Source organism: Ipomoea nil, unplaced genomic scaffold (assembly GCF_001879475.1).
Source record: "Ipomoea nil cultivar Tokyo-kokei standard unplaced genomic scaffold, Asagao_1.1 scaffold0179, whole genome shotgun sequence".
NCBI lineage: Eukaryota > Viridiplantae > Streptophyta > Magnoliopsida > Solanales > Convolvulaceae > Ipomoea > Ipomoea nil.
In genome coordinates this window covers 1,396,919-1,469,007 of record NW_017616607.1, presented here as the reverse complement: position 1 = coordinate 1,469,007, position 72,089 = coordinate 1,396,919, and positions in this window count along the sequence as shown.

The window sequence follows — 72,089 nt, the reverse complement described above, 5'->3', positions numbered from 1 at the left end:
TAATAAAAATTATCACATAAATATACAAAATTATAAACCAGATTATAAATCATATTTCGCAAATAGATTGTTCATGCAAACAAATTAACACAAACATGAACATAACTTGCGCTCCAAGTAACGATTAAAACATGCAATTCAAAAACAAATTAGATTAAATAAAGTTGCACATTTTATCAAATTAATTTGCATGGCATATAGAAACACGTTAAGCACTACATGCAAATTTATAATTAAAAACTTAACACATTTAGCAAATTAGTTTACGTAGAAATTAAGCACATAGAAATATGAAAACACGTAAAACATATAAAACGTAAAACACATAATTTGAGCATATGTATCATTTTAGATCAAGAGATTAAGTTCAGTGATACTTAGCTCATTTCCAACATTCCCAATTCATGCCTTAAAGTAGAAAATCTCGTTTCGCATAAAGGCTTCGTGAGAATGTCTGCAACTTGGTTCTCCGTAGGGATATACTCGATTTTTAGATCTTTCTTTTCAACATGATCCCTTATGAAATGATGTCGTATGTCGATATGTTTGGTTCTTGAGTGAAGCACCGGATTGTGAGTTATGGCGATTGCACTTGTATTGTCACAAAATATGCTAACATCATCGCAATTCACTCCATAATCCTTCAATTTTTGCTTCATCCACAAAATTTTAGCACAATAACTTCCTGCAGCAATATATTCGGTCTCGTCGGTACTAGTTGCGATGAAATTTTGCTTTTTGCTAAACCAAGAAACAAGCCTTCCTCCCAAGAATTGACACGTTCCGGAGGTGCTTTTTCTGTCTATTGTGCAACCTGCAAAATCTGCATCTGAAAAACCAGTTAGAGTAAAATCTGTACCTTTAGGATACCACAATCCAACATTGATTGTTCCCTTCAAGTATCTTATGATTTTCTTCGTTGCGGTGAGGTGGCTTTCTTTTGGATTTGCTTGGAATCTTGCACACATTCCCACAACATAAGAAATGTCCGGCCAACTTGCAGTGAGGTATAGTAGTGAACCAATCATTCCTCTATATTTTGTTTGATCGACATCTTTTCCATCTTCGTCCTTGTCTAGCCTTATTGATGCACTCATTGGAATTTTAATCGATGATTTTCCATCAAGACCAAACTTCTTTATCAAGTCGCGGGTGTACTTTGCTTGATTGATGAATATTCCTTCCTTCAATTGTTTGACTTGTAAGCCCAAGAATTAATTCAATTCACCCATCATGCTCATTTCGAATTTATTTTGCATAAGCTTCGAAAATTTATCACACAAAGAATTGTTAGTGCTTCCAAAAATAATATCATCAACATATATTTGCACTAATAAAATATGATCACCATCTTGAATTCTAAAGAGTGTTTTGTCAACAAGGCCTTTGGTGAATCCACAGCTTATCAAGAACATTGACAAGGCATCATACCAAGCTCTAGGTGCTTGTTTCAACCCATACAATGCCTTTTTAAGTTTGTAGACTTTGTCACCTTCGCCTTTTACCTCAAAACGTGGGGGTTGTTCGACATAAACTTCTTCTTCGAGTAGTCCATTCAAGAATGCGCTTTTCACGTCCATTTGATAAACGGTGAAATCTTTGTGTGCGGCGTAGGCTAGGAAAATCCTTATAGCTTCGAATCTGGCTACCGGTGCAAAGGTTTCATCAAAATCTATCCCTTCTTCTTGAGAGTATCCTTTTGCAACGAGCGTTGCTTTATTCCTAACAATCACGCCTTCTTCCTTTGCTTTGTTCCGAAAGACCCATTTAGTTCCTACAACATTGTGGTTCATTGGTCTTGGAACAAGTTCCAAAACTTCATTTCTTTTGAATTGATCGAGTTCCTCTTGCATGGCGTCAATCCAACTTGGATCATTTAGAGCTTCGTCCACTTCTTTTGGTTCAATCTGAGATAGATAACATGTGAACAATGCTTCCATGGTAGATAATCTTGTTTTCACGCCATCTTGAACATTTCCGATCACTAATTCTGGTGGGTGGTTTTTGAGCCATCTTAAGTCTGGTTCAAATGGATGCATGGTACTGGGTGGATTTACTGGTTGAGAAGTGATAGCACTGGTTCGAATTTTTGCTTCATTTTGTAGATTTCCAACTTCTCCAGTAATTGCATCCAAGGGTTGATTTGCAATTTCCACTCCAACTGCATCCCTGGGTTGATTTGCAATTTCAATACCAATTGCATCCCGCACTTCATTTCTTACTGGATGAGAGATGGGATTTTCTTGATAATTAATTTCCAACTCATCCATTCCCTGCAAAATATTTTCTTCACACGTATCATCAGTATCACAAAAATCAATATGACACTTGTTACCATTTTGTTCAATATTTTCGTCATTTTCGTCCAGAGCATCAATATTGACGTGTGATTTTTCATCAAATACCTCGTGTATGGATTCTTCAACCACCATTGTCCTTTTGTTCAAAACTCTGAATGCTTTGCTGGTAGTCGAATATCCCAGAAAAATTTCTTCATCTCCACGCTCATCAAAAGCTTTTAGATGGGATTTATCATTAATATGAATAAAGCACTTGCATCCAAAAATATGAAAATAACCAATATTTGGTTTTCTCCCTTTATATAGCTCATATGGCGTCTTGCTATACTGCTTGTGGATCATGCTTCGATTTTGAGTGTAACAGGCAGTGTTAATAGCTTTGCCTTGCTTCCATTTTATTCCTAACACTCCTTTCCCTTGTTTTGCTCCAAAACAAGTTTTGCCTTGCTTCCAACTTTGAGACTCTGTAGATGATCTTCGATGATGCGCTTAGTCTCTTGTAGTTGATGAAGATTCTAACACTCTTGGATATTTCTTTTGTAAGCTCTGTATCACTCTGAGTATTTATCTCACAAAGAATATATCAATTTAAGCTTTTGAGATGGAAAGCTTTCTTTGAATTTCGTATGCTCTGTTTAGCTCTGTTTCTTGCGTCTTGCTATTTGCTTCTTTCACCACTGCTTTCCAAAACTTCAATCTTCATCCTTTTATAGATGGTAATGAGAATCCGTCCGTTGGAAAGAAACGTTCTCATTTTTGAATTTCTTCTAGCTGTATAGCCTTTTCAGAGGATAAGATAACGTTGCAGATATGTCAGAGATTCTCTGCAAGTTGAGCTTGAGATTTTAGCAAAAATGGCGTCCCAAAAACTTCATCTGGTGTAGATCACGCCTCTTGGGATTTCTATCTTCAAAAATACAATCTCCAATTTAATCCCTTACTTGTTTAGACTAGTATTTTTGCTTCTGCAATTTCTTCTGGTATTTTCCTCTGTACTTCACGTCTGGGTCTGTCTACTCTTCCAGACTTCATCTTCTAAATTGACTTGGGAAATCTCTTCCCATGTAAAATTCATCCCTTACTATATTTGGAAGTGAAATTTTATCCCTTCCTTGATTTGTCAATTGAAATCTCATCCCTTACTTGATTTGGACTTGCAACTTCATCCCTTGAATTGAAGCCCTTTGCAAATCTCATCCCATCAAATTGAAACTTCTGCCCCAAGGATGAGGTACTTCATCCCATAGTCAACTTGCAAATCTCATATCTCAGTCAACTTGGAAATCTCATATCTCATCCCAATTGACTTAGCAAATTGCTTCCCTTCGGCCAAACCAATCCCTTCAAATTGAAATTGCATCCCTATGAGATACTTCATCCCATAGTCAACTTGGAAATCTCATATCTCATCCCAATTGACTTAGAAAATTGCTTCCCTTTGGCCAAACCAATCCCTTCAAATTGAAATTGCATCCCTATTTCAATTTTGAGATACTTCATCCCTTCAATTGGAATTGCATCCCTATTTCAATTTTGAGATACTTCATCCCATAGTTGTTGACTTAGCAAATTGCTTCCCATCGGCCAAACCATCGCCCATACTTCTCTACATTTTATTCCTAACAAATTCCCCCTTTTTGATGATGTCAAAACCTATACCCGAACATTTTGGCTTAGTCCAGTCAAAAACAATAATCTTTTATTTTTCTTTCTTTTATTTTGACTAGCCAATTTGACGAGTTTGACAAAATTTGGACCTATGGACTTTTTTACTTTTAGACACGTAAACATGTTGCAATTTTGAGGATTAATTTTTATTTCTTTTGTCAACTTGTTTTCTTCCCTCAAATTGCATTTACAATACTAAACATGTGTCTAAAAATTAAAAAGCATAAAGCTAAATAAAATATGACTAGATAGTAGATAGATTAGCCAAATGTACTGAAATGTTAAACACCTTCACGATCCTATCATGCTCTTTACTCTAGCTCTTAGCTTAATGAAATTACCTTTGCAATTAGCATGATAATATAATTGCTTCACTTGCCCTTTAAGATAGCATGAAAAGGCTCCACGTACATCTCCCTTGCTTGTTGGAAAAACATTTCGAGTGTAACATTTGACACATTCGAATATGCTCCTTCCTTCCTTTAATTCGTCCACATCTGGTACGAGAGCTGCAAAGGATGCAATGACATCTTCATTTGGTGAGCTTCCTTCCCCCTGAAGGTATGCACCGCCCGAACTGCTCGAGCCTTGTCCACCATGTCCAAATCCACCACCAAAATGAGAGGGTTGTTCTCTTTCCCCCTTTTTGGTGTCATCAAAAATCGTCTTGACCATATCAGTGCCCTTCTTGGATAAGGTCACTATCTCCTTGACCACCGAGTCAGTACGCAAAGTCGTGCTAGCCATTCCTTGGAGAAAATCCTTAATTGTGGATAACTCCTTCTTGATCATTCGGATATCTTCTCCATGGGTGTCAATCCTTTCAATTGTTCTTCGTAGATCCTCAACCTCCATGCACACTTTGAAAAGTAGCTTCTCATGCCTAATTTTGTGCATCATATTTTCGGCATGGTGAGACTTCTCAAGATTGACTTGAGCACTTCTTTCCTCCTCAAGGGCAATAGTTAACATGTCAACAAAAGAATTCAAAAACTCAACAATTTTTGGGTTAGAATTTTCATCACGTGCTCCAATGGCCTTCGTTAATTCCTTCAAGGCCTTGATCACCTCAACTTTAGAACCTTTTTCTTTGTCACTTTTGTTGATTTCTTCATCTTCATTCGAATGTTCATCCAAAATATCAACAACAATATGTTCATCATCATCCTTTTGAACTTCATCCTCCTTTGCTTGTCCATCCATCTCAACATCTTCTTGTTGTTCTCCTTCCTTGGCCCCTGGATCAGCCCCTAAATCAGCTGGTAACACTGGTTCATCAGCCACCACAAAATCAGTGTTCAAATCTGCCACAAAATTAGTATCCAAATTAGCCATAAGGTCATCCCCTGTGTCGTCTCTCTGGTCATCCCCTGTGTCATCCCCTGCTTCTTCTTCTTGAACTGCTTCAATTTCTTCTGTTTGGATGGTGTTGGAAGCATCCAAGACCTCATTCTGTTCCTCAATAGCAACTGTATCATTTCCAGCAGTCACCTCTTCGTCTCGAATCTCAACTCTTGGTGTTCTTTTCTTTCTAAACACTCGGCTTAAAGGAATGTCATCATCCATTTGTTCTTCTTCACTTTCATTTTCCTCAATTCTTTCTCTTTTGACATTAACTCGAAATAAGTACTTGCTAGAAAGAATTGACTTTCTATCCTTCATTTGGATGCCTTTCCTTCTCAAGAGTTCACCAATCATGAGACCATAACTAGGATTGTCTTCTTTATTCACCATTGTGACCAATCGGTTGAAAATCACCTTGCTCCAATCCAACTTCTTTCCATGAACCACAGCATGCATCATACTAGCTATTTGCAATGTAGACTTATCAAATCCACCTAACTTACACAAAACACACTTGGCAAGAACTTCAACAAGTTTGCTAAATTCCCATTTGAACAGTTCGGACTTCCTCCCAGAAAATTTGGATACATTCAAACTGTCATTAATTCGAATTTTTGTCCAAAACTCAAACTGATCAAAATAGTAATTATCTAGAGTAATATCATTCTAAGAGAAATCAAACAACTCCCTAATATCATTTTGACTAATAGAGACCTGTACGCCATTAACAGTAGATTTAATCACATTGTTCTTCATTTTAGCATGCTTGAAAAAATCAAAGGCTTCATCATAAAAAATACTCATATAACGAAACATGCAAACCTTTTGTAGACCACATTTCTCCAATCCATCCAAAATCTCTTGAGCAAGAACTGGATTTGTAGAAACTCCCTTAAAATCGGCTGGGTCGAGGAGATGTCCCGTGTTGACTTTCTCTGTGGTTTGTGTGTTCTTGGATGATTTTCTACTTAAGGATGCAATTTTTGAAGTTATTTTTGAGTGGGTATCAAAGTGAAGTGAGAATGAGAGGTTTTGAGAGGTTTCGGCTATGGTGTCTTGTAAAAGAGAGAGAAGAAGGTTATTGAAATTGGGTTTGCTTGGAAGAGGAAGAGTCTTTTAAGACTTTTAGGGCTAAAGGGACGAAAATACCCTTAATGATAAGCTTAGTGGGGTTTGAAAATTGAGGGTAATTTGGTCAAATTATTGAGTATGGAAAATGTTCAGCTCAAGGATATCTCAGATGAATTAGATAAATGCATAAAAGATACATGCAAAAATATTTTGTCAAAAAGAGATAATGATTAGTTCAACCAAATTCAATGGGGTAAATGCACATTAAATTTCATTCACTGACACAAAATCCATGTGTTATGCAAATAAGACAAATCCTTTTCCTAGGTAAATTTCTATGTGCCAGGTAAAAACTCTGTGACTTTACAGATGGATATGCTAGTGAGTAGGGTAAAAAAAATTATAAAACCATACATTAGACACGTACAAGTCATGTAAAATCACATAAATACTTAAGATCTAAGAAATATAAGACAACAAATTTTTTTAAAAAAAATTTAAGAAATTGCATTTTAATTAACACAAAATCACATAACATGCAAAACACATTTAACGCAAATAATTATGCGATTAACACATATAGATACGTGACAAATAAAATAAACACAATAACCAAAATTAAATTGAACAAATTGAGCTTAAGGATAGAGAACGTGATACTTAGCTCATTTCGATCATGCCCAACTCATGCCTTAGAGTGATAAAACGTGATTCGCACAAAGGCTTTGTCAGAATATCTGCTAGTTGATTTTCTGTTGGTACATGATCGATTTTGATGTCTTTCTTCTCAACATGATCTCGTATGAAATGGTGTCGGACATCAATGTGCTTTGTTCTTGAATGAAGTACTGGGTTTTGAGAAATTGCTATGGTGCTAGTATTATCACAGAAAATACTAACTTCATTGCAATTGACTCCGTAATCTTTTAATTGTTGCTTCATCCATAGAATCTGTGCGCAACAACTCCCTGCAGCGATATATTCGGCTTCGGCTGTGCTTGTTGCAATGGAGTTTTGCTTCTTGCTAAACCATGAAACTAACCTTCCCCCTAAGAACTGGCACGTTCCTGAGGTACTTTTTCTATCGATTTTGCACCCTGCAAAGTCTGCATCTGAAAAACCGGTTAGTTCAAAATTTCCTTCTTTAGGATACCATAATCCTACATTAATGGTTCCTTTAAGATATCGGATAATCTTCTTGACGGCAAGTAGATGACTTTCGTTTGGCTTAGATTGGAATCTTGCACATACACCCACTGAGTAAGATATATCGGGTCTACTCGCAGTGAGGTATAATAAAGATCCAATCATTCCTCGATATTGCGTCTCGTCAACATCTTTGCCTTCATCGTCTTTGTCTAATTTGACTGATGTGCTCATTGGAATTTTCACTGAACTCTTTCCTTCTTGACCGAATCTTTTAATAAGATCTTTGGTGTATTTGGCCTGATTTATGAGTATTCCTTCCTTCAGTTGTTTTACTTGCAGTCCAAGGAAGTAGTTTAGCTCTCCCATCATGCTCATTTCAAACTTGTTCTGCATGAGCTTAGAAAATTTCTCACATAATAATTTATTAGTACTTCCAAAAATGATATTATCAACATAAATTTGTACTAATAATATATGATCATTTTCTTGAATTTTAAATAAGGTTTTGTCAACAAGGCCTTTGGTAAACCCACAACTAATTAAGAACATTGATAGGGTGTCATACCAAGCTCTCGGTGCTTGTTTTAACCCATATAATGCCTTCTTTAGTTTATAGACCTTATCAACATTACCTTTTACCTCGAAACTTGGGGGTTGCTCAACATATACTTCTTCTTCGAGTAGGCCATTTAAGAATGCACTTTTTACGTCCATTTGATAAGACTGTAAAATTCTTGTAAGCTGCAAAGGCTAGAAAAATTCTTATTGCTTCCAATCTTGCAACCGGGGCAAATGTCTCATCAAAATCTATTCCTTCTTCCTGTGAGTAGCCCTTTGCGACTAGCCTTGCTTTATTCCTAACAATGATTCCATCTTCATTTGCTTTATTTCTAAAGGCCCATTTTGTTCCAATCACGTTGTGATTAGATGGTCACGAAACAAGCTCCCACACATCGTTGCGTTCAAACTGATTCAGCTCTTCTTGCATTGCTTCAATCCAACTAGGATCTTTTAAATCTTCATCTATGTCCTTCTGTTCAACCTGAGAAAGAAAACATGAAAATAGGGTTTCTTGTAATGCGGATCTAGTTCTCACGCCATCATGAATTTCTCCAATGATTTGATCTTGTGGATGATTTCTTAGCCACAACAAATCCGGTTGAAAATTTCCTTGAGAAGTAGAGGGTTAGTGTGAAGTGGAAGGATTTGGATTTGCGGTTTGATCCATTCGTTGATCCTCACTATTAGTTCCAACTCCAACCCCAACACATTCCCTTACTTTTTCCCTTATATCATCTTCCACATCGGTTTCTGTTCCAGAGCAATTTAGATTGCTATTTCCCTGCAAAATATCTTCAGAAATTTCATTAGCATTATCTACTTGTTTAGGAACATTGATACCAAATGTTGGAGATTCCCTGCTTTTCGAGAATTCATCAAATACGACATGAATAGATTCTTCAACCACCATTGTTGATTTATTTAATACTCTGAATGCTCTGCTGGTGGAAGAATATTGCTTCATCTGCACGTTGATCAAATGTTCTTAGATAGATTTTGCCATTATTAAGAACAAAACATTTGCAGCTTGTAGATTAGACTTCTATTTTGGGTATAGCAAGCAGTATTGATTGCTTTGGCCCAAAAGCGTTTAGGTAGCTCGGCTGCAGCTATCATTACTCGTGCAGCTTCTTTAAGCGTACGATTCCTTCTTTCGGCAACTCCGTTTTGTTGTGGAGTTCTTGCGGCTGATAGTTGATGCAAAATTCCTTGAGTATTGCAGTAATTTTGAATTACGCTATTCACAAACTCTGTTCCTCTATCGGTACGAATTTTGACAATGTTGACTTCCTTTTCATTTTGAAGTTGTTTGAGAAGTTCTGGTAGCTTCTTCTCTACTTTATTTTTCTTCCCGAGAAATATCGTCCATGTGTACCTGGAAAAATCATCAACAACAACAAGAGTATATTTCCTACCACTCATACTTACTGGCTCCACAGGACCAAATAGATCCATATGTAATAGACTAAGAGGTCTTTGACTTGATTCATGTGTTTTTGTCTTGAAGGATGATTTGATTTGTTTTCCCTTTTGACATGCATCACAAATCTGATCCTTTCTGTAGGTGATGTTGGGTAGTCTTTTGACAAGATTTCTCGTCACGAGCTTGTTAATGGTTTTAAAGTTGAGATGACTCAACTTTTTGTGCCATTCCCAACCCACATTGCTTGAGTTGTTTGCAACAAGACACACAGAGTCTTTGGTTGTGCTCCAGTCTACAACGTACATATTTTTCTTTCTGATTCCTTCTAGAACAATCTCGCCTGTGGATCCGTTCTTCACTTGACACTTGTCTTTGAAAAACTCTACAAGATAGCCTTTATCACAAAATTGACTTGTGCTCAGCAAGTTGAACTTTAATCCTTCAACAAAGGATACGTCTTCTATTTTTAGACCATTGCGGGATACTGTTCCTTTTCCTTTGGTTGTACCATATCGATCATTTCCTCCAAACACAACTTTTGGTCCTTCGATATTTTTAAAATTCACAAGACTAGATTTATTTCCAGTCATGTGTCAAGAGCATCCATTATCGAAGTACCAAATTTCCTGCAAACAGTTTACGCATTTTTAGGTACCCAACTTAATTTGGGTCCTTGAGTGTTAGTCCTTTTTTGTATCCAAATCCACCTAGTTCTTATTGATCCAAGATTAGGTGATTCATAACCATTGAAAACATTATAATCATACCTAATTTTTGAAAAAGGTTTTGGTGCCGGGTTTTGAAAATTGACTCGATCTTTTGGCATTTGGGAAGAGATTTGTTTGAGCCTATGAAAGGCATTAAATCTGGACTTAGTCCATGGTTTAATTTAATCAAACCAATCTTGTTCAGAGGGATAAAGTCTCCCTGCCCCAATCCTTGGAGTTCTTCCCGTTCTTCTATGAGGACTTTTTTCACTCGAATCATTGGTATTTTTCCATTTAGGAACAAACTTTTGCCTATTATTTGACTGCATTGGCAAATTAAATTTTTTTTGAGGCTTTGGCCTTGCAGTAATATTTTTGGCATTAGCTTGATAACCAATTCCTTGTCTCATTGTGCTATCTTGACCTTTTACAAATTTTACTACTTGGACTTTATTATTTAAAGCAGTAGTAGAATTGGTCAATTTTTCAGAGGCTTGAGAACACGATGTATCATAACCAAGTTCGATTTTATCTCCTGAGGGTTTTTGCATATTTACCATTTTATCCATTATTTTCGATGAATGAGTAAATGTTGCTATAACTTCCCTTAGGTTGTGTTCTCTCACTTCCCTTGCTTTACACTCTTCTTGAAGTCGAATATTTTCGGCTTTCAAGTCTCGTATCTCAGATAGAGCATTTAGCAATTTTTCATTTAGTTGATCTTTTTCAAAAATCAGTAAATTATTGCGCTCTTTGATTTGCGAGTAAGTGTCCATCATGGTTTGACAATCCTTCATCATATGAAAGATAAACTCTTTAGAGAAAGATGAACTTACAGAATCAAAGGATTTAGAAGTTACTTCATCATCATCTGTTTCGTGTGCCATAAGACATAAATATTGACTATTTGAATTGCTTGACATGCTCATTTCAAATAGTGCATTATCATCTGTAGAACTGTCACTTTCATTGCTAGAAGATTCCTCAGACTCACTTGTTTCTAGTGGGTCACTAATAAGAGCTTTTCTTTTGTCTTTCTTGTTGAATCTCCTATCCTTGACTTTGGTTTCCTCCTGCACGGTGTTGGATTGATTTTTGCTTACCTTGGGATAAGGACATTCGGCCATAAAGTGTCCAGGCTTTCTACAGTTGTAGGATAAATTCGAATTTTCCTCCAAGGTTTCCTTTTTATGCCTTTGTGATGTGCTTGCTTTAGGAAAACTTTTTTGATTGTTTTTCCTCATGAACCTTTTGAATTTCCTGACAAACAAAGCAAAGTTTTCGTTATTTAATAATTCACTATTATCTACTGACCTTGACATGGGCGGTTTTTCGGCAACTAGTGCATTGTTCTTTTCTTCGCGTTCTTCCTCCGTCCTTGACTTCATTTCAAACTCATAGGCTTTTAGATCACTAAAAAGCTTATCAGTTGATAGAGTCTTTAGATCTCTAAGATCACGCATGGCAGTGACTTTCATGTCCCAACTTGACGGTAAACCACGTAGGATTTTGAGTGAGATTCCTTTTGATTAATGTCTTTTCCAAGATCATTAATTTCTCCTAAGATTTTGGCAAACCTTGTTTCCATGTCGGTAATATTCTCTCCACTTATGTAACACCCCAGATTTTCAAGATATTTAAAACTTATAAAATAAAGGTGAAATCCCATTAAATCCCAAAACATAATACAAGAGTACGGGGTGTTATGCCACACCTGAGCTAGAGAACCCAGGTGCACAGGCTAACTATCTAATATCCTTAGTAATGTAAATGCATAAACATGGCACGCAGGCCGAAAGGGAAACTATCTACTTCTACGTTCCAAGTTCTAGCGCGCTCCAGTGACTTATTCTTCTGTGCCTGAAAGCCAAATATATCTGTTCAGCGAGAGATGCTGGTAACCCACTCGAACGCGTTGAAATACAATAATATAGATATATATATAGATATATGAAAAGTCATTTTGAACATGAGGATATCTCTTACGAACTCTAGCTTTTAAAACCGGGAATGACTCGACAGATAAGGCTAGACACAAGCAATAGTTATAACAAGCGTATACGACAGGCAAGACAGGTAAAGCTGAGCACAATTAATAGCCATAACCCAACATAAACAATCCCCAGCATAAATCCCATAGTCACATCCCCCAATATACTCATAAACACAACTCATCCATTTCTCATCACATAGCACACTTTGTTGGCGCCACAGGACCAATCGCATGCCCATACATGAGGGTCAGCGCATATAGCTCTGACACGGCCCCGCAGCACCCTACCCCGTCTCACCTTACGGAGGAGTTGATCGCAACCGACTAATGAACCGCAGTTCTATATAATATTTATATACCTGACCGGTCTTTACCAGCCTGGTTCACAGTTGGGATGGTTCTCAACCCATTCAACTGCCCGTATAGTGGACCTTTGTCATATATAATATTTATATACCTGACCGGTCTCTACCAGCCTGGTTAACAGCCGGTATGGTTCTCAACCCATCCGACTACCCGTATATAATATTTATATACCTGACCGGTCTCTACCAGCCTGGTTAACAGCCGGTATGGTTCTCAGCCCACCCGACTGCCCGTATAGCCTGATTGATCTCAACCAAATCGGGGTGACATGCACACATAACACATAGCAAGCACATGCAACCCACATTAACACATTGGGAAGGGGGAGAAAACGTATAACAAAAGCTATGCGTGATCCTTCACATACTAAGAATAGTCCTAAGGGGTTCATACTCCTTTCACCTAGGTCAGCGGGATACCAATTCAACTAGCATGCAATATATAAGACTCATACAACCTACGAATGGTACCCGAAACATCAAACTAGACATAGGCACGATAGACGGAGTCCGTTGGGACACCACGGGGGTCGGGGTAACATCAAACGGGGAAGTCGGGGTCCCAAGTGTGGGAATTTCCAGCGGGTAGCCGGTGGGTGGGGGGCCACCCGCCGGCTGCCCGCCGGTAAATACTGTTCCGGGCAGCGGGTCGCCGGCGGGCAGCTGCCCGCCCGCCGGCTGCCCGCTGCCGGAATTGTCCCTTTTTGACCGTGGGTAGGTGGCGGGTCCCCTACCCCCCACTGACTCTTTATACACAAAACGCCCCGGGAACCATTGTGGAACCCGAGACCATGCTTAAACACTTTATAACGCAATTAACGATCAACACGTAGATAATTAACGGATCAAATACGAGAAACGTACGGCACATAACCTATCATGCTTTTCTAAACATAATCGACACCCAAACATGCGATTTCCCCACCCGATACACCAAGAATAATATCATACGATACAACCTAGGGTTCTAATCACTTTTATACCAACAAGAATACGGTTCGTCCTCTAATTACAAGATTCGGTACAAATAACACATAAGCATCAAGAATGCCATACAATTATCAAGAACGACATATAAACATCAAGAACTCCACATAATCATCAAGAACACCATAACTATCAAGAATCTCCCAATATCAAGATCACCCACGGAATTATCTCATCAATCATCAATAATAATATCGCAAATCATCAATACAGAATAATATGGGGAAATCCTACGGGGGAAATCATAACTATGAAAATAGGTTTTGTTGAGACATGGGTTACCTCTTAGCCTTAATTAATTCCTTGGCTATGAAGGGTCTTTGTCTAAGCTTTCTTGCTTTCTTGATTTCTTCTAAGGGGATTATTGGAGCTCCTTGGGGTGGTGGGCGTTATTCTTGTGGTGGGGGGTTTCTAGGTGCCTCTTAAGTCCCCTATTTATATATTTAGGAGTCCTAGTTAGGGACTAATATTATAGGCTTGCTAATTCTATTTCTTTTGGAACTAAGGATTGGGTTTAGGGATAAGGGCCCGTGGACTATGGTGGGCCTTTCCTAATTAATTATTGTGATTTAATTCTTTCTTTTGGGTAATTGATTAATTGATTTTAGGGATCGTAACACGGGGTGTTACATTCTCCCCCCCCTTACGAGGGGCTTCGTCCCCGAAGCCCGGTGAGTTAATCCACTCTTTCACCCCTAGGCATCCCGTATCTTGGCCTCCCGGTTAGGAATGTGGCCCTTACGTTTTGCCTTAGCTGGGGTAGACTGGATTTCTGGTGGCGCTGTGGTAGAAGGGTTTTAGGTCTACCTCTGTCTCCTGCTCCTGAGCTGGATGCCCCGCGAGTGCCCAAGGTGGCCTCGATTGCTGCCACCCTCTGATCTAGCGCGCGAGTCGTACGGATCAAGGATGTGAACCCTTCCTCCACGATTTGGCTTTTTCGATTGAGTTGTGCGAGTATGCGCTCATTGATCGAGCTCTCGTTTTGCTCCCTGGGATTCCCTCTTGATTGTGGGTGCAATGGCGGTCCGGGCTCGTCGTCCTCCTCCTGGTCCTCATTTTCCCCCGGGATCCCACAATCTTGCATTGCCCGCTTGAGTTTCTTGTTGGAGATGTCCAATTGGTCGACCAATTCTCTTTGTTCCTCCTCGTGTTTTTGGCAAATTTCCTCGATGGTGAGGTAGTGTCCCCCTTCGGTGTAGTAGATGTCGTTGCGGCGGAGATTCTGGGCGTTAAAGATCATGTCGTTTGCGGTTTTACCCTCGGTGTGGCTTAGGTCCACCCCCTTTTTCTCCATGATCCAACTTAGGATCATCCCATAGGGTAGGCTAAGTCGGTTGCTTGATTTGCAAAACTCCATGTGTTTTAGCATGAGGGCCGGCAGGTTGAACTTGATTTTGTGTTTCAAGAAGTAGGCAAAGGTGCACTCTAAACTCCCCTTGTCCTTGCTTTTATTGTTCATGGGCAAGAGGCTATCGGTTACGATCATAACCAATATCTTTTGTTCCGCCGATAGCCACTTCCTATTTGGCCGTGTGGCCGCGGTGAATCCGTCTTCTTTCCCGAGTAGGTACCCGAGATAGTCCTTGTACCCCGTGTTTTGGGTATCGATCCACCCCTTTCGGTCATAGTTTGACACACCCGTGGTGGTCAATTTCAAAAGCTTGGCCAAACGGCCTTCGGAAAGTATGATTTCCTTGCCGCGGACCTTGGTGGTGATTTCTAGCTTATCGCCCCGTTTGGTGGCTACAAGGTGTTGATAGAATTCTTTCACCAATTCGGGGTATGTATCCCCCTTGATGGCGAGATATGTATCTAAAAGCCCTTGGTGTCTAAGCATATCAACCAATTCCGGAGAAAATTGGTCGGGTTCAAGGGCTTTACCTCCGATCACGGTGTAATCGGCGTTGCTCCACTCCGGGGTGCGGGTTCCGAGGGGCTTTTTCGGCATTGTGGAGCTTCTCTTGGTGGAAATTTTTCCGGCAAACTTTTCCGGTGGCTTTCCGGCGAGTCGACGGCGGCACGTTTTCCGGCGAGGTTCCCGATGGCGCGGTGTTTTGCGAGGGAGACGGCGGCTAGGCGGGTTCCGACGCAGGGCGGCGAGGGAGCGATGGCGAGGTGGCGACGTTGGGTAGTGGTGGCAGCGGGTTGCAGCTGGGTGCAGCGCGGGTGACGGTGGGGCGGTCGGCTTGGGCGGCGGCGCGGTGGCGCGGGCGGACGGGTGGCGTTCGGCCGGTGGCGGCGTTCGGCTGCGCGTGGTTTTGGTGGTTGGCGGTGGTGATTCATGGGGGTGGTCGGACGAGCGGGAGAGGAAGGAAGGGAGGAGGGAGAGAGAGAGGGTGTGGAAGAAGGAGAGGAAGGGTTTTTGATTTGGGGATTTTTGTGGGTTTAGGGACTTGTAGGGCTTTAAGAAGAAAGTGTCCCCTTGTGGTTTCAAGAAACACTTGTAGCCTAGTGGTTAAGGCTTTAGTCTTGTAGGTGAGAGGTCTAAGGTTTTATTCTTTTTGATAGCATTAGTCTCTTTGATGATGGGGCCCTTGTCTTTTCCCTATTTCGGCTTTTAGTGGTGAGGCTTGGTTAGTTTGTATAGTTTTAGTTCTATCCCCCCCTTGTGAATAGGACCGAATTTTGAACTAATCTTTTATTTATAATATTGCCAGGTAATTAAGCTAAGTAAGTAGTTCCGCTACGAAGGTGATTAAAAGGGAATTGTCGACTTATCCTAGACAGAATTCGTTTTCTTGGTTTTCCCCTACGGGGTCTGCGTGGTCCTCGTCCTCTGGGGTTGGGTTTCCTTCCTCGAGATTGTCCTCGCTCCCGAGGTCGGCTTGAGTGCGGCTCATGACGAATATTTTCCCAGGAGCGCCGTAGTTTCCTTGATGAGAGGTGCCCCCATGTTGCCCCATGGTGGTTGTGCGTGGTTTCTGGGGTTGGGCGCAATGGAAGGCCTTGTGTCCTTCTTCTCCGCAGTTGAAGCACCGCAAGGGATTGCCCATGCAATCTTTGCCTCTATGGTTCTTGTTGCACTTTGGACAAGGGAAGCTCCTGGTGTTAGCGTCGTTGTTCCCTAGGAGTGGCCTTTGGTTGGTCAGGTTACTCGGTCTTGTATTGGTGTCGTTTCTTGTTCTCTTTACTGGTGGTGCCCCTCATCCGGGGTTCCTCTTTCGTATCTGCTCTTGGACCCCGCGTTGGAGTAGTTGGATTCGGTAGAGGTTAGCGGCACTGGAGTAGGCCTCGTTGAGAGTCCGAGGCCTGCTTACCACTAGTGCCTTTCGGGCTTCAAAGTTGAGGCCCGATACGAATCTTTCTATCTTAGTCACCTCGGTGGGGACTAGTTCTGGTGCGAAGCGTGCTAGTTCAAGGAATCGTTTGTGGTATTCCATGACGGTAGCTGCCCCTTGTTTTAGATGGAGAAACTCCTCGTACATGGATGCCCTCACGTGTGTTGGATAGAATCGCTCTCGCAGTCGCGTTTTGAGCTGCTCCCAGTTGAACCCCGGTTCTTGTTGGTAAGTGGGACCCTCGTGGATCCACCAGAGATCGGCCTCGTGTCCGAAGTAGAACGAGGCTATCTCCACGCGGCGTTCTTCTGAGCATTCCACTAACCCGAGAATTTTGTCAAGGGTTCGGATCCATTCCTCTAGGATCACGGGACCATCTTCTCCTGAGAACGTGGGTGGTCGCTGGTTAGAGACTTGTCGGGCGAAGTCTGTGTTTGCGCTCGACGGAGGTGGTGGGGGCCTGTCGTTGCGGAGAACCACATCGCTCAGTGCTTGGGCGACTTGTGTTAGTTGTTGTAGCGTTTGGGTTAGGGGATCGTGCGCGGCGGGTTCTGGAGTCCTTGATTGCCTTCTGTTGGGTGCCATGTTGTCGTATTCCTGGGTCAATGTTTTATAAGAACGTTAAATTGGGGCTTGATGTCCCTTTTTGTGCTAACGGGGAAAGTTTTCTCCAGGTAAGGGGATTACGTGTAGGTTTCACAGTCTCACCGCGAGTCCTAAGATTTCTGAATCCTATGTTCCTAAATACTTAGAGTTCGAGCCTGTTGTCCTAAAGTCTGGTCTTAAGGGTTTTGTCCTAGGGTCAACTTAGGCACTGATACCAACTGTAACACCCCAGATTTTCAAGATATTTTAAACTTATAAAATAAAGGTGAAATCCCATTAAATCCCAAAACATAATACAAGAGTACGGGGTGTTATGTCACACCTGAGCTAGAGAACCCAGGTGCACAGGCTAACTATCTAATATCCTTAGTAATGTAAATGCATAAACATGGCACGCAGGCCGAAAGGGAAACTATCTACTTCTATGTTCCAAGTTCTAGCGCGCTCCAGTGACTTATTCTTCTGTGCCTGAAAGCCAAATATATCTGTTCAGCGAGAGATGCTGGTAACCCACTCCAACGCGTTGAAATACAATACATATAGATATATATATATATATATATATATATATATATATATATATATATATATATATATATATATATATATATATATATATATATATATAGATATATGAAAAGTCATTTTGAACATGAGGATATCTCTTACGAACTCTAGCTTTTAAAATCGGGAATGACTCAACAGATAAGGCTAGACACAAGCAACAGTTATAACAAGCGTATACGACAGGCAAGACAGGTAAAGCTGAGCAAAATTAATAACCATAACCCAACATAAACAATCCCCAGCATAAATCCCATAGTCACATCCCCCAATATACTCATAAACACAACTCATCCATTTCTCATCACATAGCACACTTTGTTGGCGCCACAGGACCAATCGCATGCCCATACATGAGGGTCAGCGCATATAGCTCTGACACGGCCCCGCAGCACCCTACCCCGTCTCAGCTTACGGAGGAGTCGATCGCAACCGACTAATGAACCGCAGTTCTATATAATATTTATATACCTGACCGGTCTTTACCAGCCTGGTTAACAGTTGGGATGGTTCTCAACCCATTCAACTGCCCGTATAGTGGACCTTTGTCCTATATAATATTTATATACCTGACCGGTCTCTACCAGCCTAGTTAACAGCCGGTATGGTTCTCAACCCATCCGACTGCCCGTATAGTGGAACTTAGTCCTATATAATATTTATATACCTGACCGGTCTCTACCAGCCTGGTTAACAGCCAGTATGGTTCTCAGCCCACCCGACTGCCCGTATAGCCCGATTGATCTCAACCAAATCATGGTGACATGCACACATAACACATAGCAAGCACATGCAACCCACATTAACACATTGAGAAGGGGGAGAAAACGTATAACAAAACCTATGCGTGATCCTTCACATACTAAGAATAGTCCTAAGGGGTTCATACTCCTTTCACCTAGGTCAGCGTGATACCAATTCAACTAGCATGCAATATATAAGACTCATACAACCTACGAACGTTACCCGAAACATAAAACTAGACATAGGCACGATAGACGGAGTCCGTTGGGACACCACGGGGGTCGGGGAAACATCAAACGGGGAAGTCGGGGTCCCAAGTGTGGGAATTTCCAGCGGGTAGCCGGTGGGTGGGGGGCCACCCGCCGGCTGCCCGCCGGTAAATACTGTTCCGGGCAGCGGGTCGCCGGCGGGCAGCTGCCCACTGCCGGAATTGTCCCTTTTTTACCGTGGGTAGGTGGCGGGTCCCCTACCCCCCACCTACCCCCCACTGTCTCTTTATACACAAAATGCCCCGGGAACCATTGTGGAACCCGAAACCATGCTTAGACACTTTATAACGCAATTAACGATCAACACGTAGACAATTAACGGATCAAATACGAGAAACGTACGGCACATAACCTATCATGCTTTTCTAAACATAATCGACACCCAAACATGCGATTTCCCCACCCGATATACCAAGAATAATATCATACGATACAACCTAGGGTTCTAATCACTTTTATACCAACAAGAATACGGTTCGTCCTCTAATTACAAGATTCGGTACAAATAACACATAAGCATCAAGAATGCCATACAATTATCAAGAACGACATATAAACATCAAGAACTCCACATAATCATCAAGAACACCATAACTATCAAGAATCTCCCAATATCAAGATCACCCACGGAATTATCTCATCAATCATCAATAATAATATCGCAAATCATCAATACACAATAATATGGGGAAATCCTACGGGGGAAATCATAGCTATGAAAATAGGTTTTGTTGAGACATGGGTTACCTCTTAGCCTTAATTAATTCCTTGGCTATGAAGGGTCTTTCTCTAAGCTTTCTTGCTTTCTTGATTTCTTCTAGGGGGATTCTTGGAGCTCCTTGGGGTGGTGGGCGTTATTCTTGTGGTGGGGGGTTTCTAGGTGCCTCTTAAGTCCCCTATTTATATATTTAGGAGTCCTAGTTAGGGACTAATATTATAGGCTTGCTATTTCTATTTCTTTTGGAACTAAGGATTGGGTTTAGGGATAAGGGCCCGTGGACTATGGTGGGCCTTTCCTAATTAATTATTGTAATTTAATTCTTTCTTTTGGGTAATTGATTAATTGATTTTAGGGATCGTAACACGGGGTGTTACAACTTAGCATTTTGAAATCCTCAAATTTCTTTAATGCTATGGTGAGTTTATTATCCTTTTCTTGTTCGTCACCTTCACCAATTTGGATGAGTGTCTCCCAAACTTCTTTTGCTGATTGGCATTTTCGAACCTTTGGAAAAATCGTTTCATCGATAGATTTGAACAAAATATCCTTGGCAATATTATCCAAGTTATTTCGTGTTCTATCTTTGCGAGTCCATTCCACTTTAAGCTTTGAAACATACTTTGGAGTATCACTTGTTTGTACAGAAGCAGTGTTTACTTGCAGGATTTCAATTGGACCATTAGTGATTACTTCCCACATTTCATCATGTAGTGCAGATAAATGTACCTTCATGCAAAATTTCCAATCATCAAATTTTTCTAGAGAAAATAATAAATTTTGGGCAAGAGCCATACCTGGCCTCTTTTCAACATCTTGATTTTTTGAGATCTGTCTAGCAGTCAAAATTGACTCAAATAGACAACTGCTCTGATACCAATTGTTGGTCCCGATAGGGTGGTAAAAAGTCTAGAGGGGGGGTGAATAGACTTTTTAAACTTTTTCACAATTAATAACAATTTGGTAATTTCAACTCTATGTAACAAGATATGAAACTTAGATGCGCAGCGGAATAAATAAAACAACCAAGTGTTACGTAAAATCAAAGAGATATATCACATGCAATATGATGGATATGCTTGGTATGGCTCAAATAATAAGTATGCAAATTTATGCTCACATGCATACGTGAAAGCTACTAGACCCAGATGAATAATTTCGCACAATATAAGATGGGTCAGTCAAATATTCAACATGCAAGACAACAAAATATTTAAAGAGATGGTTCACTCAATATGTGTGTGATATCACGTGTGAATCAATGAATGAATCCAAAATAGAATAAAATAGAATAATGTCTGCATGCACTTGTAAAGTCACATAACCCAATCAATGAGATAAATGAATATGACGAATAGTAAATGGGTTAGTATGCATGCAATAATAAATAATATCAGTAAGTAAATGAGAGAGGCAATTTATAGTGGTTCAGAGGTGGTGTAATCCTCCTAGTCCACTCTTCTCCTTTCACTCCAAGGAGGAAATTCACTATCTCGTTCACCCAGATACAAATAGTGAATCAAGTGCACACAGGCACTTCCCGAGTGTTTTGCACACAGCTACACTCAATCCCGAGTATCTCGCACAAAGCTATACTCCCGAGTATCTTGCACAAAGCTATACTCCTACACCAACTAAGTGTCTTGCACCCAGCTACACTTAGCACCACCGAGCGTCTCGCACACAGCTACACTCAGCAACCACGAGTGTCTCGCACAAAGCTACACTCACGAGTGTCTTGCACAAAGCTACACTCAACAGGGTAGTGTCTTGCACAAAGCTACACTCAACCCTCTTTCTACACACAGTAGAGGTAAGATTTAGAGAAAACAAATTTCTCTTCTAAGGACTTGAAAAATCTCTCGTGAAAGCTCAAAACTGGATATTTTCGAATTTTTTCTCTTTGTGTATTGTTGCCTCCCATCTCTGCTTCATGTCTTCAAGTCATCTGGTATATATAGCTGAAAAAGCAATATTACCGTTGTAGCATCACTTGATCTTGATCGTTCAACTTGATCAGCTACACATTATTGCCAACTTGCATTGCGGTGATTTAATGCAAGAGATGTGCTTCTTACAGTGAGTTTGAAAATCCTCACCTGACAAATCTTTCAAAGGTCATACATGTCGGCTCATCAGCTGAATCTTCTCCGAAAAATAATTTCCTTATCTTGACGGATTTAAAATGATGAAATCTTCCAAAAGATTTTCTGCTGATTCTTGCTTGAGTAAAAATTATATCTTCGTCCATTTCTTCTTCTGAAATGATTTGAGATGCATAGCAAGAGATTTAAATGAGAAAGAAGATGTGTAGAGGAATTCACGTGCATCTTCCTTATCATGTCCACAAGCTTCCAAACTTGTAGTCAACTTAGCATTCCATGTGTCCACATTGTAGCATACACCTAACAACATATATCTCCCACGCTTGTACCACTACGCTATATTAACTCATTAGTTAATATTTCTAGATTTAATCTTTATTCCCAGAATGGCTTTAGTAGCATTTTAGATTAATTCACAAATTAATCCGAGTCTGCCTCTTGGTCGTCCCCTATCAGCCCCTTGGTTGTCCCCTTCTTTATCTCTTACTCAAAAATGTAAAAATTAAGTCTTGAACCCGTGACCTTTGATTTCAACAACCTTATTCCTTATCCACTTCACTGCTTGATCCTTTAGTGTCTTCCAAGGTAAATAATTCTCAAATATAAACATTTTGGATAAGTATATTTTGCTAAGAATTTCGTAGACTTTATGGCTTGACTTGGGACTTAGGCGAATAGACAATTAGACTCAAAATAAAATAGGGGAGTTCTAAAATTACAAATTTGGCTCATCAAAACTATTACATTTGTAATTTTGCAATTCCTCATTTTAAGTAAATTGACAGAATTAGATAACTGACTTAGATTACTGATTGATTCAGTTAAGGGGACAATCGGTAACGATAAATCATGAACAGAATATAAAGGAAAGATAACCGCACAAAAGCCAAAAACACAGAATGTTTACCCAGTTCGATACGGTGTGTATCTACATCTGGGGGACGATCACATAGGCGTCCAATCCACTAAATCATAATCCAATGTACAAAGGTAGATATACAATAATCTTACCCAAGTGCCCCACACAAGGTACAAACCCAGTCTACACAGGTTTAGTGGATTGTTGAAGATGGAGAGCCATGCATACAGAAGTCCAATGAAATCCCTTCACTTGGAGAGCCCACTCTGATGCAGTCCACTTTAATGACGCTCTATAAGGTTGTTCCCACAACAGTGTGATCACATTGTCCTTTCATTTAAGCAGCAGTAACTCTTCTCAAGTTCATCATCTTAATCACCATGAACATATTGTACTGAGAAGACGCATGTCAATCAAAGTTCTAGTCTCATATAGCAGATATGGAGTGTTTCTTCTTATTTTCGGTGTAACCCTAATTCTTGTCAAATAAGGGTACTTATAGATCCTTCAATAACCACTCTCTATAGTTGACTTTGATTGTAGAAGGTAGGACTGTAAAAGAGGAATGTAATCTCAGAAGATTAGGTCCATACCTTCCTTGACAATATACGCTGATCATCTTTCCATACTGGTCTGGTAAAACCGCATGAGCCTTTTAAGGAAACAGCTTCATAAATCAGATCTTCAGTGTAAGTTCTTCTGTTGTTGCTTCTGATTGATCAGTTAGCTGTAGAACCAAACGAACAGACTCTAAACCTATCTTAGTATGCCATAATAATATTGCCAATTATAATATGGGGTTTTTAGACATATAAAAACACTAACAAACTCCCCCTTTGGCTATTATTTGGCAAAACAACTCGACTACAACCACAATGAACTAAGATAGGTTATATGGACAAGGTCTAGGCATTTCTCAATGGTGATACCTCTTACAGCTTTGTGTGGAGTTCTGATTTGTTTCCCAATGGCACATGCACCACAGATTTTTTCTAGATAAATTCTGATCTTAGGTACACCTTTTACTGCTTCCAGTTTGATCAGCTTATCCATATCTCTGAAGTTTATGTGACCTAGTCGTCTATGCCAGAGTTTCGATTCATCAGATTTTGATAGGTGACATGCAGTTTCATTTGTCAAAACATAGCAATTGTCTGAGGATCGAGTTCCTTCCATGACCAGTTGATTTGCTTTGTCACTAACTCTGCAGCAGTTACGATCGGAGCACACATTCCAATTTTGATCACACAACTGACTGATGCTAATTAGATTTGCTTTCAACCCACTGACTAGCAGGACTTCTTCTAATTGAGGTAAACCTGGTACATTTAGAATACCTTTCCCAACGATTTTACCTTTTTGTCCATCTCCATATGTTACAGCTCCACTGCTAGGCTGAACCGCCATCAGACACTTGATATTCCCAGTCATATGTCTGGAACATCCACTGTCGAAATACCATCTAGCATCAGTTGTAGACGCAGTCAGAACAATGGTGGGGTAGCAGATAACTTCTGAATTTCTGACCCAAACCTGTCTATTCAATGGTGTAATAGTCTTATTCTGATATTTTTCCTTCCTTGATCTCTGTAGAAAAAGTAACACTCAGGTCGAGTATGACCTTTTGTTTGACAGTAGTGGCAAATGGGAGTGTAATATTTAACTTTGACAATCTTATTTTTGAACCTCGAATAATGGGATTGATGAGTTGATCTGCCCAGGTCAATATCAGTACTCTGATCGTACCTCCTTCCCTTGTTTTGTACTGACTGAGATGACTGTCCTTGTTCATATCTGCGATCAGCTGTGGTCTTAGACATTCCCTTTTTGATGAACTTTGTTGCGTTATTCGAAGATTCTCCTTGTTCAAATCCCAGACCCTTTTTATCATTAGGATTTCTGCCAGAGTCTAGAATCTTATCTAAGGTAGATGTGGTGTCCATCATCTGGATATTTTTCTTCAAGTTCTCCAATTCCTTGTTTACTTTTCCTTCTCTAGACCGTATCTGAGTGATGAGATCTTCTTTTATGATCAGTTCTGCTTTTAATTTCTTTAGAAGATCATCTCTTTGCTTCAGCTCGTCATTCAGATTTTTGTTCACTTTCACAAGTTGTTCCCAGCTAGCAACAAGTTTTGCAAATTCTGTCTCAAGTTGATTATGTCTCTCTTCAAAATCATCAGTTGATATGTATGATTCTCCATCTGATTGATCTCAGTCTGACTGAAGATCTGTAGCAGTAAAGAAAGCTACAAAGTTTCCCACATTATCATCTGATTGATCATTTGAAGTTTCCTCCTCATCGTCACTAAGAGTAGCTACAGACATAGCCTTTTTCCTTTTGAGATATGTTGCACATTCAGCCTGTATGTGACCGTATCCTTCACATTCCCTACACTGTACTGACCGATTGAGAGGTTTTCCTGAGTCTATGGAACTGTTTCTGATTTTTCTTGATCGCCCAGTCTGAGATTGATAGTTTTGTGAGAAAGGTGTTGTTTCTACCTTTTGATATGAGGAGTTCTTGCCTTTGTATTGTGTCCTAGTAGGCTGACCTTGACCCTTTCTGTTGAAACCTTTTAAGATTTTCTAGAAGTTTTTGGTTAGAAGAGCTAAGGTTTCATCATCTATGTCGTCTGTGTCAGATTCTCGATCAGCCTCAACCACAAAGGCTACCGACTTTCCTTTCCTGTTGCTTCCAATATCATCATCAGCAAGAACTTCCAGTTCGTATGTGTGTAAGCTTCCCATGAGTTCTCCGACTGTCTTCTTTTCCCTGTGTGTTCCTGAATAGTAGTTACTTTCATTCGAAAACGTTTAGGTAAAGATCTAAGGATCTTTTTGACCACTCTCTCATCAGTGAACGGTTCCCCAAGTATTGAGGCTCGGTTCATCAAGTTCTGAACCCTACTGTGGAAGGTCGAAATGGTTTCGTCTTCAATCATTATGAGTGCTTCGAATTCTGACAGAACCATTTGCAGCTTTGACTGTTTGACATCACTGGTTCCTTCAAATCTGGTTTCAAGAATCTCCCATACCCGTTTAGCCTCTTTTACTCCTATAACAAGCGTAAAAACAGATTCATGCAGTGATCCTACAATTGAGTTCAATGTTTTGTTGTTCAGATCAGAGCATTCATTTCATCGTCTGTCCAAGTCTCCATGGGTTTTTCTTCAGCAACTCCTTGGGGTAGTAGGTCGACTCCACCCAGTTAGGATGGTGCGATAAACCCTGGTACCTTGTGCTTGAATATATATTTCCATACGAGCCTTCCAGAAAGAGTAGTTGTGACCATCTAGTTCTGGTGGTTTCATACTTGCATCCATCCTGAATACAACAACCAGCCAACGAACACACAGACAGACTCACACAAAAAAACGAGAGAATGCAAAACTAAAACAGCCCTTCGGATCAAGTCACTATGTAGACTTAAAAGCTCTGATACCACATGTAATTTTGCAATTCCTCATTTTAAGTAATTTGACAGAATTAGATAAGTGACTTAGATTACTGATTGATTCAGTTAAGGGGACAATCAGTAACGATAAATCATGAAGAGAATATAAAGGAAAGATAACCGCACAAAAGCCAAAAACACAGAATGTTTACCCAGTTCGATACAGTGTGTATCTACGTCTGGGGGACGATCACATAGGCGTCCAATCCACTAAATCATAATCCAATGTACAAAGGTAGATATACAAAAATCTTACCCAAGTGCCCCACACAAGGTACAAACCCAGTCTACACAGCTTTAGTGGATTGTTGAAGATGGAGAGCCATGCATACAGAAGTCCAATGAAATCCCTTCACTTGAAGAGCCCACTCTGATGCAGTCCACTTCAATGACGCTTTATAAGGTTGTTCCCACAACAGTGTGATCACAGTGTCCTTTCATTTAAGCAGCAGTAACTCTTCTCAAGTTCATCATCTTAATCACCATGAACATATTGTACTGAGAAGACGCATGTCAATCAAAGTTCTAGTCTCATATAGCAGATATGGAGTGTTTCTTCTTATTTTCGGCGTAACCCTAATTCTTGTCAAATAAGGGTACTTATAGATCATTCAATAACCACTCTCCATAGTTGACTTTGATTGTAGAAGGTAGGACTGTAAAAGAGGAATGTAATCTCAGAAGATTAGGTCCATACCTTCCTTGACAATATACGCTGATCATCTTTCCATACTGGTCTGGTAAAACCGCGTGAGCCTTTGAAGGAAACAGCTTCATAAATCAGATCTTCAGTGTCAGTTCTTCTGTTGTTGCTTCTGATTGATCAGTTAGCTGTAGAACCAAACGAACAGACTCTAAACCTATCTTAGTATGCCATAATAATATTGCCAATTATAATATGGGGTTTTTGGACATATAAAAACACTAACAACATTTTATTCCTAACACTCCTTTCCCTTGTTTTGCTGCAAAACAAGTTTTGCCTTGCTTCCAACTTTGAGACTCTGTAGATGATCTCCGATGATGCGCTTAGTCTCTTGTAGTTGATGAAGATTCTAACACTCTTGGATATTTCTTTTGTAAGCTCTGTATCACTCTGAGTGTTTATCTCACAAAGAATATATCAATTTAAGCTTTTGAGATGTAAAGCTTTCTTTGAATTTCGTATGCTCTGTTTAGCTCTGTTTCTTGCTTCTTGCTATTTGCTTCTTTCACCACTGCTTTCCAAAACTTCAATCTTCATCCTTTTATAGCTGGTAATGAGAATCCGTCCGTTGGAAAGAAACGTTCTCATTTTTGAATTTCTTCTAGCTGTATAGCCTTTTTTAGAGGATAAGATAACGTTGCAGATATGTCAGAGATTCTCTGCAAGTTGAGCTTGAGATTTTAGCAAAAATGGTGTCCCAAAAACTTCATCTGGTGTAGATCACGCCTCTTGGGATTTCTATCTTCAAAAATACAATCTCCAATTTAATCCCTTACTTGTTTAGACTAGTATTTTTGCTTCTGCAATTTCTTCTTGTATTTTCCTCTCTACTTCACGTTTGGGTCTGTCTACTCTTCCAGACTTCATCTTCTAAATTGACTTGGGAAATCTCTTCCCATGTAAACTTCATCCCTTACTATATTTGGAAGTGAAATTTTATTCCTTCCTTGATTTGTCAATTGAAATCTCATCCCTTACTTGATCTCATCCCTTACTTGATTTGGACTTGCAACTTCATCCCTTGAATTGAAGCCCTTTGCAAATCTCATCCCATCAAATTGAAACTTCTGCCCCAAGGGTGAGATACTTCATCCCATAGTCAACTTGGAAATCTCATATCTCAGTCAACTTGGAAATCTCATATCTCATCCCATTGACTTAGCAAATTGCTTCCCTTCAGCCAAACCAATCCCTTCAAATTGAAATTGCATCCCTATGAGATACTTCATCCCATAGTCAACTTGGAAATCTCATATCTCATCCCAATTGACTTAGCAAATTGCTTCCCTTCGGCTGAACCAATCCCTTCGAATTGAAATTGCATCCCTTCAATTGGAATTGCATCCCTATTTCAATTTTGAGATACTTCATCCCATAGTTGTTGACTTAGCAAATTCCTTCCCATCGGCCAAACCATCGCCCATACTTCATCTGATGGATTTAAACTTGGCTTCTTTAAAATATATGGGATGTGAGATTCAAACCTATGACCTTGCATATAATATTTCAAGCTTCTACCAACTCATCCATACAACCTTTTGGTTATCATCTTGTTTCACTTGGTGTACTTCTTTCTTTCTATAGATGCTTGATCTTCAAGATAACTTCATGCAAACTTTAAGTAACGTTCTTTCTTCTTCGGAATTTCTTGAGGGATTTCTTGAGGGATTTCTTCATTGATTTCTTGAGAGATTTCTTCTTAGGATGATAGTCTTCATAACTTCTTCATACGCATACATCTTCCTCTTTTGTTTGCCATTTTCACTAGGCAAATTCTTGATTTTAGGCTTTATATCTTCTTCATCCATTTCCTCAACTAATGAATTTATTTTTCCCTTTCTTGGTCTATGACTCGACTAGTCTAACCAAAATAAAATTGGGGTTCTACGATTTACAATATGGCATATAAAAATATATTACAATTTATTCCTAACATCTCACCATCAAAGGGGATACATACCCCGAATTGGTGAAGGAGTTCTATCACCATTTGGTTGCCGTCAAGCGGGGTGATAAAGTGGAAATCACCGCTAAAGTCCCAGGCAAGGAGATCATACTCTCCGAAGGCCGCTTGGCCAAACTCTTGAGGCTAACCACCACAGGTGTGTCAGACTACGACCGAAAAGGGTATATCGGTACCCAAGACACGGGGTATGAGAATTACCTCGGGTACCTACTCGAAAGAGAAGAAGGCTTCACCTCAGCCACCCGGCCAAAAAGGAAGTGGCTAACCGCTGAACAAAAGATACTGGTCATGATTGTAACTGACAGCCTGTTGCCCACAAACAACAAAAGCAAAGATGTAGGCAGCCTAGAGTGCACCTTTACCTACTTCCTAAAGCACAAAATCAAGTTCAACCTACCGGCCCTTATGATGAAGCATATGGAGTTCTACAAGACTAGCAACCGGCTTAGTCTACCTTACGGGATGATCCTAAGTTGGATCATGGAGAAAAAGGGGGTGGACCTGAGCCACACGGAGATCAAACTCGTGAGCGGTATGATATTTAATGCCCAGAACCTCCGCCGCAATGATATTTACTACACCGGAGGGGGACAATATGTCACCCTCGAGGAGGTTTGCCTTAAACCCGAAGAGGAATGAAGGGAATTGGTTGACCAGCTGGATATCTCCAATAAAAAGCTAAAACGGGCAATGCAAGAATGTGGGGGACTGGAAGAAAATTAAGAACAGGAAGAGGACAACGAACCTAACCCACCTGCACCCGCATGAGAAAGAGGAAACCCGGAGGGCCGAAACGAAGAATCCAACAATGAGCGCATCCTCGCGCAGCTTACCCGACAAAACCAAATCATGGATGAAGGATTCTCATCCCTAATCCACGCAACACGCGCGCTAGACCAGAGGGTGGCAGCAATCGAGACCATATTGGGCACTCGCGGGGCATCCAGCTCAGGAACAGGAAACGAAGGTAGACCCGAACTTCCCAATCACCACCTCACCAGTAATGCAGTCTACCCCAGCAAAGACAACACGTGGAGCCACACTTCCTAACCAGGAGGCCAAAATACGTGACGTCCAGGGGTGAAAGAATGGATCCACGCACCGGCTTCGGGGACGAAGCCTCTTGTAAGGGGGGGGGGGGGGGGGGAGAGTGTAACACCCCGTGTTACGACCTCTAAACCCAAAGTAATTATTTAATTACCTACCCTAAAAAGAGAATTAAAATCCATTAAGTAACTAAAAAGGGGTCCACCATAGTCCATGGACCCTTATCCATAAAACCAACCCCTTAGTCCTGTAAGGAATAGAGTTAGCAAGCCCATACCATTTAGACCCTAATTAGGACTCCTAGATATATAAATAGGGCATAGGAGGCACCTAGAACCGACACCACAATAACTTTCACCACACAAGAATTCCCAAGAATTCCCATAGGAGAAATCAAGAAAGAAGAGATCTTAAAGAAAGACCCTTCATAGCCAAGGAATTTAATTAAGGCTAAAAGGTAACCCATGTCTCAACAAAACCTATTTTCCTTGCTATAATCTTCTTCTTTGGCTCCTTATTCTATGCTTGTGTCTTGATGAAATCTTCTATGATAATTGTGATATGATCTTGATAATTGATGAGATGATTTTATGTGTGATCTTGATGATCTTGATGTTGATAAGAGGATCTTGATGATTGTGTGATGTTCTTGATAAATCTTGATGCTTCATCATATTAAAGATGAACTATGATCTTGATGATTTAAATATGATTAGAGCCCTAGGTTGAATCGTGAATTTCGTGTTGGGATATTCTTGGTATATTTGGGTGGGGATTCACGTGTTCGGGTGTTGATTATGTTTAGAAGTCATGATAGGTTGTGTTCTATGTGATTCTTGCTTTTGATCCGTTAATTGTCTATGTGGTGTCGTCATTTGCGTTTAAAAGTGTCTAGGCATGGTTTCGGGTTCCAGAAAGGATCCTGGAACTTATATTTTGGAAAAAGAGTCAGTGGTGGGTAGGTGGGGGTAGGGGGACCCGCCACCCACCCGCTAACAACTTTAACACCACCGGCAGCGGGCAGCCGGCGGACAGAAGTCTGCCCGCCGGGCACCCGCTGCCCTGAGGTTCTTCGCCGGCGGGTGGAGGCCCGCCGGCCACCCGCTGGAATTTGCCCACTTTGGGACTTTGGCTTCCACGTTTGATGTTCCCCCAACCCCCGTGGTGTCCCGACGGACCCCGTTTGTCGTGCATGAGTCTAGTTGAAGTTTCGGGTACCGTTCGTAGGATAAAAGAGTCTCGTATATTGCATGCTAGTTGAATCGGTAACCCATTGGCCTAGGAGGAAGATGTATGAACCCCTTAGGACTATTCTTAGTATGTGGATATTCACGCATAAGTTTATTTATACGCTTTCCCCCTTCCCAATGTGCTAATATGTGTTACTATGTGTTATGTGAGCATGATACCCCAATTTGGTTGCGATCAAACCGGTTACTCATGAGCTGCGGTTCATTCTCCTGGCTGCGGTCAGTGACTCACTTCTTGGGCTGCGGTCCACATGGGCCTCGTGCGCTATGGCCCACCGACTGGACGCACCAGGCGGTGTGTAGGGCCACTAGCCCGAGGAAGGCCATAGTCCACCGAATGAGTGATCAGGCGGTGTGTAGGGCTATGGTCGGCTGCGATGCACCGAGTGTATGTGCCAGCGGTGTGTAGGGTCGTAGTCCCCAAAGATCATTACCCACCGAATGAGTCTCTCAGGCGGTGTGTAGGGCTTTGATTAGCTACAACCCACCGACTGAGCTCGTCAAGCGGTGTGTAGGGTCACAGTCTCCAAAAGAGGATCACAGTCCACTGACTGAGCGCGTCAGCGGTGTGTAGGGCTGTGATCCGCCGTTGAAACTATCGATGGTCTATACAATTGGCTGCGGTCAATTCCTTCATGCTACGGTATGAGGTAGGGTGCTGCGGGGCCATGTTAGTGCTATATGCACTAACCCTCATGTTGGGGCATGCGATTGGTCCCGTGGCGCTACCAAAGTGTGCTTGTGTGATAAAGATGTTGATTGAATGATGATGTGAATGATTTAAAAGTAAACTGTGACCTTAGATACATGTTCTTCATGACATTATCTCAATATAACTGATTATCTTTGTTTAACGTGCTTATCCCTACCTGTCGAGTCTATTCCTAGTTTTAAAGCTAGAGTCTCCTAAGTATATATCTTCCTACTTCAAAATGGTTTTCATATATATATATATATATATATATATATATATATATATATATATATATATATATATATGTATATATATATATATATATATATGTATATATATATATATATATATATATATATATATATATTTACCTATATTGTATTTCAACGCGTTGGAGTGGGTTACCAGCACCATTCGCTGAACAGATATATTTGGCTTTCGGGCACATATGATTAGCTTCCGGAGCGCGCTAGAAGAACTTGGATTAGATAGATAGTTTTCCTTTCAGCCTGCGTGCCATGATGATGTATTGAGGATATTTAGTTAGTATAGCCGGTGCATCTGAGTTCTCCAGCTCAGATGTGGCATAGCACCTAGCACTGTTATGTTTAGTAATGCTCTGTTTTGGGATTTAATGAGATTTTACCTTTATTATATAAGTTTTAAAAGTTTCAAAAATCTGGGGTGTTACATGTTGGGTCGGACTAGTGGTTTCACCCAAGCCACGATACCAGAAAAGAAATGGTTTACTATTGAGCAAAGAATCTTGGTTATGCTTGTATCGGACTGTCTGTTGCCCAATAACAACAAAAGCCGCTTGTTAGGGAAGTTGGAGTGCACTTTTGCCTTCTGTTTGAAGAACATGGTAAAGTTTAATCTGCCTGCCTTGATGCTGCAACACATGGTCTTTTGCCCGGACCATAACCGGAAGAGTCTACCGTACGGGATGGTTTTGAGTTGGATCGTTGCCAGGAAAGGTGTAAGTGTTGAAGGTTGTGTGCCGAAGCCAGTGGGCAAAATGGTGTTGGATGCCACCAACCTGCAGGATTGCAACCTATTTCAGTTGGACGACGGAGAGTACATCACACTTGAGGAAGTTGCCAAGAAAACCCCCGAGGAGAGAGACGCGTTGGTTGTTGAGCTTGAGATTCCCGTTGGGAAGTTGAACCTTGCGGTTCGGAGTTTGGGAGGTGATGTGGGGGATGATGAAGAGGAAGACCAAGAGGAGAATGCGGATATAGAAGAAGCTGTTGAGGTTGAGGAGAGTGACTCGGAGTGTGAAGAGAACCGGAGAAGGCGGGAAGCTAGAACCAAGAGAGAACACGACGCATTACGCACGAGGAGCGTGTGGTCACCCTTCTACGCCAACAAAACAAGAAGATAGAAGAGGGCTTTGCCTTTATGAAGACGCAGTTCATCGCAGTTCACCAGAGGTTAGATCAGATATAGGCCAGCTCTAGCCGAAGAGGAGAAGATGAGGAGCCCGATGAAGACACCGAAGAGTCGGAGAGCGAGTCCTTCTAGTGTGGAGTTGTGGTAATCTCGCTTTCCTTTCCTCGTTTGGTGTCATCGCTTGTTAGTTGTTTTGTTGTTGCCTTGTGTGATCTCTCTTGTTGCTAGTTTTGTTGAGTAGTTAGTTTTGCGGGTTGTTTTACTAGGAGCTAGTGGTTTAGATCTTTGGTGTTGGTTAGAAAGTTTGGTTGTTGTGTTTGGCTTTAGTGTTTGTTATGCTCAAGGAACTCCGTTGGAAATTTCATTTCAACCTTACCAAGTTATGACTTCTTGATCATTTTGTGTCCCTTTGAAATCTTGAAGTTTTGAGTCAAAAAGATGTTCTTGATTCTCTTGTCACATTGTTGTTTCGGGTCGCCGTTTCATTTGAATTCGTCGTACCCAAGTAAGGGTAAAGAAGACCTTTCACCTTATGATTGTATTCCAAGCTAACCTAGAGTCATCTTTCATTCTTTTCCCTAACACTCTAGAAAGAAAAACTCCTCATTCTCTCTAGAAAATAGTTAGCTTCTTCTTCAAGCCAAGTTTGGGCATTCCAAGATTCATCAAGTTGGTCTCCAAGATTCAACCTTTCTTAACCTTGAGCATATAGGAGGGTAAGATCTTTGGTCCTTTAGTGTTTTTAGTACCTTTTAAGGTGTTTTTTTTTGTCTAAAGATGAAATCTTTGTTGCCTTTTGGTGTGTTTGTGAAGTAGAAGTTGAAGGAGAACCTTTTTAGAAGCTTGTAAAGGTGTGAAAAGTGAAGTTGTAGGCTACAAGAGGTAACCCATGCTTTACAAAATCTATTTTCTTACCTATATGATGATTTCTTGACTTCTACATGTGATATTTGCTATGAAATGTGAGTTTTGATGCATTGTCTTGTGAGAATGCATATCTAAAGCTTGTTATTAGGTTTCTTGTATGCCATTGCTTGGCTATTCCTTTGATTCAAGTCATGTTGCTGTATTTTGTGAGATTTTGGGTGTTTTGGACTTGGTGTTGAAAATCCCCGAAGGGATTATTTTTTGGTACAGGTTGTACCCGTGGGCGGAACGGCGGGCAGTGGTCTACCCGCCGCCCTACCCGCGGGGTACATACCTCAGGGGAAGTGGTTCCCGCGGGCGGAACCACGGGTGGAGGTCCACCCGTGGCCCCACCCGCGGGGTACACATTGGGGATGTTTGGGGATTTGTTTCCCGTGATTCTTTTGACTCGGTAATTGATGTTTTGACTTCCCGATGTTCTTTTGTTGGGCTATTTGTATAACACCCCGAAATTTTTAAAATTTTAAAACTTATATAATAACGGTGAATTCTCATTAAATCCCAAAAGCAATCATAAGAGTGCGGGGTGCTATGCCACATCTGAGCTGGAGAACTCGGATGCACAAGCTAACTAACTAAAATCCTCAATACAAATGTCAATACATAGTCATGGCACGTAGGCCGAAGGGAAACTAACTAATCTATGTTTCGGATCTCTAGCGCGCTTCGGGTCTACTCATCGGTGCCTGAAAGCCAAATATATCTATTCAGCGAATGATGCTGGTAACCCACTCCAACGCGTTGAAATACATTATAGATAGATATATATAGATATATGAAAACCATTTTGAAGCAGGAAGATATATACTTAAGAGACTCTAGCTTTAAAAAACCAAGAGTAGACTCAGCAAATAGAGGCAAACACAATAATCAATGATACCAGTTAAGTAGAGACAACCATCATAAAGAATATGCATCTAAGGTCACGGATCACTTTCAAACCAATCATATCATCATCCAATCATCATTCGTGCCACACAGGCACACTTTGGTGGCGCCACGGGACCAATCACATGCCCCGAACATGAGGGTTAGTGCATATAACACTAACACGGCCTCGCAACACCCTACCTCTTACCGCAGCATGAAGGGAGTTGATCGCAACCAACCCTATAGACCGCTGACGAACTCAGCGGCGGATCACAGTCCTACACACCGCTGACGCGCTCAGTCGGTGAACTGTGATCCACTTTACAAGGGGGGACTTACGATCCTACGCATCGTTGCCGGGCACAGTCGGTGGATCGTAGCTGATCAAGCCCTACACACCGCTGGGGGACCCAGTCGGTGGGCGATGATCCTCGGAGACTACGACCCTACACACCGCTGACCCATCACTCGGTGGATCGTAGCCAGCCGTAGCCCTACACACCGCCTGATTACTTAGGTCGGTGGACTACAGCCTTCCTCGGGCTTATTGGCCCTACACACCGCCTGGCGCGTCCAGGTCGGTGGGTCATAGCACACGAGGCCGATGTGGACCGCAGCCCAAGAAGTGAATCACTGACCACAGCCAGGAGAATGAACTGCAGCTCATAAGCAACCAAACAGTGGACCGCAGCCCTATATAATATTTATATACCTGACCGATCGCAACCAGCCTGGTTAATAGTTGGGATGGTTCTCAACCCATCCAACTGCCCGTATCGCCAATTTGATCGCAACCAAATTGGGGAATCAGGCATCACATAACACATAATAGCACATAACAGCACATTGGGAAGGGGGAGACATATAAATAAGCTTACGTGTGATCATTCACATACTAAGAATAATCCTAAGGGGTTCATACGACTTCCACCTAGGCCAACGGGTTACCGATTCAACTAGCATGCAATTCCTAGACTCTTTTATCTTACGAACGATACCCGATGTAACACCCCCCAAACAAGACCTATATAAATGCCTTAACACATGCAGATTAAACAACAAAACTAGCACAGCAGAAGATAAAACGAATCTGGATAAAAGAAATCCAACGGGGTGTCACGCCACGTCTACCAAACACGGTAAACGCTACGGCAAACAATCTGCAAGTGTATACATCTATCCCAAAACATCAGTCTAACTACATTGGCGCACAGGCCACAAAAGCAAAGATAAAGGTGCTAAGCTACCAGGCTCTAGACATCGCGCTCGTCTAAACATCACTTGAAAGATACAAAGATAAACATTGGGACGACGCCCGGTCAGCGATAATTGCTCGTAACCCACCAATACCGTTAAGTATCATATATAGATAGATATAAGCCATAAAACCATTTTCGAAACGGAATACATAAGTATATAAGTCAAAAGCCAAGATCAACAGTCAACACAAGACTCATCACTCTCAAGGATAACACGGGAAACACATCCCAAACCACAAAGGTTAACCACGACACAAAGGAATAAGACTCACCGGTGGCAACACATGCCCTTGTGACTACACACGTCACAAGAAAGAGAACTCACAACAATGGCTACACAAGCCCTCGTGACATCACCCATCACGAGTTGATATGCCTTCCTTATGCCCTGTTCCAACCTTATGGCTACCCCCGACCTTGTACCTTCATGCCAACTGTTACCTCCAGGACCCCTGTACTTCTTAGTCCAACCTTTTTCCTCCTGGGACCGTCGTCCCCCACCAACAAACCACCAACAAGACCACCAATTCATAGTACACAAGGTACCGTACACGGCGAAATACATGCCCGGATAACACATGTTATCCCCCAATCACGTGAACCTTACTCGAAGGAACACATCTCCATAATCACGTCACGGCCACCACGAGGACCGCTGCAATACCTTGGTGACTAGTGTCCAATACCACTAATCGTGCAATCCATGTAAAGCCACACACGCACCACCACTCACACGAGTCAATCAACGGATTATAACGAAGGTATGAAACCATACTCAACCAAGGAATGGGTCACAACCCAACGACAACAACGATGAATAACACAAGTTATCATCCACCAAACGGAAGGTACAAACAACACACACGCTAGCATTAAGATAATAAACTAGCATGCTTAACAACGGAGAAACTCAAGATAGTTCCGAGGAACACACAAGACACCTCTCGGTCCAACGAAAGACAATGTTGAACACTTAGCACGATTCAAGACACCAAAGTCCTACATGGATACCTACCATATAGTTCTAGACATACGAAACATCAAGAAGACGCTCAAATAGTTCCACAAAAGAACAACGGGAAGTCAAAGGACAAATTACCAAGTCAAACAAATCACGGGGAACAAATCCCAAACAAACACCATCGTGTTCCCCGCGGGTGGACCCACGGGTAGTGCCCCACCCGTGGTTCCGCCCGCGGGAACACATTCCCACAGGCTTATGTACCCGCGGGTAGGCCGGCGGGTGGTGCCCCGCCCACCGGTCCGCCCGCGGGAACATCCCTGTTCCACAACAAATCCCTTTGGGGATTTTGTTCTACAAACACAAATTCAAGTCCGGAACATGCCAAATCTCACCCAACACAAGAAAATGACTTGAACCATGGAAAATGCCAAGCAATGACACAAAGGAAACCTAAACACAAGCTCTAGATATGCAATATCACAAGACAAATGCATAAACCCTCACATTTCATAGCAAAACACATGTAGAATCCATGAAATCACATATAGGTAAGAAAAATAGGTTTTGTAAAGCATGGGTTACCTCTTGTAGACCAAAAAACTTCACTTTACACCACAACAAGCTCCCCAAAAGGCTTACTTTCCAAACCCACTTCAAGATCAAACCAAAAGATCATAAAGATCCTACCTTTAAGAAAAAGACAACTAAGATAGAACCAAAAAGACAAGATAAACATAGATCTTACCCTCCTAGATGCCCAAATAGGTGAAAGGTTGAATCTTGCAAGAAAAACTTGAAATCTTGACAAGGGTCTTAACTTGGCTTGGAGAATAAGCCACACTTCTTTTCTAGAGAGAAGGTAGAACTAATTTCTAAGAATTGTAGGGAATGAAATGAAGAAGTCTTCTAGGTTAGGTTACAATACTAACTCTTGGTGAAAAGACAAGAGTACCCTTACTAACCTTTAGAAAGTGTAAGGAACAAGGGAACTCCCCTCAAAGCACAAGGTACAACACAACTTAAAGGTTGACTAGTCAAATACTAGTCCTTGAGTATTAAAAATTAGGATTTTAGGAATTATCTCCTCAAATGAAATAGGATTAATTACTCAATTAATCCATGGATTGAAATGTGGATTTTTGGGGTGTCACATCCTCTCCCCCTTCAAAGAAGCTTCGTCCCCGAAGCTTGGGTACGACAATTAAAATCAAACAGTGAAAAGAAACGACATTGTGACAAGAAGTTCAAGAATAACTCTTTTGGTCAAAAAATCCAAAAGAACTCACAAGGATTCCAAAGCAAAGAAGTATTCCATAGCAAAGAGAGAAAATATTTCAAATTCAAGGGTTGGCAAGAGGTCAACAAACGGATTGATTGAGCATCAAGAACTCTAGCCTCAACACAACCACCAACTTCTAGACGACAACCGAGAACTAACCTACTAACTCCAAACACCAACTAACAAGCTAGCTAAACAACAAGACAACAAGCAACAACAAGCAAGCACACAAGGCAAACAACAAGGAAAAAGGCGAACGGGATTACCGCAACACAAACTAGAACTCCTCACTCTCCGACTCCTCAGCCTCTTTGGACTCCTCTTCGTCTTCGTCTCTGTGGCTAGAACTGGTTTCAATCTGGTTCAACCTCTGATGCACTGCGACGAACTGCGCCTTCATAAACGCAAAATCCTCGGCGATCATGCTGTTCTGCTGACAAAGCAAGGTGACGACGTCATGCTCCCTCTTTGTGCGAGCTTCATTCCTTCTCCGGCTTTCCTCATTGTCCGAATCACTTTCTTCAGCTTCGGCGGCCTCCGGTTCTCCTACTTCTTCCTCTTGGTCTGCTTCCTCCTCAGCTTCTTCGTCACCGCCCAAAATCTAGACTACGAGACTCAACTTCCTGGTATGGATTCCAAGCTCAGCAGCTAACTCCGCCCGCTCATTAGGTGCTTTCCTTGCAACCTCTTCAAGCGTGATGTACTCACCATCATCCAACTGAAACAGATTACAACTCTGGAGATTGGTGGTATCCAACACCATCTTTCCCACGGCCTTCGGGAGACAACCGTCCACACTAACACCTTTCTTAACCAAGATCCAACTCAACACCATCCCATACGGCAAGCTCTTCCGGTTGTGATGCCGGCAAAACACCATGTGTTGCATCATCAAAGCAGGCAGGTTGAACTTAACCATGTTCTTGAGGCAAAAGGCAAAGGTGCACTCCAACTTACCCAACAAACTGCTCTTGTTGTTATTAGGCAACAAACAATCCGACACCAACATCACCAAGATCCTTTGCACCGCAGACAACCATTTCTTTTCCGGCCTAGAGGCTTGGGTGAAACCACTCGTATGGCCCAATAGATAGCTCAAATAGTCACGGTACCCCATGGTATCCGTACTAATCCAAGAATGACCACTGTACTGAGCCACTCCGGTAGCAGACAAACTCAACAACTGAGCCAACCTCTTTTCAAACAACACAACCTTCACACCTCTCACCTTAGAGGTGATCTCCAACTTATCACCCTCCTTTGTCACAACCATGTGACGATAAAACTCCTTCACCAAACTCGGGTAAGTCTCAGCCCTTATGGCGAGAAACCCATCCAACAAACCTTGATACCTAAGCATATCCAACAAAGAACTAGGAAAAAATTCCGGATCAAAAGCTTTACCTTCAAGAACGAGGTAATGGGTATCCACCCATTCCGCTTTCCTTGCCAAACTTGACCTTTTAGGCATGATTGAAGATGATCCAAAGCTCACAAGAAGGACCCAAGGCTTCTCCTCTTCCTCCTCTCACTCTCGCTGCTCTCTCTCTCGGCGGCACGGCTCCGGGGACGGCGAACGACAGTGGCGACGGTGTGGCGGTTCGGCGGTGGCTCGACGACGGGCAGGTGGTGGTGGCGGGTTGCAGGTGAAGCTACGGGGAGGGGGTGGGTGCTTGGTGGTTCACGGGTAGGAAGGGAAGAAAGAGAAGGAGAGTTTGGGGAATTTAGGGATTTGGGTGAAATTGGGGAAAAAGATGATTTAATTTGGCGATTTTGGGTAAAGTGGAAATTTATGGTTTAGATGGAATTAGAATTAGTTAAGGTTTCAAGAAAGACAATTGGCTCAAGTGGTTTAGAAGTTGGGTTGACAAAGATTAGGTTTGGGTTTGAAACTCAAAGGTTACAATTAAACATTAGGTTTAGCTTTTAAGCTACTCAAGGAAAGGCTTAAGGTATGAATTTTGCTACTTCGAAATTCAAAGAATACTTGGAAAAATTTAGGGAGCTCACAAGGAATTGTTAGGATGGGTTGGAAAAATTTAGGGAGCTCACAAGAATTGTTATATGAATAACCAAGTATAAGGATTGTGGAATTGGGCCAAATCACAAAACATGACAAGGATGGGTTGCTAACTTCACAACGAAGCTTATAAACCAACTAAAGAAATCACTTAGCAAGAAGAGAGTCTACACTAAGCATCCAACGAATCACTAACAAGAAAAGCATGCCAAGGATTGCCACGCAAAAGACAACTACGAAACACAAGGGAACACTCAAGACAACAACGAACATCACGGAAAACAAGGATAGGCTTAGAAGAAAGGGGTTACCTGCCATTTCATCCTCCATCAAGCCCTCCGACTCAGCCTGCGAACGCCCCATCACAAAAACTCTTCTGGGTGGCCTAGCTCCGACAGCTCCGCGACTCGAACTCCCACCCAAAGCTCCTCCGGCTCCTGGGGGTGGCGGCAACGCTCTCTGACCGGCTAACAGGGGACACTCCGCGACCTTGTGACCACCAACTCCACAACGGAAACACCTAAATGCATGGCCCTGACAACCTTGGCCTACGTGCACCTTCCCACACCTTCGACAAGCAGCCGACTTAGCTTGATCCCGATGCTCCACTCTGCTAGGTCCTTGAGAAGAAGATGACACTGCTCTAGCTGGAAAACTCGACCGGGGCTTCTTGAAGGTGGAAGAACCTCCGCTCTCAACCCTCTTCCTGGCTAGCTCAAACGAACTCCTCTGAAGCTGCTGCACGCGATACAAATCCGCGGCACTCAGATACGCATCCTTAAGGGAACTGGGCCTACTCACCGTCAACGCTTTTCGTGCCTCATAATTCAGACCGGCAACGAAACGCTCAACCTTAGCAAGCTCCGTAGGCACAAGCATCCTTGCAAAGCGCGCCAGCTCCAGGAACTTCTTGTGGTACTCAACCACAGATAAGGATCCTTGCTGCAGATGAAGGAACCCATCAAACATGGCGGCTCGCACATGCGCTGGGTAGAACCTTTCGCGCATTCTGTCCTTGAGCGCAGTCCAATCAAACTATGGTTCCTCAAGAAGAGCGGGGCCTTCGTGAACCCACCACAAATCCGCCTCTTGGCAGAAGTAGAACGTTGCCAGTTCTACTCTCCTTTCTTCGGGGCAGCCCACCACGGTGAAGATCTTATCAAACACCCGTAGCCACTCTTCTAGGACTACAGGGTCTTCCTCGCCAGCGAAGGTTGGCGGCCGATGACCCGACACAAAACGTCCTACGTCACGGTGCCCGACAGGTGGAGGAGGCGGCACAGCGTGATTGTTGTTCAGCAAGGCTACATTGAGCGTCTGCATCGTCTGCGTCAGCTGATGGAGATTCTGAGCGAGCTGCTCGTTGGTCGGGGTCTCCGGGGTGCGAGCACGGGGACGAGGAGGCATCGCAAACTTCTACAACAACAGCGAGGTTACCAAAAGGGAGCAAACAAGCAAGACAGAAAGCAACACACAACTCACCGCGCAACCTAGAGTCCTAACCCTAACACTTAGCTTCTTAAGGTCGCTTAGAGGTCTCAGAACACACTTAACCACTTAGAAAGTCTAGAATTAACTCTTCCTAAGCTCAAACCTAGGCTCTGATACCAACTGTAACACCCCCCAAACAAGACCTATATAAAAGCCTTAACACATGCAGATTAACCAACAAAACTAGCACAGCGGAAGATAAAACGAAACTGAATAAAAGAAATCCAACGGGGTGTCACGCCACGTCTACCAAACACGGTAAACGCTACGGCAAACAATCTGCAAGTGTATACATCTATCCCAAAACATTAGTCTAACTACATTGGCGCACAGGCCACAAAAGCAAAGATAAAGGTGCTAAGCTACCAGGCTCTAGACATCGCGCTCGTCTAAACATCACCTGAAAGATACAAAGATAAACATTGGGACGACGCCCGGTGTGACACCCCAAAAATCCACACTCCAATCCATGAATTAATTGAGTAATTAATTCCAATTCTTTTGAGGAATTGATTCCTAAAATCCTGATTTTTAATACTCAAGGACTAGTATTTGACAAGTCAATCTTTAAGTTGTGTTGTACCTTGTGCTTAGAAAGGAGTTCCCTTGTTCCTTACACTTTCTAAGGGTTAGTAAGGGTAGCCTTGTCTTTTCACCAAGAGTTAGTATTGTATCCTAACCTAGAAGACTTCTTCATTTCATTCCTTACAATTCCTAGAAAAATATCTCTACCTTCTCTCTAGAATAGAAGTGTAGCTTATTCTCAAGTTGAGACCCTTGTCAAGATTCCAAGTTTTGCTTCCAAGATTCAACCTTTCACCTATTTGGGCATCTAGGAGGGTAAGATCTAAGCTTGTTTAGTCTTTTTGGTTCCATCTTAGTTGTCTTTTTCTTAAAGGTAGGATCTTTATGATCTTTTGGTTTGATCTTGAAGTGGGTTTGAGAAGTAAGCCTTGTGGAGAGCTTGTTGTGGTGTTAAGTGAAGTCGTTTGGTCTTCAAGAGGTAACCCATGCTCTACCAAACCTATTTTGCTTACCTATATGTGATTTCCTGGATTCTATTTGTGTTTTGCTATGAAATGTGAGGGTTTTATGCATTTATCTTGTGATATTGCATATCTAGAGTGTTAGGAATATATTGTAAATTTTGATGAGCCGAATGTATTTTTGAAAAATCAAGTTGTCCCCATTTTTATTCTATTTGAGTCAGTTTGAGTCTACGGAGTATGGTGCACCCATATCATGCAACCCATGTACAAGTCTGGAAAATCACATGTTGATTTTAAATGTTAAGCGGGATTATAGCTTAACATAATTAAGTTGCGGATAAGTCACTAAGAACCATGCTAGAGGAGTTGGAAAAAACGTGTGTGAGCTATGCCAAATGATCCTAAGTTCAAATCTCAAGTGAAGCAATTTTAAGCTTGGGAGACTAGCTCTGACCGTATGAGAGACTAGCTTGGACCGTATAACCATATGGGAGACTAGCTTGGACAGTAGGTCAAGTATATTGGACCGTATACCGTATGGGAGACTAGCTCAAAGTATACAAAACCGTATGGGAGACTAGCTTGGAATGGAGACTAGCTAAGACTAAGTTAAATGCACAAGTCTCAGAAAAGCCAAGCACCATATGGAGAAACACACCAAGTATGGTGGACCAAGCTTAAATTCGAAACAGAGCATCTCACCATGGACAACTGTGAAGTTTTTACAGAGGTTCCAGTATAATATTTTACAAGGATCATGAAGGAGAAAATATCTGATATATTTTCATCTGAACATCAAGTTTTTACGGTGGAACCGGAGAAGCTCGAAGAAGGCTGATTCGCGGAGAAATTATTTTATACTCAAGCAAGAATCAGCAGATAAATTATTTGATCAACTTGACATGTCAGAACATTTATGAAGGACAAGAAATATCAAGCTTGCCGCGCCGAACTTATTCAAATTTTGGAGGCTACAAAATTCAAGACACGGCAACGGGAAAATTATTCAAATCATCTGACAAAAGGAGAAATGACATCTACCTAATATTTCAGATCAAGTTGACAATATCTTTTGATCAACTAGAATTCAAAATGGACGATCAAGATCGAAAGTTGATCAACGGGCAAATAGCATTCGCTAGCTATAAATTGTCCAAGCAGACTTGAAGATAAGTAGAGACAATAACCCCAAGTGATTGAGCAGTTCAAACTTGAACAAACGGCTAAGACATACAAGCAAAAGATACAAGCTATTTTTTTTATTAGCCAAAAAGGGGGAAACAGAGCTTCATAGAATTACATTCAAGTCTGAGTGAGAGAAAATTTTTATCTCTTTGTAGATTTCTCTACTGAGTGTAGAAAGAGGGCGGAGTAACTAGAGAGAGTGAAAACCCCTGGTTGAGTGTAGCTTTGTGCGTAGCACTCGTGGTGAAGGGTAGAGTAACAAGAGGAGCTTGTGAAAACCCTGTGAGTACGTAGCTTTGTGCGTAGTTCTCGTGGTGTAAGAGTACAGCTTGGTGCGAAGTACTCGGGAAGGCGGAGTAACAAGAGGAGCTTACGAAAAACCTTCGAGGAGTGTAGCTTTGTGCGAAGCACTCGGAGAAGTGTCGGTGGACACTTATTCACTATTGTATCTGGGTGATCGAAGAATAGTGAATTTCCTCCTTGAAGTGAAAGGAGAAGAGTGGACTAGGAGGATTACACCACCTCTGAACCACTATAAATCTCTCTCTCTATTTACTTACTGCTCATATATTTTTTGCATGCTTATTCTAACTGCGAACTAACCCGATTACGATTTATCACATATCTTTATCTATCTGGGTTTGATAGTTCCCACGTTTGCATGCAAGCCAAACTTTACGTACATCATCCTTGAACCATATCAAGTGTTTCTAACGTGTTGCATGTTTAGAATCTCTCTTTGAGCACTACACTAATTAAGCATAACACTTTACCGCTACTTATTCCGCTGCACACTCTAAGTTGTTTATCTTGTTAATGCTTGTTACTTAGAGTTGAAATTATCAAAGTGTTATTTGCCTTGTGTGTTTTCGAAGAAAGTTTGAAAAGTTAGAGAAGTCTATTCACCCCCCCCCCCCCTCTAGACTTCTCGCCACCCTTTCGGGACCAACAAGTGGTATCAGAGCGGTTGTCTATTTGAGTCTATTTTGACTGCTAGATAGATCTCGAAAACTTAAAGATGAAGAGAGATATGGCTCTTGCTCAAAATTTTCTTTTCTCACTTGATAAATTTGATGATTGGAAAATACGTATGCAGGTGCACTTATCTGCTTTAAACGATGAAATGTGGGAAGTCATCACCACTGGCCCTATCCAAATCATGGAAGCTAATACTGCTACTCCACGAGATCCAAATGCTCCACGATATATTCCAAAGCCAAAAATGGAGTGGACAAAGGAAGATAGAGGGCGAAATAACTTGGACAATATTGCCAAGGATATTTTGTTCAAAACGGTCGATGACACAATATTCCCAAAGATTCGAAAGTGCACCACAGCAAAAGAAATATGGGATACTCTCATTAGTATCGGTGAAGGCGATGAACAAGAAAAAGACAACAAACTAACCATTTCCATGAAGAGGTTCGAAGATTTCAAAATGCTACCGAACGAAAGCATTACCGACATGGAAGCTCGATTGATCAAAATTCTTGGAGAAATCACGGATCTGGGAAAGACAATTACCCAGAAGGAAATATCGCTCAAAGTGTACGCGGACTACCTACAAATTGGGATATGAAGGTGACCGCAATGCGCGATTATAGAGATCTAAGGACATTATCTACGGATAAACTCTTTAGTGATCTTAAGGCGTATGAGTTCGAAATGAAGACACGAGTCGAAGAAGAACGCGATGAACGAACATCCGCATTGATGGCCGAACAACCCTCCTCGTCATGGTCAGTAGTAAATAATGATTTTTTATCTGATGAACAATTTTCTCTATTTGTTAGGAAATTCAAGAAATTTATGCGAAAGAACAAAGGATCACCACAAGGGAATTTCTTTCGAGAAAATAGAAGATCAAGAAGGGAACCGGTCGAAGATAACACAAACGTGTGTTACAATTGTAGAAAGCCTGGACATTTTATGGCCGAATGTCCACACCCCAAGGCGGACAAAAATTCGAATACTTCTCCACAGGTGGAATACAAATCCAAAGAGAAGAAATTCAAAAAGGGCAAACGGAAGGCACTAATAAGCGATCCGTTAGAAGCAAGTGAATCCGAAGAATCATCTAGTGACGAGAGTGATTCATCACAAGAAGATACGGCGCTACTATGCCTAGTGGGCAAGACATCCGAACATGAAGAATGTTATATGGCGCGTGAAATCGACGAAGCGGTATCTTCTAGCTCTTTTAGCTCTTTTAGTTCCATTGACACTTCTTTCCAGACTCAAGAATCATTTCAAAGTCTTATGGAAGATTGTCAAAAGGTCATGGCCACTCATACTCAAATCAAAGAGCGCAATAATACGTTAATTCTTGAAAAGGAAGAAATGTCACAAAAATTGCAAAATGCTCTAAATGAAATGAGTAATTTGAAAGCCGAAAATGTTCGACTTCAAGAAGAGTGCAAAGCTAGAGAGGTTCGAGAACATAACCTTCGGGAAGTAATCGCATCATTTACAAATTCATCCAAAATAATGGATAAAATGGTAAACATGCAGAAACCCGCTGGAGATAAAGCCGGACTAGGCTACGATCCATCATGTTCTCAAACCCCTGTGAAACTGACTAATTCTACTACTACTTTAATTAATAAAGTCCCAGTGGTAAAATTTGTGAAAAGTCAGTATAGCACAATGAGACAAGGAGTTGGTAATCAAATAAATGCCAAGAAAAATGTTGCAAAGCCGAATCAAAAATTTAATATCTCTGATAGGCAACAAATTTTTAAAAGGCAAAAATTTGTATCTCCAAAGAGAACCAACGAGTCTAGTGCAACAAAACCTCATAGGAATATGGGAAGAATTCCGAGAATTGGGGCTGGGAGATTATATCCCTCAGAACAAGATTGGTCGCTTGATGACAAACCATGGACCAAGTCTAGATTTGCTCTTTTTCATAGAATCAAGCAACTATCTGCTTCCCAACCCGCACCGAATCATTATTCGAAAGTGCGCTATGATTATAATGTTTTTAATGGTTACAGATCACCTATTCTTGGATCAGTGGGAACTGGGTGGATTTGGATGCCAAAAATTACTAACACAAAAGGACCAAATCAAGCATGGGTACCTAAAAATAATTAATCTTTCTTGCAGGAAGTGTGGTATTTCGATACCGGTTGCTCTCGACATATGACCGGCAATAAAGCTAGTCTAGTTGAGTTCAAAAGCATCGAAGGACCAAACGTAGTTTTCGGTGGAAACGATCGATATGGAATGACAAAAGGAACCGGCGCAATTGTGAAAAATGGTCTACGAATTGATGACGTATCTTATGTCGAAGGATTAAAATTCAACTTGTTTAGTACAAGTCAATTTTGCGACAAAGGATATCTCGTAGAATTTTACAAAGGCAAATGTCAAGTCAAGGACGAATCTACAAACGAAGTTGTACTCGCCGGATCAAGAAAGAAAAATATGTATGTTGTGGATTGGAGCACAACAAAGGAATCCGTATGCTTGATGGCAAATAATTCGAATGAAGCTTGTTGGGAATGGCACAGAAGGCTAAATCATTTGAATTTCAAAACCATCAACAAGCTTGCAAGAAATAATATAGTCGAAGGACTACCCAACATTGTGTTCAAGAAAAATCAAATTTGTGATGCATGCCAGAAAGGAAAACAAATCAAAGCATCATTCAAAGTCAAAGCTCAAGAATCAACATCAAGACCCTTAAGTCTACTGCACATGGATTTATTTGGTCCAGTAGACCTAGTAAGTATAAGTGGTAAGAAATATACTTTGGTTGTTGTTGATGATTTTTCTAGGTACACATGGACAATATTCATCAAGAAAAAGGATGAAGTCTTATCAAAGTTGCCAGAGCTATTGAAACTACTGCAAGTCGAAAAAGACATGAAGATTGCAACAATACGAACCGATCGAGGAACAGAGTTCGTGAACAAAGTGATTCAATCTTATTGCAATTCACAAGGAATTTTACATCAATTATCTGCCGCACGAACGCCGCAACAAAATGGTGTAGCCGAAAGAAGAAATCGAACACTCAAGGAAGCCGCACGAGTTATGATAACGGCCGCCGGACTACAAAAAAGATTTTGGGCAGAAGCGATTAACACGGCGTGCTATACTCAAAATCGCAGTATAATCCACAAGTCCTATAACAAAACACCTTATGAATTATGGAAAGGGAGAAAACCAATCTCACCTATTTTCATACATTTGGTTGTAAATGTTTTGTACTTGTTAACGGAAAGTCTCAATTAAAGACTTTTGACGAGCGAGCGGACGAAGGAATATTCTTGGGATATTCATCCACCAGCAAGGCGTATAGAATATTCAACAAATCAACAATGGTGGTAGAAGAATCGATTCACGTTGTGTTTGACGAAAATCACGACAAAAATGGCAAAGATGGTGAAGGTAATCGAGATTTAAATAATTCTAATGATTTGTTCGAAGACAATGTGTTGCAGGAAGTAGAAGAATCAAGTGATCTGGGTATTCACCAATTTGAAGCAATATCAAATGAGATACCCGAAATGTCACGCATGCCTCCAACTGAAATTCAACAAGAAGAAATTCCAGTAGTTGAAACCGAAGAAGCATCCGTCGGTAATACACAACAAGTGGAATCACAACAAGAAGGAAACTCTGAGAATCAAACAAATTTCCAACCAAATCGGAAATGGCTAAGAAGTCACACCCATGACTTAGTCATTGGAAATCCAAGTGATGGAGTGAAAACGCGTTCATCTACTAGGAACCAACAACAAGATGCAATGTTCTCATGCTTTCTATCTCAACTGGAACCAAAGGAAATTGATAAAGCTTTAGCCGATCCAAGTTGGATAGATGCCATGCAAGAGGAATTAGATCAATTCAAGCGCAACGACGTATGGAAACTTGTTCCAAGACCAACGCACCAAAATGTAATTGGCACTAAATGGGTCTTTAGGAACAAATCAAACGAAGACGGCGTCATTGTTAGGAATAAAGCAAGATTAGTCACGAAGGGATATTCACAAGAAGAAGGTATTGATTTTGATGAGACATTCGCCCCCGTCGCACGACTCGAAGCAATCCAGATATTCCTAGCATATGCAGCGCACAAGAATTCCGTTGTGTATCAAATGGACGTAAAGAGCGCATTTCTAAATGGCTTACTTGAAGAAGAAGTTTACGTCGAACAACCACCCGGTTTTGAGGTAAAAGACGTTGGTGATCAAGTCTACAAATTAAAGAAGGCATTGTATGGGTTAAAACAAGCTCCGCGAGCTTGGTACGACACCTTTAGTCGATAAAACCCTCTTTAGAATTCAAGAAAATAATCACATCTTATTAGTACAAATTTATGTTGATGATATTATCTTTGGAAGTACTGATAAATCTTTATGTGAGAAATTTTCTAAGCTCATGCAGAACAGGTTCGAGATGAGTATGATGGGAGAATTAAATTACTTCTTGGGACTGCAAGTGAAGCAACTTGAAGAAGGAATTTTCATAAATCAAGCCAAGTACACAAGAGATCTTATCAAGAAATTTGGCATACATGGAAAATCCTCAGTCAAAATTCCCATGAGTACATCTCAAAAATTGGATAAAGATGATGAAGGAAAAGACGTCGATCAAACGATGTATCGAGGGATGATTGGATCGTAACTATACTTAACCGCAAGCAGACCGGACATATCCTACTCGGTTGACGTATGTGCAAGATTCCAATCAAAGCCCAAAAAGAGTCATCTGATTGCAACCAAGAAGATAATTCGATATCTCAAAGGAACAATCAATGTGGGATTATGGTATCCCAAAGAAGGAGATTTTACACTAACTGGTTATTCAGATGCAGATTTTGCAGGTTGTAAAGTAGACCAAAAAAGTACCTCAGGGACATGCTAGTTCTTAGGGGGAAGATTGGTCTCTTGGTTCAGCAAAAAGCAAAACTCCATAGCTACGAGCACTGCCGAAGCCGAATATATTGCAGCTGGGAGTTGTTGTGCACAAATCTTGTGGATGAAGCAACAATTATTGGACTATGGGATTAAGAGCGAAAATGTTAGCATCTTATGCGATAATACAAGCGCAATCGCCATAACCCAAAATCCGGTGCTTCATTCGCGAACCAAGCATATTGACGTTCGACATCATTTTATCCGAGACCACGTCGAAAAGAAAGATTTGAAAATCGATCATGTTCCCACGGAGAATCAAATTGCCGACATTCTCACAAAGCCATTGTGTGAATCTCGTTTTGCAACTCTAAGGCATGAAATGGGAATGATCGAAATGAGCTAAGCAATTTCTAAACTCTTAATTTTTTATTCGCACTGTGCATGTTGCATGTGAATTATGTGATCTACGTGTTTAATTTAATTGTGTATGTACGTATAATATATGTTTAATTGTGTACATGTTTTCGTAAAATTTATGTGTTATAATTTTATCTTACGAAATTTGCGTACCTAAATTTGCGATTTATTTATGTGATACGTATGTCTATTTAATTTGTCACGTTTTATGATTTGTGTAATTTGTTTGCTAAATGTGTATAATTAGATTAATTTGAGATTAGTATGCAACTTAGGGGGAACAATTTTTTTTTTTTTCAATCGGGTTAATTTTGATGAAATTGTATATATTTAGGGGGAATATAGCTATTTGGGTTTGCATGTTAAGGAAGATGTATTTTGATGAATGCTTGCCCATTTTGGAGATTCAAAAGTCAAATAAGTTAGGCCCAATTTTAGAAAGTCAAAAGATTTAATTGTTTTGGGAACTTGAAATTCTTTACAGATATTAGATATCTGTCTGATCAATTTATTTTTATCAGGTTTCTTTTCAGAAAATCAGCTTTATTGAAATATGAAATTGAAATAATAATATTTATCTAGAGTATATTTATTGGTCTAACAGATTATTTTCGAGATTTTTTTTATCTGATTTGCTCCAGGTTGGTGGTTATTTGAAGCACAATTTTTGGCGCCATGTACTCACAAATGGAGTATATAAATCTGAGCTGGCAAATTTAAATCATGTGGAAGGTCGAATTTATCCTCAAGGAGATCAATACTCTCTCTCTACCCACTAGAGGGCAAAGTAGTAATTTCGCACCCCTTCTCCCTCAATCCTAACGGGTAGAAAGTGGAATTAAAGAAGAACACAAAATCTTCTTCTTCCCTCTCTCTCTCACCGGCAGGAAAAACACACAAGAAGAAGCCAAAAATCTCTCAATGCTCCTATACCCACTCTAATTTCTCTACACGAAAATCTTCTACACACTAAAACCCATCACCCAAACCCAAAATCCTACCCAAATAACCTCACAATCCAAAAACCCATTCCTCCTATCCTTCTTTCGGAGCTCACTGCCGAAACATCCAATCTTGCTCCCAAAAATTTCTAAAATCTTTTCCTACACAAATGGAGATTAATCAAGTGGAGATGGAGCCATTCACAACCGGAGGAACAAGGAAATCTAGCCGTGTACTAAGCGGGATGATTCTAGATGTCACCGACTTCAACAAACAAGGGGAGGACAAATCTATTGGGGTAAAATGATCAACTCTCTCGAATCTTGTGGGTTGTTAAATTTTTGCACTTTTAGATATGTTGGTTTCTATAAAGATGAGGTGACCGAATTATACATGAATGCTAGAATAGAAAATGGCTCAATTATTTCTATGATCAAAGGTGTTGATGTAGAAATTAATCTCGATGATTTTCGGAGGATGTTTAATCTTGTTGAATCAAATTTGAGGGTAGAAAATCATGTGCATGATGTCAATGCCATTTGGGCCGAGGTACGCGATGCAAACGCACCGCTATCTCCGAAGGTTAATGGTAACAAAAGAGATTTGAAGAAGGATTATGGATTGTTGTTGGATATTGTTCATAAATGTGTAGAATCCCGGTATCATTGCCGTGACAAGTTGTCAAAAGAAAAATTGTTGATTATGGACATTATTTTGAACAATGTTTGTGTGGATTGGGGTGCCTTTATGTTTGGAAGGTTGTGTGAATCTATTAGGAAGGCCAAGCCTTTGGTGGATGGACGGTTTCAACAGGAGATCAGTTACGGGTTTGCCGTTGGTGAGATTTTGATAACCAAAAATGTCACCCTTACCAAAGCCAAGCATATTACAAACCATAGCTACCTCTTTCGGCCACCCAACTCCAATGAACCTAAAAATCCTACCTTACCCTCAAGCCTACCAAAACCCACCCGAAAAAGAAAATTGCCCAACCCCTTCCAAAACCTTAAACAATATATCCGATAACCAAGCCATGAAGGTTCAAACACCCATGCCGTCCGATCCAACGAAGAACAATCAAGCTACCCAATCTCAAGACCCTTAACCACTCAAAACCCGAACCCGATTATCTTTGAGAGCCACGGCTTTGTTGAGGAAAATAGAGTTGAGGTGAATGTTGTTGAAGTTGATCAAGTTGAAGTTGGAAGTGATGATGAAATATCATCAATTGGGGCGGATAGTGCACTTTTGGAGGAGTTTAAAAGAGCACTTGAATGGAGAGCATGGAGATTAGGAGACCACAACATGTTGGCCAAATCAATAGGGCCGAATACCATGGAAATGGAAGAAATGGTGTTGAATTGGTTGGGCACACGTGATCTTGCTAAAGCTACCCGGCTTTCGGCGATTAATTCTTGTTTCTTGACCATGCTTGCTAAGAAGAAGAGAACCGAAAAGTGAGTGATGGTTGAAGCCACAACCGAAGAGCCTTTAGGAGAATTTGATCCAAACGATATTCGCCGTGCCACCGCTATGTCTTTGGAGGATACCCGAAGAGGACCCGGAGAGGGATCTTTGGCAAGGAATGATGACGTAGGACTCCCGGAGATTGATCCGTATCCTGCAAATGTTGGGGATGAAAATTTGAGTTATGAGTCTTGTTTTCCACATCCCGTAACGGAGGTTACGGAGTCTATTCGTGAAGAAGGAAATGCACCAAGTCAAGGGGTTTCTTTAAATTTGGATGAGACAAGGAATTTGCTTACTTTTCCACCTTCCTATGAGTTTTATGACCAAGATCATCCAAGAAATAGATCAACATTGCTTCTTTGCTACAACACCGAGGAAGCCGAACCCAACCTTGTTGACACAATGATCACCACACCAAGAGATGCTTTTGCACACCCATTGCCCATCCCACATCAACCCGTTCAAAGTGAACAATTGTTCAATGCACAAACCTTGAGAGAAGAAATTGTTGGGGATGTTAGGGGTATTGTACAAGAATCTACGGGTGAATTGAACACAAAGATGGATGCAATGGACACAAAGCTTGATGGTTATCACAAGGATATGGTGGACCGTGCTCAACAATTGTTTAATAGGCAAGGCCTATTAAAGACCGAAATTGACACGGCAAAGCAAGAATTGAAGAATGATGTGATTAAATTGTTCATTGAAATGGGAAGACATGGTTCTGATACAACCGCAAGGCTTAAAGTTTTGGAACAACAAGTGCAAGGTTTACTTCAACAATCCCGTATCAACTTGGATTTACTTGAAGGAGTTCGTGACAAGCAAAATTCTTCCACCGATAGCTTTCAAAGATTCATTAATGCTGCTGAAAAGGGGGAAGGATTGGCAAGTCATTTTGTACCACAACCCTATGCTTATGCGTCATCCCAACCGAGAGCTCCACGACCAAGAGGACCTCTAATGGAACTTGTTCGACCAACAACTACACCTAGAAGAACTTCAAACGGAATTCAAACGGAATTGCAAGAACTTCAAACGGAATTCGAATGAAGCATATTGACGTTCGACATCATTTTATCCGAGACCACGTCGAAAAGAAAGATTTGAAAATCGATCATGTTCCCACGGAGAATCAAATTGCCGACATTCTCACAAAGCCATTGTGTGAATCTCGTTTTGCAACTCTAAGGCATGAAATGGGAATGATCGAAATGAGCTAAGCAATTTCTAAACTCTTAATTTTTTGTTCGCACTGTGCATGCTGTATGTGAATTATGTGATCTACGTGCTTAATTTAATTGTGTATGTACGTATAATATATGTTTAATTGTGTACATATTTTCGTAAAATTTATGTGTTATAATTTTATCTTACGAAATCTGCGTACCTAAATTTGCGATTTATTTATGTTATACGTATGTCTATTTAATTTGTCACGTTTTATGATTTGTGTAATTTGTTTGCAAAATGTGTTTAATTAGATTAATTTGAGATTAGTATGCAACTTAGGGGGAACAATTTTTTTTTTTTTTCAATCGGGTTAATTTTGATGAAATTGTATATATTTAGGGGGAATATAGCTATTTGGGTTTGCATGTTAAGGAAGATGTATTTTGATGAATGCTTGCCCATTTTGGAGATTCAAAAGTCAAATAAGTTAGGCCCAATTTTAGAAAGTCAAAAGATTTAATTGTTTTGGGAACTTGAAATTCTTTACAGATATTAGGTATCTGTCTGATCAATTTATATTTATCAGGTTTCTTTTCAGAAAATCAGCTTTATTGAAATATGAAATTTAAATAATAATATTTATCAGGAGTATATTTATTGGTCTAACAGTTTATTTTCGAGATTTTTTTTTATCTGATTTGCTCCAGGTTGGTGGTTATTTGAAGCACAATTTTTGGCGCCATGTACTCACAAATGGAGTATATAAATCTGAGCTGGCAAATTTAAATCATGTGGAAGGTCGAATTTATCCTCAAGGAGATCAATACTCTCTCTCTACCCACTAGAGGGCAAAGTAGTAATTTCGCACCCCTTCTCCCTCAATCCTAACGGGTAGAAAGTGGAATTAAAGAAGAACACAAAATCTTCTTCTTCCCTCTCTCTCTCGCCGACCGGAAAAACACACAAGGAGAAACCAAAAATCTCTCAGTGCTCCTATACCCACTCTAATTTCTCTACACAAAAATCTTCTACACACTAAAACCCATCACCCAAACCCAAAATCCTACCCAAATAACCTCACAATCTAAAAACCCATTCCTCCTATCCTTCTTTGGGACCTCACTGCCGAAACACCCAATCTTGCACCCAAAAATTTCTAAAATATTTTTCTACTCTAATGGAGATTAATGAAGTGGAGATGGAGCCATTCACAACCGGAGGAACAAGGAAATCTAGCCGTGTACTAAGCGGGATGATTCTAGATGTCACCGACTTCAACAAACAAGTGGAGGACAAATCTATTGGGGTAAAAATTATCAACTCTCTCGAATCTTGTGGGTTGTTAAATTTTTGCACTTTTAGATATGTTGGTTTCTATAAAGATGAGGTGACCGAATTATACATGAATGCTAGAATAGAAAATGGCTCAATTATTTCTATGATCAAAGGTGTTGATGTAGAAATTAATCTCGATGATTTTCGGAGGATGTTTAATCTTGTTGAATCAAATTTGAGGGAAGAAAATCATGTGCATGATGTCAATGCCATTTGGGCCGAGGTACGCGATGCAAACGCACCGCTATCTCCGAAGGTTAATGGTAACAAAAGAGATTTAAAGAAGGATTATGGATTGTTGTTGGATATTGTTCATAAATGTGTAGAATCCCGGTATCATTGCCGTGACAAGTTGTCAAAAGAAAAATTGTTGATTATGGACATTATTTTGAACAATGTTTGTGTGGATTGGGGTGCCTTTATGTTTGGAAGGTTGTGTGAATCTATTAGGAAGGCCAAGCCTTTGGTGGATGGACGGTTTCAACAGGAGATCGGTTACGGGTTTGCTGTTGGTGAGATTTTGATAACCAAAAATGTCACCCTTACCAAAGCCAAGCATATTACAAACCATAGCTACCTCTTTCGGCCACCCAACTCCAATGAACCTAAAAATCCTACCTTACCCTCAAGCCTACCAAAACCCACCCGAAAAAGAAAATTACCCAACCCCTTCCAAAACCTTAAACAATATATCTGATAACCAAGCCATGAAGGTTCAAACACCCATGCCGTCCGATCCAACGAAGAACAATCAAGCTACCCAATCTCAAGACCCTTAACCACTCAAAACCGGAACCCGATTATCTTTGAGAGCCACGGCTTTGTTGAGGAAAATAGAGTTGAGGTGAATGTTGTTGAAGTTGATCAAGTTGAAGTTGGAAGTGATGATGAAATATCATCAATTGGGACGGATAGTGCACTTTTGGAGGAGTTTAAAAGAGCACTTGAATGGAGAGCATGGAGATTAGGAGACCACAACATGTTGGCCGAATCAATATGGCCGAATACCATGGAAATGGAAGAAATGGTGTTGAATTGGTTGGGCACACGTGATCTTGCTAAAGCTACCCGGCTTTCGGCGATTAATTCTTGTTTCTTGACCATGCTTGCTAAGAAGAAGAGAACCGAAAAGGGAGTGATGGTTGAAGCCACAACCGAAGAGCCTTTAGGAGAATTTGATCCAAACGATATTCGCCATGCCACCGCTATGTCTTTGGAGGATACCCGAAGAGGACCCGGAGAGGGATCTTTGGCAAGGAATGATGACGTAGGACTCCCGGAGATTGATCCGTATCCTGCAAATGTTGGGGATGAAAATTTGAGTTATGAGTCTTGTTTTCCACATCCCGTAACGGAGGTTACGGAGTCTATTCGTGAAGAAGGAAATGCACCAAGTCAAGGGGTTTCTTTAAATTTGGATGAGACAAGGAATTTGCCTACTTTTCCACCTTCCTATGAGTTTTATGACCAAGATCATCCAAGAAATAGATCAACATTGCTTCTTTGCTACAACACCGAGGAAGCCGAACCCAACCTTGTTGACACAATGATCAACACACCAAGAGATGCTTTTGCACACCCATTGCCCATCCCACATCAACCCGTTCAAAGTGAACAATTGTTCAATGCACAAGCTTTGAAAGAAGAAATTGTTGGGGATGTTAGGGGTATTGTACAAGAATCTACGGGTGAATTGAACACAAAGATGGATGCAATGGACACAAAGCTTGATGGTTATCACAAGGATATGGTGGACCGTTCTCAACAATTGTTTAATAGGCAAGGCCTATTAAAGACCGAAATTGACACGGCAAAGCAAGAATTGAAGAATGATGTGATGAAATTGTTCAATGAAATGGGAAGACATGGTTCTGATACAACCGCAAGGCTTAAACTTTTGGAACAACAAGTGCAAGGTTTACTTCAACAATCCCGTATCAACTTGGATTTACTTGAAGGAGTTCGTGACAAGCAAAATTCTTCCACCGATAGCTTTCAAAGATTCATTAATGCTGCCGAAAAGGGGGAAGGATTGGCAAGTCATTTTGTACCACAAGCCTATGCTTATGCGTCATCCCAACCGAGAGCTCCACGACCAAGAGGACCTCTAATGGAACTTGTTCGACCAACAACTACACCTAGAAGAACTTCAAACGGAATTCAAACGGAATTCAAACGGAATTGCAAGAACTTCAAACGGAATTCGAACCAAGCATATTGACGTTCGACATCATTTTATCCGAGACCACGTCGAAAAGAAAGATTTGAAAATCGATCATGTTCCCACGGAGAATCAAATTGCCGACATTCTCACAAAGCCATTGTGTGAATCTCGTTTTGCAACTCTAAGGCATGAAATGGGAATGATCGAAATGAGCTAAGCAATTTCTAAACTCTTAATTTTTTATTCGCACTGTGCATGCTGTATGTGAATTATGTGATCTACGTGCTTAATTTAATTGTGTATGTACGTATAATATATGTTTAATTGTGTACATATTTTTGTAAAATTTATGTGTTATAATTTTATCTTACGAAATCTGCGTACCTAAATTTGCGATTTATTTATGTGATACGTATGTCTATTTAATTTGTCACGTTTTATGATTTGTGTAATTTGTTTGCTAAATGTGTTTAATTAGATTAATTTGAGATTAGTATGCAACTTAGGGGGAACAAATTTTTTTTTTTTTTCAATCGGGTTAATTTTGATGAAATTGTATATATTTAGGGGGAATATAGCTATTTGGGTTTGCATGTTAAGGAAGATGTATTTTGATGAATGCTTGCCCATTTTGGAGATTCAAAAGTCAAATAAGTTAGGCCCAATTTTAGAAAGTCAAAAGATTTAATTGTTTTGGGAACTTGAAATTCTTTACAGATATTAGGTATCTGTCTGATCAATTTATTTTTATCAGGTTAATTTTCAGAAAATCAGCTTTATTGAAATATGAAATTGAAATAATAATATTTATCTGGAGTATATTTATTGGTCTAACAGATTATTTTCGAGATTTTTTTTTATCTGATTTGCTCCAGGTTGGTGGTTATTTGAAGCACAATTTTTGGCGCCATGTACTCACAAATGGAGTATATAAATCTGAGCTGGCAAATTTAAATCATGTGGAAGGTCGAATTTATCCTCAAGGAGATCAATACTCTCTCTCTCTACCCACTAGAGGGCAAAGTAGTAATTTCGCACCCCTTCTCCCTCAATCCTAACGGGTAGAAAGTGGAATTAAAGAAGAACACAAAATCTTCTTCTTCCCTCTCTCTCTCGCCGGCCGGAAAAACACACAAGAAGAAGCAAAAAATCTCTCAGTGCTCCTATACCCACTCTAATTTCTCTACACAAAAATCTTCTACACACTAAAACCCATCACCCAAACCCAAAATCCTACCCAAATAACCTCACAATCCAAAAACCCATTCCTCCTATCCTTCTTTGGGACCTCACTGCCGAAACACCCAATCTTGCACCCAAAAATTTCTAAAATCTTTTTCTACTCAAATGGAGATTAATGAAGTGGAGATGGAGCCATTCACAACCGGAGGAACAAGGAAATCTAGCCGTGTACTAAGCGGGATGATTCTAGATGTCACCGACTTCAACAAACAAGTGGAGGACAAATCTATTGGGGTAAAAATTATCAACTCTCTCGAATCTTGTGGGTTGTTAAATTTTTGCACTTTTAGATATGTTGGTTTCTATAAAGATGAGGTGACCGAATTATACATGAATGCTAGAATAGAAAATGGCTCAATTATTTCTATGATCAAAGGTGTTGATGTAGAAATTAATCTCGATGATTTTCGGAGGATGTTTAATCTTGTTGAATCAAATTTGAGGGTAGAAAATCATGTGCATGATGTCAATGCCATTTGGGCCGAGGTACGCGATGCAAACGCACCGCTATCTCCGAAGGTTAATGGTAACAAAAGAGATTTGAAGAAGGATTATGGATTGTTGTTGGATATTGTTCATAAATGTGTAGAATCCCGGTATCATTGCCGTGACAAGTTGTCAAAAGAAAAATTGTTGATTATGGACATTATTTTGAACAATGTTTGTGTGGATTGGGGTGCCTTTATGTTTGGAAGGTTGTGTGAATCTATTAGGAAGGCCAAGCCTTTGGTGGATGGACGATTTCAACAGGAGATCGGTTCCGGGTTTGCCGTTGGTGAGATTTTGATAACCAAAAATGTCACCCTTACCAAAGCCAAGCATATTACAAACCATAGCTACCTCTTTCGGCCACCCAACTCCAATGAACCTAAAAATCCTACCTTACCCTCAAGCCTACCAAAACCCACCCGAAAAAGAAAATTGCCCAACCCCTTCCAAAACCTTAAACAATATATCCGATAACCAAGCCATGAAGGTTCAAACACCTATGCCGTCCGATCCAACGAAGAACAATCAAGCTACCCAATCTCAAGACCCTTAACCACTCAAAATCCGAACCCGATTATCTTTGAGAGCCACGGCTTTGTTGAGGAAAATAGAGTTGAGGTGAATGTTGTTGAAGTTGATCAAGTTGAAGTTGGAAGTGATGATGAAATATCATCAATTGGGGCGGATAGTGCACTTTTGGAGGAGTTTAAAAGAGCACTTGAATGAAGAGCATGGAGATTAGGAGACCACAACATGTTGGCCGAATCAATAGGGCCGAATACCATGGAAATGGAAGAAATGGTGTTGAATTGGTTGGGCACACGTGATCTTGCTAAAGCTACCCGGCTTTCGGCGATTAATTCTTGTTTCTTGACCATGCTTGCTAAGAAGAAGAGAACCGAAAAGGGAGTGATGGTTGAAGCCACAACCGAAGAGCCTTTAGGAGAATTTGATCCAAACGATATTCGCCGTGCCACCGCTATGTCTTTGGAGGATACCCGAAGAGGACCCGGAGAGGGATCTTTGGCAAGGAATGATGACGTAGGACTCCCGGAGATTGATCCGTATCCTGCAAATGTTGGGGATGAAAATTTGAGTTATGAGTCTTGTTTTCCACATCCCGTAACGGAGGTTACGGAGTCTATTCGTGAAGAAGGAAATGCACCAAGTCAAGGGGTTTCTTTAAATTTGGATGAGACAAGGAATTTTCCTACTTTTCCACCTTCCTATGAGTTTTATGACCAAGATCATCCAAGAAATAGATCAACATTGCTTCTTTGCTACAACACCGAGGAAACCGAACCCAACCTTGTTGACACAATGATCAACACACCAAGAGATGCTTTTGCACACCCATTGCCCATCCCACATCAACCCGTTCAAAGTGAACAATTGTTCAATGCACAAGCTTTGAAAGAAGAAATTGTTGGGGATGTTAGGGGTATTGTACAAGAATCTACGGGTGAATTGAACACAAAGATGGATGCAATGGACACAAAGCTTGATGGTTATCACAAGGATATGGTGGACCGTTCTCAACAATTGTTTAATAGGCAAGGCCTATTAAAGACCGAAATTGACTCGGCAAAGCAAGAATTGAAGAATGATGTGATGAAATTGTTCAATGAAATGGGAAGACATGGTTCTGATACAACCGCAAGGCTTAAACTTTTGGAACAACAAGTGCAAGGTTTACTTCAACAATCCCGTATCAACTTGGATTTACTTGAAGGAGTTCGTGACAAGCAAAATTCTTCCACCGATAGCTTTCAAAGATTCATTAATGCTGCCGAAAAGGGGGAAGGATTGGCAAGTCATTTTGTACCACAAGCCTATGCTTATGCGTCATCCCAACCGAGAGCTCCACGATCAAGAGGACCTCTAATGGAACTTGTTCGACCAACAACTACACCTAGAAGAACTTCAAACGGAATTCAAACGGAATTCAAACGGAATTGCAAGAACTTCAAACGGAATTCGAACCAAGCATATTGACGTTCGACATCATTTTATCCGAGACCACGTCGAAAAGAAAGATTTGAAAATCGATCATGTTCCCACGGAGAATCAAATTGCCGACATTCTCACAAAGCCATTGTGTGAATCTCGTTTTGCAACTCTAAGGCATGAAATGGGAATGATCGAAATGAGCTAAGCAATTTCTAAACTCTTAACTTTTTATTCGCACTGTGCATGTTGCATGTGAATTATGTGATCTACGTGCTTAATTTAATTGTGTATGTACGTATAATATATGTTTAATTGTGTACATGTTTTCGTAAAATTTATGTGTTATAATTTTATCTTACGAAATCTGCGTACCTAAATTTGCGATTTATTTATGTGATACGTATGTCTATTTAATTTGTCACGTTTTATGATTTGTGTAATTTGTTTGCTAAATGTGTTTAATTAGATTAATTTGAGATTAGTATGCAACTTAGTGGGAACAATTTTTTATTTTTTTTCAATCGGGTTAATTTTGATGAAATTGTCTATATTTAGGGGGAATATAGCTATTTGGGTTTGCATGTTAAGGAAGATGTATTTTGATGAATGCTTGCCCATTTTGGAGATTCAAAAGTCAAATAAGTTAGGCCCAATTTTAGAAAGTCAAAAGATTTAATTGTTTTGGGAACTTGAAATTCTTTACAGATATTAGATATCTGTCTGATCAATTTATTTTTATCAGGTTTCTTTTCAGAAAATCAGCTTTATTGAAATATGAAATTGAAATAATAATATTTATCTGGAGTATATTTATTGGTCTAACAGATTATTTTCGAGATTTTTTTTTATCTGATTTGCTCCAGGTTGTTGGTTATTTGAAGCACAATTTTCGGCGCCATGTACTCACAAATGGAGTATATAAATCTGAGCTGGCAAATTTAAATCATGTGGATGGTCGAATTTATCCTCAAGGAGATCAATACTCTCTCTCTACCCACTAGAGGGCAAAGTAGTAATTTCGCACCCCTTCTCCCTCAATCCTAATGGGTAGAAAGTGGAATTAAAGAAGAACACAAAATCTTCTTCTTCCCTCTCTCTCTCGCCGGCCGGAAAAACACACAAGAAGAAGCCAAAAATCTCTCAGTGCTCCTATACCCACTCTAATTTCTCTACACAAAAATCTTCTACACACTAAAACCCATCACCCAAACCCAAAATTCTACCCAAATAACCTCACAATCCAAAAACCCATTCCTCCTATCCTTCTTTCGGACCTCACTGCCGAAACACCCAATCTTGCACCCAAAAATTTCTAAAATCTTTTTCTACTCAAATAGAGATTAATCAAGTTGAGATGGAGCCATTCACAACCGGAGGAACAAGGAAATCTAGCCGTGTACTAAGCGGGATGATTCTAGATGTCACCGACTTCAACAAACAAGTGGAGGACAAATCTATTGGGGTAAAAATTATCAACTCTCTCGAATCTTGGGGGTTGTTAAATTTGTGCACTTTTAGATATGTTGGTTTCTATAAAGATGAGGTTACCGAATTATACATGAATGCTAGAATAGAAAATGGCTCAATTATTTCTATGATCAAAGGTGTTGATGTAGAAATTAATCTCGATGATTTTCGGAGGATGTTTAATCTTGTCGAATCAAATTTGAGGGTAGAAAATCATGTGCATGATGTCAATACCATTTGGGCCGAGGTACGCGATGCAAACACACCGCTATCTCCGAAGGTTAATGGTAACAAAAGAGATTTGAAGAAGGATTATGGATTGTTGTTGGATATTGTTCATAAATGTGTAGAATCCCGGTATCATTGCCGTGACAAGTTGTCAAAAGAAAAATTGTTGATTATGGACATTATTTTGAACAATGTTTGTGTGGATTGGGGTGCCTTTATGTTTGGAAGGTTGTGTGAATATATTAGGAAGGCCAAGCCTTTGGTGGATGGACGGTTTCAACAGGAGATCGGTTACGGGTTTGCCGTTGGTGAGATTTTGATAACCAAAAATGTCACCCTTACCAAAGCCAAGCATATTACAAACCATAGCTACCTCTTTTGGCCACCCAACTCCAATGAACCTAAAAATCCTACCTTACCCTCAAGCCTACCAAAACCCACCCGAAAAAGAAAATTGCCCAACCCCTTCCAAAACCTTAAACAATATATCCGATAACCAAGCCATGAAGGTTCAAACACCCATGCCGTCCGATCCAACGAAGACCAATCAAGCTACCCAATCTCAAGACCCTTAACCACTCAAAATCCGAACCCGATTATCTTTGAGAGCCACGGCTTTGTTGAGGAAAATAGAGTTGAGGTGAATGTTGTTGAAGTTGATCAAGTTGAAGTTGGAAGTGATGATGAAATATCATCAATTGGGGCGGATAGTGCACTTTTGGAGGAGTTTAAAAGAGCCCTTGAATGGAGAGCATGGAGATTAGGAGACCACAACATGTTGGCCGAATCAATAGGGCCGAATACCATGGAAATGGAAGAAATGGTGTTGAATTGGTTGGGCACACGTGATCTTGCTAAAGCTACCCGGCTTTCGGCGATTAATTCTTGTTTCTTGACCATGCTTGCTAAGAAGAAGAGAACCGAAAAGGGAGTGATGGTTGAAGCCACAACCGAAGAGCCTTTAGGAGAATTTGATCCAAACGATATTCGCCGTGCCACCGCTATGTCTTTGGAGGATACCCGAAGAGGACCCGGAGAGGGATCTTTGGCAAGGAATGATGACGTAGGACTCCCGGAGATTGATCCTTATCCTGCAAATGTTGGGGATGAAAATTTGAGTTATGAGTCTTGTTTTCCACATCCCGTAACGGAGGTTATGGAGTCTATTCGTGAAGAAGGAAATGCACCAAGTCAAGGGGTTTCTTTAAATTTGGATGAGACAAGGAATTTGCCTACTTTTCCACCTTCCTATGAGTTTTATGACCAAGATCATCCAAGAAATAGATCAACATTGCTTCTTTGCTACAACACCGAGGAAGCCGAACCCAACCTTGTTGACACAATGATCAACACACCAAGAGATGCTTTTGCACACCCATTGCCCATCCCACATCAACCCGTTCAAAGTGAACAATTGTTCAATGCACAAGCCTTGAGAGAAGAAATTGTTGGGGATGTTAGGGGTATTGTACAAGAATCTACGGGTGAATTGAACACAAAGATGGATGCAATGGACACAAAGCTTGATGGTTATCACAAGGATATGGTGGACCGTGCTCAACAATTGTTTAATAGGCAAGGCCTATTAAAGACCGAAATTGACACGGCAAAGCAAGAATTGAAGAATGATGTGATGAAATTGTTCAATGAAATGGGAAGACATGGTTCTGATACAACCGCAAGACTTAAACTTTTGGAACAACAAGTGCAAGGTTTACTTCAACAATCCCGTATCAACTTGGATTTACTTGAAGGAGTTCGTGACAAGCAAAATTCTTCCACCGATAGCTTTCAAAGATTCATTAATGCTGCCGAAAAGGGGGAAGGATTGGCAAGTAATTTTGTACCACAAGCCTATGCTTATGCGTCATCCCAACCGAGAGCTCCACGACCAAGAGGACCTCTAGTGGAACTTGTTCGACCAACAACTACACCTAGAAGCCGAGGGAGCATAATGGACTACTTTAAAGAAACTCGTCCTAGCTCGAGCTCAACTTCTCATGATGTGTTGCCACCGACGCCGATTGCCCCAATGCCTCCAATGCCAAAGCCAATTGCAATAAGGATTCAAAAATTGCAAGAACTTCAAACGGAATTCGGACACCGTAGTGAACAAATGTGTGAAGGCCGAACGTTTGATGAATGTATTTTCTTGCATAAAGCAGGAGTATTGAAAGGGAACAACATTAGGGAAGCGTACGGAAACTATGTCACCGGGCAAGTGACCGCACCCTATCGACACAAAGAGCTAGAAAAGGACTTCAAGAAATTGAGGGAGTTCATCAATGCGAAGTTGAAAAGGAGGTAACAAAGTTGTTTGTCAAATTCAATTTTTGGTGTACAAAATATTTTAGCTAGCACATTTCATTCGACATCTTATATATGCTAAGCTAAAATGGATTGAAATTGCATGATGACAATATTTCGTACCATACGGAGTAAATCTTAGTTAATCTATTTATTTTTTGTTTTTATGTCACAAGATTTTAAATTGGACTTAGTAATTGCATGTGATGCGTATAATTGAGAAAATAAAATTGAAAGGGGGAAGAAAAATTAAAAGATAAAAATCAATACGCAACCCCGCGTTATAGTCTCAATATACGTTTAGGACCGTCCAAAATTAAAATCTCTAGATCTTAAATTTGTTAAACCCGTCAATTGGCCAGTCGAAATAAAAGCAATTAAAAAGAAATTATTTTTCAAAATTGACAAAGCCAAAATGACTTGGGTATAAGTTTCGGCATCATCAAAAAGGGGGAAATTGTTAGGAATATATTGTAAATTTTGATGAGCCGAATGTATTTTTGAAAAATCAAGTAGTCCCCATTTTTATTCTATTTGAGTCTAAGGAGTATGGTGCACCCATATCATGCAACCCATGTACAAGTCTGGAAAATCACATGTTGATTTTAAATGTTAAGCGGGATTATAACTTAACATAATTAAGTAGCGGATAAGTCAACAAGAACCATGCTAGAGGAGTTGGAAGAAATGTGTGTGAGCTATGCCAAATGATCTTAAGTTCAAATCTCAAGTGAAGCATTTTTAAGCTTGGGAGACTAGCTTGGACCGTATAGGAGACTAGCTCTGACCGTATGAGAGACTAGCTTGGACCGTATAACCGTATGGGAGACTAGCTCAAGGTCAAGTATATTGGACCGTATACCGTATGGCTCAAGGTCAAGTATATTGGACCGTATACCGTATGGGAGACAAGCTAAAGGAGACTAACTAAGACTAAGTAAAATTCACAAGTCTCACAAAAGCCAAGCACCATATGGAGAAACACACCAAGTGCACAAGTCTCACAAAAGCCAAGCACCATATGGAGAAACACACCAAGTATGGTGGACCAAGCTTAAATTCGAAACAGAGCATCTCACCATGGACAACTGTGAAGTTTTTACAGAGGTTCCAGTATAATATTTTAGGATCATGAAGGAGAAAATATCTGATATATTTTCATCTGAACATCAAGTTTTTACGGTGGAACCGGAGAAGCTCGAAGAAGGCTGATTCGCGGAGAAATTATTTTATACTCAAGCAAGAATCAGCAGATAAATTATTTGATCAACTTGACATGTCAGAACATTTATGAAGGACAAGAAATATCAAGCTTGCCGCGCTGAACTTATTCAAATTTTGGAGGCTACAAAATTCAAGACACGGCAACGGGCAAATTATTCAAATCATCTGACAAAAGGAGAAATGACATCTACCTAATATTTCAGATCAAGTTGACAATATCTTTTGATCAACTACAATTCAAAATGGACGATCAAGATCGAAAGTTGATCAACGGGCAAATAGCTTTCGCTAGCTATAAATTGTCCAAGCAGACTTGAAGACAAGTAGAGACAATAACCCCAAGTGATTGAGCAGTTCAAACTTGAACAAACGGCTAAGACATACAAGCAAAAGATACAAGCTATTTTTTTTATTAGCCGAAAAGGGGGAAACAGAGCTTCATAGAATTACATTCAGGTCTGAGTGAGAGAAAAATTTTATCTCTTTGTAGATTTCTCTACTGAGTGTAGAAAGAGGGCGGAGTAACTAGAGAGAGTGAAAAACCCTAGTTGAGTGTAGCTTTGTGCGTAGCACTCATGGTGAAGGGCAGAGTAACAAGAGGAGCTTGTGAAAACCCTGTGAGGACGTAGCTTTGTGCGTAGTTCTCGTGGTGTAGGAGTATAGCTTGGTGCGAAGTACTCGGGAAGGTGGAGTAACAAGAGGAGCTTACGAAAAACCTTGGAGGAGTGTAGCTTTGTGCGAAGCACTCGGAGAAGTGTCGGTGGACACTTATTCACTATTGTATCTGGGTGATCGAAGAATAGTGAATTTCCTCCTTGAAGTGAAAGGAGAAGAGTGGACTAGGAGGATTACACCACCTCTGAACCACTATAAATCTCTCTCTCTATTTACTTACTGCTCATATATTTTGTGCATGCTTATTCTAACTGCGAACTAACCCGATTACGATTTATCACATATCTTTATCTATCTGGGTTTGATAGTTCCCACGTTTGCATGCAAGCCAAACTTTACGTACATCATCCTTGAACCATATCAAGTGTTTCTAACGTGTTGCATGTTTAGAATCTCTCTTTGAGCACCACACTAATTAAGCACAACACTTTACCGCTACTTATTACGCTGCACACTCTAAGTTGTTTATCTTGTTAATGCTTGTTACTTAGAGTTGAAATTATCAAAGTGTTATTTGCCTTGTGTGTTTTCGAAGAAAGTTTGAAAAGTTAGAGAAGTCTATTCACCCCCCCCCCCCTCTCTAGACTTCTCGCCACCCTTTCGGGACCAACATAGAGCTTGTGTTTAGGGTTCCTTTGTGCCATTGATTGGCATTTTCCTTGGTTCAAGTCATTTTGTTGTGTTTAGTGAAATTTGACATGTTTTGGACTTGAATTTGTGTTTGGAGAAGAAAATCCCCGAAGGGATTTGTTGTGGAACAGGAATGTTCCCGCGGGCGGAACGGCGGGCGGGGCACCTGTAACACCCCGTGTTACGACCCCTAAGATCAATTAAATCATTTCATCAAAAGAAAGAATTAAATCACAATAATTAATTAGGAGGGCCCACCATAGTCCACGGGCCCTTATCCCTAAACCCAATCCTTAGTCCCAAAAGAAATAGAATTAGCAAGCCCATAATATTAGTTCCTAATTAGGACTTCTAAATATATAAATAGGGGACTTGAGAGGCACCTAGAAACCCCCCACCACAAGAATAACGCCCACCACCCCAACGAGCTCCAAGAATCCCCCTAGAAGAAATCAAGAAAGCAAGAAAGCTTAGAGAAAGACCCTTCACAGCCAAGGAATTAATTAAGGCTAAGAGGTAACCCATGTCTCAACAAAACCTATTTTCATAGCTATGATTTCCCCCGTAGGATTTCCCCATATTATTGTGTATTGATGATTCGCGATATTATTATTGATGATTGATGAGATAATTCCATGGGTGATCTTGATATTGGGAGATTCTTGATAGTTATGGTGTTCTTGATGATTATGTGGAGTTCTTGATGTTTATATGTCGTTCTTGATAATTGTATGGCATTCTTGATGCTTATGTGTTATTTGTACCGAATCTTGTAATTAGAGGACGAACTGTATTCTTGTGGGTATAAAAGTGATTAGAACCCTAGGTTGTATCGTATGATATTATTCTTGGTGTATCGGGTGGGGAAATCGCATGTTTGGGTGTCAATTATGTTTAGAAAAGCATGATAGGTTATGTGCCGTACGTTTCTCGTATTTGATCCGTTAATTGTCTACGTGTTGATCGTTAATTGCTTTATAAAGTGTCTAAGCATGGTTTCGGGTTCCACAATGGTTCCCGGGGCGTTTTGTGTATAAAGAGTCAGTGGGGGGTAGGTGGGGGGTAGGGGACCCGCCACCTACCCACGGTAAAAAAGGGACAATTCCGGCAGCGGGCGGGCAGTTGCCCGCCTGCGACCCGCTGCCCGGAACAGTATTTACCGGCGGGTGGCCCCCCACCCACCGGCTACCCGCTGGAAATTCCCACACTTGGGACCCCGACTTCCCCGTTTGATGTTTCCCCGACCCCCGTGGTGTCCCAACGGACTCCGTCTATCGTGCCTATGTCTAGTTTGATGTTTCGGGTACCGTTCGTAGGTTGTATGAGTCTTATATATTGCATGCTAGTTGAATTGGTATCCCGCTGATCTAGGTGAAAGGAGTATGAACCCCTTAGGACTATTCTTAGTATGTGAAGGATCACGCATAGGTTTTGTTATACGTTTTCTCCCCCTTCCCAATGTGTTAATGTGGGTTGCATGTGCTTGCTATGTGTTATGTGTGCATGTCACCCCGATTTGGTTGAGATCAATCGGGCTATACGGGCAGTCGGGTGGGCTGAGAACCATACCGGCTGTTAACCAGGCTGGTAGAGACCGGTCAGGTATATAAATATTATATAGGACTAAGTTCCACTATATGGGCAGTAGGATGGGTTGAGAACCATACCGGCTGTTAACCAGGCTGGTAGAGACCGGTCAGATATATAAATATTATATAGGACAAAGGTCCACTATACGGGCAGTTGAATGGGTTGAGAACCATCCCAACTGTTAACCAGGCTGGTAAAGACCGATCAGGTATATAAATATTATATAGAACTGCGGTTCATTAGTCGGTTGCGATCGACTCCTCCGTAAGGTGAGACGGGGTAGGGTGTTGCGGGGCCGTGTCAGAGTTATATGCGCTGACCCTCATGTATGGGCATGCGATTGGTCCTGTGGCGCCAACAAAGTGTGCTATGTGATGAGAAATGGATGAGTTGTGTTTATGAGTATATTGGGGGATGTGAATATGGGATTTATGCTGGGGATTGTTTATGTTGGGTTATGGTTATTAATTGTGCTCAGCTTTACCTGTCTTGCCTGTTGTACACGCTTGTTATAACTGTTGCTTGTGTCTAGCCTTATCTGTCGAGTCATTCCCGGTTTTAAAAGCTAGAGTTCGTAAGAGATATCCTCATGTTCAAAATGACTTTTCATATATCTATATATATATCTATATGTATTGTATTTCAACGCGTTGGAGTGGGTTACCAGCATCTCTCGCTGAACAGATATATTTGGCTTTCAGGCACAGAAGAATAAGTCACTGGAGCGTGCTAGAACTTGGAACGTAGAAGTAGATAGTTTCCCTTTCGGCCTACGTGCCATGTTTATGCATTTACATTACTAAGGATATTAGATAGTTAGCCTGTGCACCTGGGTTCCCTAGCTCAGGTGTGGCATAACACCCCGTACTCTTGTATTATGTTTTGGGATTTAATGGGATTTCACCTTTATTTTATAAGTTTTAAATATCTTGAAAATCTGGGGTGTTACAGTTGGTATCAGAGCCTAAAGTTGACCCTAGGATAAGACTCTTAAGATCAGACCTTAGGACATTAAGCTTAAACACTAGGTACTTAGGAACATAGGATTTAGGAATCCTAGGACGCGCGGTGAGATTGTGAAACCTACACATCACTTTATCCCTCTCTAACTTAAGAAAACTCCCCCCTTCGCTTATTGCATCAACGTAAGGACGCAAAATAACATCGACCTATGAACTCCAGGATGGCACCGAGAAGAAGACAGGTAGGAACACCAAAACTACCCACTGAGGAATTCCTGACTCAGAATCTGCAACGCCTGGCCCAAATTGCCCAGGCACTAAGTACTACCGTTCCCCAGCCTTTACCGAACGAGAACTTGGAAATCCACCACCAAGTCTCGACACACCAACCACCCACTCTCTCAGGAAACGAAGACCCCACGACCCTCGAAGAGTGGATCGGGACCTTCGACAAAATATTCAGGGCAACTAAATGCCCCGAGGGCCACCAAGTAAGAATGGCCTCCTTCTACTTCAGACACGAGGCCGACACCTGGTGGGCTCACGAAGGACCCACCTGCGAACAAGACCCCGAATTCAACTGGAAACCTTAAAAACACGGCTACGAGAACAATTCTATCCCAACCACCTAGGAGCCACCATATACGAAGAATTCCTCCACCAAAGACAAGGTGCAACCTCGGTCACGGAATACTACTAACAATTCCACCGACTAGCTCGCCTCATCCCCGAGCTAGTACCCACCGAGAGGGTCAAAATCAAAAGGTTCATAACAGGCCTTGACCCCGAATATTGAAAAGCCCTGGCCATACAAGAGCCAGGAACCCTCAGGGAGGCCTATGCCAAGGCATCCCAACTACAACAAGTGCCAAACCAACCCCGGGAAACACGCCTGGGGAACAAAAGGAAATCGGAAGGAAATCACATGAACTCCACCCGCGGCCTTAAAAACCCCAGGGCCGCCTCACCTCGCCAAATCGCAGCGCCAACCACTCAAGGAAGAATCCTTACTCTAAGCAAAGCCAAAATTGGGGATACCAACATAGTCTCCGGGACCTTCCTAGTACACGCCACCCCCGCCACGGTGTTATTTGACTCAGGGGCTACCAACTCGTTTATAGCAAACGAGTTTGCCACTCAGCTCGGCCTCAACACCAGCACCAAGGTCCGACTCCAGGTCAAAGTGGCCTCCGGCGAAATCCTAGGATGCGACCGCATGTACGAAAATATAATGATCACCATACAAGGGGTGGAATTTCCCAGCAACTTAATCCGATTCAAACTGGATGAGGTACAGGTGATTTTAGGCATGGATTGGCTAGGGAAATACCAAGCACAAATCCTATGCGGAGAACAAAAAGTGGTCCTACGGGGACCAAACGGTAAGAGGCTATCATATCATGGGACCCACCGGGAAGCCGGGATCAAGGTGGTGAACATGATGAAAATTAAGAAATACCTAAACAAGGGAAGCGAGGCCTTCCTATGTTCGGTCGAGGACCTCAGCACCAAAACCCCCGAACCACAAACCATTCCAGTAGTAAGCGAATTCACCGACGTCTTCCCGGACGAAATCCCCGGGGCGCCCCCAGCCAGGGAAGTCGAGTTCACCATAGATCTCGTACCGGGCGTTGCCCCAATTTCTAAACCTCCCTACCGGTTAGCACCAAAAGAAATGAAGGAACTGAAGACGCAACTGCAGGAATTGCTAGACAAGGGCTACATCCGTCCTAGCACCTCCCCAT